Consider the following 72,089-nt stretch of genomic DNA (forward strand, 5'->3'; position numbering starts at 1 on the left):
GTAAGTTTCAGCCCGATCGGACGGTAAATAAAGTTTTTATTTGGTACCCCGTCGAAAAATAACGGTTTTTCGCAAATATGACCTTGACCTTTGACCTCGATCGGCGATTTTGTTGATTGTGACGCATCCTTGTATGGCGGCACATGTTTTGTGTAAGTTTCAGCCCGATCGGACGGTAAATAAAGTTTTTATTTGGTACCCCGTCGAAAAATAACGGTTTTTCGCAAATATGACCTTGACCTTTGACCTCGATCGGCGATTTTGTTGATTGTGACGCATCCTTGTGTGGCGGCACATGTTTTGTGTAAGTTTCAGCCCGATCGGACGGTAAATAAAGTTTTTATTTGGTACCCCGTCGAAAAATAACGGTTTTTCGCAAATATGACCTTGACCTTTGACCTCGATCGGCGATTTTGTTGATTGTGACGCATCCTTGTGTGGCGGCACATGTTTTGTGTAAGTTTGAGCCCGATCGGACGGTAAATAAAGTTTTTATTTGGTACCCCGTCGAAAAATAGCGGTTTTTCGCAAATATGACCTTGACCTTTGACCTCGATCGGCGATTTTGTTGATTGCGACGCATCCTTGTGTGGCGGCACATGTTTTGTGTAAGTTTCAGCCCGATCGGACGGTAAATAAAGTTTTTATTTGGTACCCCGTCGAAAAATAACGGTTTTTCGCAAATATGACCTTGACCTTTGACCTCGATCGGCGATTTTGTTGATTGTGACGCATCCTTGTGTGGCGGCACATGTCTTGTGTAAGTTTGAGCCCGATCGGACGGTAAATAAAGTTTTTATTTGGTACCCCGTCGAAAAATAGCGGTTTTTCGCAAATATGACCTTGACCTTTGACCTCGATCGGCGATTTTGTTGATTGTGACGCATCCTTGTGTGGCGGCACATGTTTTGTGTAAGTTTCAGCCCGATCGGACGGTAAATAAAGAAGTACCTTATTGTTGTTTATAGCCAGAGTGGTTTTTTGCCCCTAGAGGTCAAAATGTTTGACCTAGGAAAAAATGAGTGATATTTTTGGAATCAGCGTGTCAAGATCTATCGGTTGGCATAGTTTGGCGATGTTTTGAACTCGACGCTGAAAACGAATACGAATACGACGCTAACTTGATGGACATTGGTGACAAAGTTTTCCTTCTATCTATGACATGTCATTTTGTTTAGAGAAAAATTTGAAATTTTGAAATTTCTCGACAAAAACGACCGGTAGAATTACAGTGGCTGTGATTGCCGACGCAATGCAGAGGGCCCCTGTGCATACTCGTCGCTCATGATCATTACCCAGAAAAAGGTGAAAAACGCTCCATTTAATCGCATCACCCTGCTCAAACCTCCATTCACGCATGCATGCAGAGGTTTTACGTGAAATGCATAGGGCTTATCCCTGCCCCCGATTGTAGCTAAGTTGGGCATTCGGCGGAGACTGAGAGTGAATGTCGGAAGTGTGAATCAGAAATTATCCATTTTTGCTCCAATGAGAGGAAGTGTTTTGTTCCCTCGAGTGTGAACAAAAAGTTTCTCGTTTATTCGAGTGAAGGGAAGCGCTGTAAACGTAAAACGGGAACGAAAATGTTTAACGGAACCAAAAGTTACGCACGGCAGAGCGGCAAGGGATCCCTAGAAATAGGCTTGGGACTTCCAGGCCATTTCAGGCCACTCATGGTCAGTGTGGAATGTGGATTCTCAAAAGCCTGCATAGGATCCCGGAGATCGGCGTGGGTCACCCCAAATATTTACGTGTATGTGGTGCTTTAGGGCTTTCCGAGCCCAAGGTGGAGCCCTAAGAAGCCAGTGTGGGCGGCGGGCGCTAAGAGACTAGGCCCAGGGTGAGCCTGGAGCCTTCGGATAACCATAGGCGTAGGAACAGGGGGGGCCAGGTGGGCAAGTGCCCACCCACTTTTCGAGGTGGGGGGGGGCCAACCATGTGTTTTGGCCCACCCACTTTTTACTCGAGGCCCCTCGTCTCGATTTGAGAGGACGTCGTCACCTTCCAGAATCTCGGTAAAAATAAGTTCCACGAATCCCCACGCACGGACTCCAAGGGGCCGTGATGGATCCAAGGAGGCCCTCTGTTCACACTTGTCAGTCGAAGCCCCTGAGACTGATTGCCTGAGAGGCCCTAGTGGATCTGAGGAGGCCCCAATTTTCACACTGGTCTGGGGAGGCCCCTGACACTGGCGGTCTGGGAGGCCCCTCTATCCACACTTGTCAGAGGTCTGAGACTGGTGGTCTGGGAGGCCCCTCCATCCACACTAGTCAGAATAAATTTAGGCCCCTGACACTGGCGGTCTAGCCGAGGCCCCCTACCCTCACTAGTCAGAGGAGGCCCCTCTATCCTCAATAGTCATAAGAGGCCCCTGAGACTGATGGTCTGGGAGGCCTATCCATCTACACAGTAGTCAGAGGAGGCCCCTGAGACTGATGACCTGAGAGGCCCTTATAATCACACCAGGCAGAAGAGGCCCATGATACTGATGGACTGAGAGGCCCTTCTATTTATACTGGCCACAGGAGACCCCCAAAACTTTCGGTCTGGGAGGTCCCTCAATCCGGCACCAGTCAGAAGAGTCCCCTGAGACTGATGGCCTGGGAAGCCCTTATATTCACACTAGGCAGAGGAGGCGCCTGAGACTGATGGTATGAGAGGCCCTCATATTCACACCAGTCAGAAGAGGCCCCCGAGGCTGATGGCTGTGAGGCCCTTCTGTTCATATAACTGGCCACTGGAGGCCCCTGAAACCGGTGGTCTGGGAGGGCCCTCTATCCACACTAGTCAGGAGAGGCCCCTGAGACCGATGGTCTGAGAGGCTCTTATATTCATACTGGCCACAAGAGGCCCCTGAGACTGATAGTCAGAGAGGTCCACTCCTAATGAATCTGAGGGGGCCCTCTATCCACATTTACACTTTTCTAGGGAGGCCCCCGAGACTGATGGTCTGAGAGGCCCTTTTATATATACTGTCCACAGGAGCCCCCTGAGATTAATGGTCTGAGAGGCTCTTCTATTTATACTAACCAGAGGAGGCCCCTAGGATTGATGGTCTAACAGGCCCTTCTATTTATACTAGCCAGAGGAGGCCCATGAGACTGATGGTCTGAGAGGCCCTTCTATTCAAACTAGGCGGATGAGGCCCCTGAGAATGATAGTCCGAAGAGCCATGCGGCGGCAACTGACCGTGGCCATATTTCGGCTCGGTAGGGCCCCACAGAGCTCATGAGAGCACCTCAAGGGCTCCTTAGTAGACACGCTTATCCCCACGTGCCACGCCGGCTTCATGAAGGCTCCTTGTAGGCATCTAAGGGCCCTTTCCGGCCTCTAACGGCTCCACCCGCCTGTGATGGCTCCACACCAGTGTTTATGAGCGCCACACAGCGGCGCCTTTGAGGGTCATACTAGTGTCTCTTAGGGCCTTATATTGGTGGCTCTGGGGGCCCCACACCGGCGCCTCTGTGGGCCACCACACCTGTGCATCTCAAGGCTCTATAGGTACATCTGAAGGACCCACACCGACACCTCTGAGGGCCCCAGACCAGTATCTCGGAGCTCGGAAGGCCCCACACCGGTGACTCTGAGGACTCACCGGCTCCTGAGAGCACCATGTTGATGTCTAACGGCTCCACAAGGCCACTGAAGGCACCACACAAGCTCTCACTGAGCTCTTATGTCCATGTACCGGCCTCTGAGGGATTTAAGCCAGCGCATTCATAGCTCCACACCAGCAATTGTAAGGGCTTCACACTGAAGTATCTGAGGGCCCCATACCGGCGTCTCCGAGGGTCCACATCTGGCGGGCACCCATCAGCGACTGAAGGTCCTACACCGTCGACTCCGAGAGCCCCATCTGCGTCTGGAAGCAACATGCCGTCTCTAAGAACCACAGCGGCTCCTCCGTACGAAAGATGGGCGTCTCCATGCCAAAGGGGAGCGGTTCTGAGACAGTAGGCACCTACGTGCAATAGAGGGGCGCCTATGAAGCCCATAGGGGCGCCTCAATGCGAAAGAGGTGCGCCTCTGAGGCCTATGTACATATATGGGCGTCCACATGCAATAGAGGTCTGCAAATTGCAATTGATCAATGCCATGGGGGTGCATTCATAAGAAACAGGGGCGCCGGCATGGCAAAGAGAGGTGCCTTCAAGTGTCCATAAAAGAGAGACGCCTATGATAAGCGCACATTGTATGCGACAATGGGGCGACTGTGGGACACATAGGAATGTCTCTGATGACTATGCAATATGCATAGGGCGCTTATATGCCAAAGAGGGCGCCTATGAAGCTAATGGGGGCACCTGGGAAACGAGGAAGACATTTGTGTAAGGGTTTTCAGGGGTCATGCGCCGTTTGCGGCAAATACATTCTAAAAAAAAAATCGGAGGGGGAACAAATTTTAAAAATGGTGCGGACTTTCTGCACTATTCGCTTAAGCGGTTACGCCCCTGGGTACATCTGCCGAATCTCAGAAGCTAGATTTGGAGGTCATAGGTACTTGAAAGCAGCCAGCAGGACGAGGCAAATGTTGGAGGCCCCTGAAAATAGGAGGGCCCCTGGAAAAGGAGGCCCCTTGACAGGGTGGCCCACCCACTTTTCATGACGTTCCTACGCCCGTGCGGATAACGTATGCACCATCTGGGTCTGTGTCAAATCCCTAAGGACCCTATGTAGGGACATAAGAAACATTTGTTGCGGCCCTCAGAGGGACACGTGAGTTGTGACCCCTCAGATGCCGGCATGGGGTTAGCAAAGTCTATCTCCTCAAAAGTTCGGCTGAACTATCAGAGGCCAGTTAAGGTTCTCAGACATTTTCGAAGGCACCCTCAAAGATTCGTGTGGCCCTTCAGAGGTCGACGCATGTATAAGGTCCTCAAAAATCACTGTATTTGCCCTCAGAGAACATGGACACCAGTGGGACTCTCAGAGACCGGTTTGGGCCCTCTGAATACCTCTTAGAGCTCAGTGGAGCTCCTTAGGAGCCTGTGTAATAAGCAAGTTCATGAGCCCTGCGGCACTTGAACGGTACTTGAGCCTGTCGTAGACATTTGACGAGAGTTGAGAAAGGCCCCGAAGATTTCGTGTCACGCTTTGAACGAAAATTATGCGTCAGCAATCCAAAACTTATGAAAATCAGCTATAACATGTAATAAAGAACCAACAACATGGAATGAATCACAGCATTGACATTTCCGAGTCTGGAGTCGGAGTCTTGAAGATTTTGGGGACTGCGACTCTGACTCTGGTTTGAACTGCACGCTCCAACCGAGTCTGACCTCACAGGCATTCTCAGAAAGGTACCCCCATTTTTCCCCGACTCCAAAATCTCATCGGATCTGTATCGATCTCAGGGGGTGCCCGGTCCGAGGTTGGGGGGGGGGGGGCAAGCTGCCCCGCTTGCCCCCCCGTAGCGACGCTAATGGAGGCACCGCCCCCACGGCCCCAGAGTTGTGAGGGCAAGCTTCCCCCACTGCCCTCTCCCCCGGTTCCCGCGCCTATGTATGAATCTAGGAAATTGTGTTGGTAGATTTCCGATTTCGATTCCTCCAGCTGGGGGGGGGGGGGGGCTCAAATACATTACGAGCCCCCCCAGCCGAAAAGTTGGAGGGGCTCAGCCCCCCCTAGCCCCCCGGTTCCCGCGCCACTGTGCATCATCCTAATGTGCATCGCTTTTCATTGGAGAGGGCCTAAACACACACGTTTTGGATAAGAAACTCGTCATTTTTACTTAAACTTACCTGAAACGTCTCACCAGAAACATCGACGACCGGAAAATAATTGAATTTGATAACCAAAGTATAGCTGACCTTTTGACGATGTTTTTACCCCGTTTTCTCCTGCCAGTTTTTCTGTAGGGAGGTAGGTCGCAAATCGGAAAGGGTCGCTAATTAGGCACCTTACCCTACCTAGCGCCGCCATTTTGACTTTTTTGACCCCTGTGACGTCATCTTTGACCTGACCTGAAAATGACCTTTGTAAAAATTGTAGACCTTGTCCGTGCGTATCCCTTGCCGTTTACCGCTTGTCGCTATCTTGCTTCGTTCTCGAGATCTCAGGGGGGCGGTCATCCGCCCCCCCCCCCCGTCGGTACGAAGTTGGCGCCGGTTAGGGTGCAGGCCCCGTGTAAAGGCGGACATTTGGCCAGATGGGGATTAGAAGAAAAAAAAACATGTTCTTGATATTATCAAGAGCTTTGGAAACTGCATACGTTCCATGCGCTTATGAGACATTTGTTGCGCAGTGTACCCTCCCTGTATCAAGATACCTATAAGAAACAGGTAGATCCGATGTTTGAAAGTAAAGCCCCAGTCACAAATTTGACGCACCTGTGACATTTCCTGACACCCACGTGACTATTGTATTAACTTTTGTGTTTTGCGATGTTTTGACCTTATTTAAAGTACTGAAAGCTCAAAATGTATGATTTATGTTGTTTAAAGCAGCATATTAATAATTATGTTTGTAAATTATCGATAAGCTGCTTATAGCAGGTCACGTGATTGCTACCAGATTATGTGCTCAGAAAGCATCTTTTCAACTTCGATTTTGAACAATTTTTACCTCCTTTGAGGCCAAATGATGGACGGTTTGAGGCACATGATGAAATGCTGAATCTATTGATGCCAAAATTTGTTCGTTTTTTGCATTTTTAGACTAGTATATCCTGGCTCAAACTTTGACCAGTTTGTGTGTAAACCCTATGGTGAAGGGAAAACTTCACGCCCAGCAGGCGTCCTCCTTACAGTGCTGCCAAATCGTGTTTGGTGGGGGTCGCCCTGTATATTGCCGCCAATTTCTCGGCATTTCCAGCGGTTCAAACGTTTGTTCTGGGTTTTAGGCAATTGCCTGGGTTTCCGTTATTTGAAAAAAGGTGTTTAATCGCCCGATCAATCTAGTGGAAGGGGTGAGTCGGCCAGTGATTTCGAGGTAAGCCACCAATTAAGTGCAGCCTGGCGCCTGCTCTTCAGTCTTCATGGACTAGACTGAGATACTTTTTATTTCTGAGTATAATTATAGCCCCATTAGTGTGACATTGTTCCTCACTTGTTGCAACAAAATTTGTTACTTCTTTATCCATTCATATTCTTTTCCTAAAGCTGCTGTGATTTTTTCGCAACTTGTTAGGTCACAACCCTTTCACTAAGCCTTTACGCAAGGCGCAAGCCCTTCGTAACCCTTTCGCAGCCTTTTCATAACTTATTTGAAACAGCCCTTTCGTAAACTCATGGTAACCCTTTCTCAGCCTTTTATTAGTTTATTCAGAGTAACCCTTTCATAACTTTTTTTAACTATGTTCAATATTTTCATAGCTCATTCAAAATAACCCTTTCGTAAATTATTTGCAACCCTTTCGTGACATTTTCCTGACTCATTCGAAAGAGGCTTTTCATTAACTTATTGTAACCCTGTCACAGCCCTTTCATAATTCATTTAAAGCAAATTTCTCATAGATTATTTGTGACCCTCTGACAACTTTTTCATATCTCATTTGTAAAATCTCTTCATTAACTCATTGTAACTCTTTCGGAACCTTTTCGGAACTCTTTTGAAGGAATCCTTTTGCAAATTCTTTATAACTCTTTCACAGCCTTTACATAACTCATTTCAAACAACACTTTTGTTTACTTGTTGAACCCTTTGGCAAGATTTTCATAACTCATTCGCAGTGTCCCAAAATTTGTCAATTTGGGTGGAACAAGACATCCAAATGAAAATAATTTTCCACTCCCACCTCCAACTTTCAATAGCAATTTACCACTCATGAAAGAGCATCTAATTGCATGATCGCATCAGATTCTACCATTGTACAGGAAAGTGCAATTTTTCCTTCTTCTGTTCTTTATTTTGGGGGGGGGGGGGCCGGGCTAACCTTATCAAGAATATACCACCCTCATCCCTTTTTTTGGAGAGGAATTTTCCCCTCTAACACCCAAGCATTAATATAATTTTGTGATGAGTCATTCGACACTGCCCTTTTGTAAATTATTTGGAACCCTTTCACAACATTTTCATAACTTGTTTGAAGTGATTCTTTCATAACTACCTTTGACATCAGCTTCCCGAGTATGTATTGATCTTCCCTATTTAACATTGATGCAACAAGTAGTGCCTACTAAATTTATTAGTATGCCATTACCACCCAATGCCATTACAACATGCTGCTGAAATCAGAACATGTGTCACTCATGTGCAGTTTCAAGAATTGTTGTGGTGGCTCTGCAGTCTGCAACCCACTTCATTAAACGGCTGCTTGTTAACTCCTCAGATAGTAGGCATATGCTTCTAGCCTGCATATATTAATTCAGGCTGCTTGGAAAAATTGACTTACTTTCTTTGAAATTGGTATCCCATTTGTCAAGTACCTAGGTAATATGCTCTTTTTTTCTGGGCTGATTCATAGTAGTGTCAGTGTCAGTTATCAGTTTGTATTTATTGTTTTACAAATAAGAATATTACCATCAGGCTGTTCACGCATGAATGTGAAGTTTCACTAGTGGGGACCGAAAATCCTCATAATATCTTTTTACCTAGGGCTAAGGGGTTTTAAATATGAGCCTTCTGGTGAATGACAGTGACACTGAAGAAAATGTTTTTGTGACAATTTGGCTTTTCTTTACAGAGCGCTGTTCGGCAGCCGGCTATTTTGTGTGCAGGGTATGACGTATTTCGCGAGCCGACGTCACAGGCGGTGACGTCGGCTCGCGCGCGAGCCGAGCGCCAACGACAAACTAACGGGAACCCTCGGACACCCTCGGGGCATAAACCGCGGAGTAGCATATTGAGCGAGTCTTATAAGGAAAATTCATATATTTTCGTTTCTCAAATGATAATCAGGGTGTCTCTTACCTTTTTACATATCATTTAGGCTTACCTAACACTTAAGTTGCCAAATATCTGCAATTTATTCAAGCGAAGGTATTTTCAGTAAATATAAATGGTATAGACCGAAATCTTTTGAATAAAAACTCCAATCAATAGAAATAAAAATAACTTAATTTATTCCAACCATTACCTCCAAATAAACAACATAAAAACTCACTTTTACACACATCATTCATAATAAAGCATACTAACACGCCGCTTTTGACAATTGCGGCGTCGAGTGGCGCGCTGCTAGCGCTCTTTTTCGATCGCAGAGACCCTGCACGCACGCGAGCACACTACGTCACGTCCGGGGGGCACAGGTATATGAAAAATCGCAGTGACGTAACACTTTTCTCGCTTCTCATTGGTCAATAGCCCGTTGCCGGGGTAACGTGCACGTATGTGAGCGCGGGCAAGAGTACTAGCCGGCCGCCGATCAGGGCTCACAGATGAGTGCGACACCTACGTGCATCAACGTTTAGTGGACCTAAAGGACATCGTCAGCACCGAGATTTGCCAGCTGGAAACGCAGTGGGGCTACACGCAATGGAGGCACGCGTACCACCCGTCCTAGACAAAGAAACGTCCTCCGTGCTTCCGACGAACTTCAATCGGCGCGAAATTCCTAAACCTCGAGTCACGAGTTCATTCAGAGTAAAATAGCATGCCGAGGAAAAATCACTGTTCGGGACGAAAAGTGGAGTTCAGTAATTTAGATAAAGCCGGCCGTCACAAAATCATATTGTTCTTGTTTTTGCCCTCCTGCCATGGATTTCCTCGGCCTCCAAAGCGGGATGCAGCTGCGACTGCTACTTCTAAAGTGTGTAAAAGTCATGAACCTATAGGACGATAAGTCGTGATCTCGATTAACTTCGCCACGAGGTTGCGAACTTAATGAAAATGTTCCTGTCGGTGTTCTTGTTGTCCATGATCGGCCCGTTTTTTTCTTCTTCGTATTCAGTTATTTCATGTTTGCGATTTAACTACTGGGCGGGCAGAATCTATGCAAGTGTTTACCCAACAACCTGTTGAAAAACAGGACGGAATGCGACATGCCTTGACGCAGGACGGCCGCCGACTGTTGAAGGCAGCTAAAAATTGTTATGTGACTTGAATTGCGAGCGAATGTGCACCTATCAAAATGTTGGCGCATCAGAATCTGGTGCGTGAGCGTGCGTGTCAAAATGTGTTTATGTGACTGCATTAGATTTGTGATAAATGTATTGATATGCTACTTGCGAAGAATATACATTCTATATTTACGTGACGTTGATTGCGTCAATATGAAGAGATTGAACATGAAAATAACTGGCCCGCACCCTGACAGGTATCTCCCATCGCCGCCATGCCTAGGTACCTACATGTTTGGATCATGCCAACTGATACTTTGATTAGATAGTCAATTTTTAAGATTAAGTAAATTATGTTCAGGTGAGTGAAGTTCTCCAATTTTACTCTTATTTGAAACGCTTAAGTAGCCACATTTGAAAGAAATAGCTTTAGCGTTTGTCCCCTCACCCTAAAAATCATTTTTGCCCGGATAAGGCCTGAGACCGCTATTGCACCCAGTGATTGGCAATGAAGACAGGGGGTAAAAGCAGCTTAGGCTAGGCGCAATGGGGGTATGGGTACCATCATTCGAATAGCAATTAATTGCTGTTTGATTATCTACTGGGGCATTAACGTAATATTCAAATTTGACTGAGCTGTAAGCATTGAAATATAGTAAAAGTGTATGTTATATTGTTATATCGACCGATAACGAAAACAATCGCGTCAAAAGTAGCATAAGCCATCACTGACTTGTGGCTAATATACATTTTTAGAAAGCTTACTTTGTGGGCTTTCGTATTCCGGTGGGGCATTTATCGAAGGTGTCATTTATTCATTAATTTTATTACCATAAAATGGGGTGTTAAGGGACAGTGGGGTGTTAAGGGACAGTTGCATGGGAAAAACTTTAAGTCATATTAACTTCCTAATTTGAGAAGGTTCAATAAAAACTTCAGTGTGGTAGTTGACACTGTTTTGCTCTTGACCATAGGACAAAATGGTATGGTTTTTCATGCAAGTGATTTGGTTCAAAAATGGATTTGAAAATCATGCTACATTTTCACAAAATTGAAACATCTCTAAAACTCTGTGTGTACCACATAAACTAGTGGGTGTACAGGGAAAATGAATGCATAGGTGTATTGTCACATGTATTGCACATGTTTCCTGAAAAACTTGTGCAAATCCACCCATTCATTCATCATCCTCTTCCTCTTTTCCGGATACATGCATATTTTGAGGTGGATGTGGGGTGCTAAGGGAAAGGGAAGAAAAAATAGAAAATAATATCTAAATATAATTTCATTAAGTTTTCTTTCAGTAGGCATGGAAAACACCAAATTCCACATAAAATGCTGGCAAGTTCATGCTTTTATCTCTGACACATCTTAAGTTATGTAACAAAACATCTCAACACTCTTTTACAATGATGGGTCTATGGAGACTGATGTAGGTAAATGTGATGTCATCATAAAAAGACTAAAACAAAGAGGGCAACATAATGACAAGTGACTAGCTTCAACATGGGTTTTTATTGATGACAGAAGATTACTTTTCGGTTCTGTTTACCTCATAATTAGCACATTTTCCACAGGCGTAAACTACATTACACGTAATTGGCTAAAAAGGTCATTAGTGGTGAATGAACCTGACTTGTTTTGTGACAATATATGCAAAACATTTCAATAAATAAATTGTGTGCCCTTCCACACCCCAATTGTGGGCATTTGATGACCATTTCTTGGAATAATATAGGTGTCCCTTAACACCCCACATTGAGGTGCTAAGGGACAGTGATGAAAAATAATAAAAAATAACATGCAGGTATAAATCTTAAAAACTTTAATGTGGCAGGCATGTAAAGCACCAAATTCCACATAAAATGCTGACAATTTGATGCTTCTATCTCCAACCCTTCTTGAGTTATATAACAAAACACCTCAAAACCGTCCCTTAACACCCCGTTTTACGGTAGTTAATTATGGTGATACCACAATTTTGCCTAGTGCTTGCTTATCAAGACACGAGAAAAAAGTAGCTTAGGGTAGGCACCATTGAGGCATGCGTAACATCATTCGAACGGCAATTAATTGATGTTTAATTATCTACTGGGGCATTAACGTAATATTCAAATTTAACTGAGTTGTACGCATTGGAATATAGTAAAACTGTATGTTATATCGACCGATAACGAAAACAATCGCGTCAAAAGTAGCATAAGCCATCACTGACTTGTGACTAATATACATTTTTAGAAAGCTTACTTTGTGGGCTTTCATATTCCGGTGGGGCATTTATGGAATGCGAAATATGTGCAATGATATTATTAGTTAATTGAAGGGATGCAATTATTTACTAATCAAATTACCCATTAAAATACCTATTTACATCGCGAGATGTTTCATGAAATTAAGCTATAATATGAAATGCATTTTTCTTAAATTTTCAGTAAAGGTTTCGTTGACGCATAACGTATCGTTACTAAATAATTTGAATTAACGTGCGATCCGTTGCGATAGTTCCGACCAGCCGCCGATGGTGGCGCTGGTGTCGCTCCGGCCGTTATGGCCGCGGCCGCCGCCTATCCAGACCCCCGTCGGTGCGCGGGTTAATGCAATATTTAGATGATCTGTTATTGTCCTTGACCATTGTGACTGATTCGATAGAAGTAAAAAGGGAATTGAATTCCGTCCTGCCCAATTTCAAAATTTTTAATGAAGGTTTTATGAAGGGTTTACCTGAAAGGTGAAGAGTTAAGCGGATCTCTTAAGCATTGTAAAGGATTCTCTTTCCACTAATTGATTTACAGTTGCTTTTTAACAATACTGGTGATGATGGCATGCCATGTAGGTTATATTAGGTCGTTCAATAAGTAACGAACAATCGGTCATAACTTCTTTATTTCTTTATTTAACACTTTCAAACTTTCACAGATTATAGATCAGACATTTCTGAATGCAGCCTTTGCCTCAAACCAGTCGCCGCCCGCCTGCGCACACTTCTCCCAGCGTTCCGGCCAACGCTGGAATTCCGCCCGGAAAAACGCGTTTTCCGTCTTTTTCACCCAGTTCTTGACAGCGCACCTGACTTCAGCGTCGGTCTCGAAGTGTTCACCACGGAGGCCATCCTTCAGGGGATCAAAGAGGTGAAAATCTGAAGGAGCCAGGTTCGGACTGTAGGGCGGCTGGGACATGATATTCAGCCCTGTCTCGCGATCTCCTCGCGTGTGGCGTGAGACATGTGCGAACGAGCGTTGTCATGGTGTCATCCTGGTGTCATCCTAGTTAATATTCTAACTAGAGGTACAGGTATACGCGGTAACAATAGGAATTTTTGATATGCATGATTAAAGGATGCATTGGTTTCGGTGTTCGGCCTACCCTACTCCTACACTACCTCTACCCCTACCTCTACTCCTACACCACACTACCCCTACCCTACCCTACCCTACCCTACCCTGCCTTACCTTACCCTACCCTACCCTACTCTACCCTACCCTGTCTTACCTTACCCTACCCTTCCCTACCCTACCCACCCTACCCTACCCTATCCTATCCGCCCCAGGGGGCGTCGAAGTCTAGTAGGAAAATCTGGCAATCCCCGGCGTGACGTAACGTCGGGGATGACCGACGGCACCTTGCACTGAAAGATACGGAGGAACGGCTATTTTTGAAAAAATGATAAAATATACTTGTGTGCTGTTATGACACATAAAACGCCTATCAGCATGTTCGTCATCATGTGATAAAGCCATATCTATGGTCGAAAATAGCCGAGCCCCTCCCAATTTCTAACCATCGACATGATAAGCAAAGGATGTAAGCGTAATCCTTAAGGGCGACTTTCCGTTGCATATCCGTGCATATGCGTCCTTATGGAAATCGGTAGTGTGGCGATTGGCGACGCGCGCGACATCTGCGCGGCGACTGTAGCGACACCTGTGGCCATTCTTATAAAGAAAAGAACGGAGGGACGCTCCGTCATTTCTGAGATTAGACGGAATTTGGTTATCATAAAAGGACGAAGACGAAAGACGGAACCCGTTAAAAGAACGAAGCCAGATTGACGCTACCCCCACCCAAAAGGACGCGTTTCCGTATCATAAAGAGACAAAGACGCCTCTGGTGACGTAAGACTTTGCGTTGTTCGTGAAAAATAACGCATCAGAAATAGCGCTGCTCTTCAGCAGCGCTTTTTTACGGCATTGATACGATATTTAGCTAGTTGCGAGAGCAACTTGTGCGAAATGTGTTTCAGGATGCGTGCTAATCGATATGTGAACTGTATGACATTGGTCGGGAGTTATTTCACACGAAAATTAGTCAATTTCACATGCAGACCAAGTGCCTATAGACCGCCACCTTATCGTTCTGCAGCTATCGTTGTTTATCGGGCATACACATTAACAGGCAGGATTGGACACCTTGAGATGCAATATCCAGTAAGTGGTAGGTGTTTACTGTTTGCAACTGCCTCCCAGTAGCTCCACCCTCACCTGGCCTGTGTCCTGTGTCCTCTGGCGCCTCGACTGGTATCACGGTTGGAGGTCTGAGTCACGTGGCACTACAACTTCTCGTTAGCACTTAAAGTTCTTGTTTGCACGCAGAGAAATTCGTATACACTCCACCACGCTCAAGCGCTCTCGCTGGACTGTCCTCGCTGTCCCCACACAGAGAAGATCCACAGGCCATTTCTTCCCCCGCTCCCCCTCCCCCCTCTTTAGCGTCAGTTCGTCAAAACAACACCTGCGCCCCCCGTCTCTCTATCTCTCTACCTACTCCTTCCCTCTCTCCCTCCCTTTCATCCCGAGCCGCCGCGCGCGTTCGCCGCGCGCCGCGTCGTCCCCTTGAGCGAAAGATGCCTTATCAGTATCCCCTCCTCTTTTATCTCTACCGCTTGTCCCGAGCCGCCACGCTAACTCAGGGTGTCTGCGTTGTTCCCTTACCGCTTATTAGACATCCTATCACTGAGTAAGACATAGGCATTACCACATTTATACGCAAAAACAATCTTTGGTGGGTTTCAGCCTAGCAGGAAAGACTACAACATATTACATACTTCGCCTATCTATATTATCCTTTATCGTAGCCAAGGCCTCTGGCCAAGGCTATGTATCGTAGCAGACAACAGTCCCCGGTCCCATAAAAATTCAAATGTGATCCCAAATAATTGCAGGTTCTCATTTTATTATACCCATATAGCGTATTTTCTTAGTCTTTTTGCATTCTTTGTGACGAAATTTATAAGAAAATATTGCAGGAAATAATTCCTGTTTCATTTACTAAAGCTCTTGATCATTTAGACGAAAAACGCATCCTAGCAAAACAACGAAGGGGGAGGGGTAGAGGGACGGAACCTTTATGATAACCAAAAAGGACGGAATCGTTTAATTCATTGAGTTCTTTTTTTTCCTTCCGTCCCTCCGTCCTTTTTCTTTATAAGAATGGCCTCAGGTCGCTGCTTTTCTGCTGTATGTAGGTATTGGAGTTTTTCCAGATATGGTTCCTACTGCTACACCCAGTGGCGTAGCCAGAAATCAGCGAAAGGGGGGATCATGGTGCTCGAGGGGGCGACTTTTTCCCTTGAGAGGGGCGCCATTGTCAGCTCGCGACAGGGGCGTCAGTCTAAAATGTAACGTCATGGTCATGCATGATTTACTAAGGTGCTGCAAAATACGAGTATAAAAACTAGGTTTCGCTGATTTGTCATAAAATCCAATTAATGCAATTTGCGGCCCGGTGTTGATTTATAAAAAACCTTGATCTTGATGAATATTTAGCACGATATAGGAAACGAGCTCAGGCTACGGACATTTTATTCTAAAAAAAAAAAAAAAAAACGCATCCATGCGAATTCGAAACGGTAAGACATACATTGATCGATGAGCACATTTTTATTCTTTGCAAAAATTTATACAGGTTCACTCACTGATCCAAAGTGACCTGTGGGCTGCAGCCTGTGGTCGACCGGAGTGGCCGTGCTTAGAATCTAAGACCGCACGTAGTATGAAGGATTCACGCTGCGACTTATTGCCGAAATTGGAATCCAGGAAAGATTAAACATTTCAGACTGCATAAGATCCACCATGAGATCCCAACTGATAGTCATACTACTTACTAGCAGCGACTGCAGTCAGAGGCGACCGAACGCTGACATACGTTCTGGATTTTTTTTTTCTCTCCACAAATCACCTTAAATTCGATGTCTATAGTGCGCGCAGTCCCTACTTGTGGGCATGGGTGACTGCATGAGTGCCAGATGGATGAGGCGTGAGACTGTCCCATATAGTGGCACTAAGGTATAAGGATGTCCTCAGCCGACGTAGTATAGAAAACGACCTTTGATGATGTGAGTGTGCATGATCGACTTTGAATAAGCGCCATAGGTACCTGCTGATCTCACCGAACATTCGCCTTGCGTAATCCCCAGACAAAATATCTACATTGAGGGACAGGTCAATTTTGCGACCTCTCCATTACCTATTAGTTAAACTGCGCCGTGCTGGTGGCCTGTGTTTTCCGTGTCATGCTGGGGGGGGGGGGGGTTTCACGCGACCCACTCTAACTTGGCTCCTGGGCCACGTAGCGACACGCAGTAAGCGGCAATCGAAAGACAGTCAAAATAATGACGGAAACACTTTGTTTAGTTTTCAGGTCAGGTCAAAGGTCAGGTCGCCAGAGGTCATCAAAGGTCCAATTTAGTCCATTTAAACAATTTTGGAAACTGCCAACGGATAAATCGGGAACCAATAGAGCTACAGCGCCGCGGAAAAGCACATTTGATAGCCACTTTACAGACCTTTCTGATAATTGCCCTCAGAATTGACATCGGGTCCACGGTATAGCCTCCAGATGGCAAAACTCCAAAAATATCTGTTTTTAAGAAAAACGTTTTCTGCAATACATTTTGCCTCAAGACAGTGACGAGATTTATTTTGCCAGCATCGTGTTCCTCCCGTCGAGACGCGTCGAAAGAACTACAGGGTGTCTCAAAAGTTCGTTGACAGGTACCAGCGATGCTTTTTTGTCAATAATTCTAAATCAACAATTAATTAACGGTCGAAATTTTGCATGGGCATTCGTAACAACCTTCCTCAAGCAGTCTCATTGTTTTCAAGCGCATTCGACCCTTCATGCGCTCACAAAAAGGGTTCATCTCTGACCATGGGTCAGGCATGAAAATGGAGGTCGCAAAATCGGATCGGCTGAGAAACTCTCGATTTCAGAAGTAATGGGAATGGTTAAGTCGGAAATGACCCATGGCAAACTGTCGGAGAGGATGAGTACAACATGATGATCATCTAATAAAAACGGCGGCTAAAATTTTTGAAGGTCAAAACCATACGAGACTAACAGCGTTTTGAACGACCCTCGTACGGCAGTGTAACATTAACCCGCGCCCGGCTGGGGGTCCTGGATTTCCACGCCCTGCTGGGGGGGGGGGGGGTGTTTGAACACCCCCCCTTCTAACTCGGCTCCTGGGCCACGTAGCGATACGCGGAAGGCGGCGTTCGAAAGAGCGTCAAAAATAATGAGGAAATCACATCGGTCAATTTTTTGGTCAGGTCAAAGGTCAGGTCACCAGAGGTCATTGAAGGCAAAATTTCGCCGATTTCCAGGTCGAGTGTCGACAATTTCCAAGAAGCCAACGCATAACTCGGGAACCAATAGAGCTACAGCACCGCGGAAAAGCGCATTCGATAGCCCTATTAACGCCCTTTCTGAGTAATTTCTCAGATTTGACCTAACGTCAACGGTTTTGCCTGCAGGGGGCAAAAAATGCAAAAATAGCCGATTTTTTCGGAAACAGTTTTTCTGCAATAACTTTTGACCCAAGCCTTGTACGATCTTACTTTTACCGGCATCGTGTTCCTCTCGTCAAGACGCATCGAATGAACTATAACTTGACCTTGAAAGGTCAACTTGAAAATTTGACCTCAGGTCAAGGTCATGACCTGACCGGAAAGGGTCATGTTGCATATCAGTCGATCCGTATCGTCGAGCTGAACACATCTAAGGCGTTTTCATCGCTCTAGCATGCCTCTATCAAAAGTTATTTGCGAAAAACTGTTAGATATCATTCGTGACCTAAGATGACCTCAGGGCATAAACAGGGGTCACGGACACCATTTTCATGTTCAGTGTGTCTATACCACTTGTAATTCAGTGTTTGGGAGTGTTTATAATGTCTTTCGTCCAAAAGAGGCGCATTTCAATTTTCTCCCATTGACTTATAATGGGGAGGTCGCAAAATTGACCTGACCTTAGGTCATCGATATCAAAATTCTAAGATATACATTTTGTACATGCTATTGCTCTTAGCAATCGCTGAAAGTTTCAAAGCGATCGGTCACTCGGTGTAGCTATGACAGACATTGAAACTTTTTATGAGGTGAGGTCACTTCAAGTGACCTGGTGACCAGACTTGTGACAGCTCAAGAAAAAAGTGAGCTCGCTCAGCTCAACTCCGTCTTATCCGCTCCCGCTCAGCTCCCGCTCAGTTTAACGCGGCTCAGCTCAGCTCACGTTCCGCTCAAACCGGCTGCGCTCCGCTCACGCTCAGCTCAGCTCAGCTCAGTTTCCGCTCAGCTCAGCTCAGCTCAGTTTCCGCTCAGCTCAGTTTAGTTTCCGCTCAGCTCAGCTCAGTTTCCGCTCAGCTCAGCTCAGTTTCCGCTCAGCTCAGCTCAGCTCAGTTTCCGCTCAGCTCAGCTCAGCTCAACTCAGTTCCCGTTCAGCTCAGCTCAGTTTCCGCTCAGAAAAAATGTACCGACGAAAAGATGCACGGACGAAAAAAAAATGTACAGACGAAAAAAATGCGAGACGAAAAAAGTCGGACTAAAATCTGCGGACGAAAAATTGTCCGACGAAAATCTTCTAGACGAAAAAAAACGTCATGGAATCATCTCAACTAGGCGGTGTTTCACAGCCGAGAGCAGCACGCCCATGCCGCCATCCGCTCTTGGCACCCTGCCAGGAGCTGACGTTACATTTTGGGGTAGTGTTGGAACTTGGAGATAAGAGTTTGCTTATATCTCCATGGAAACCCCATTTGACACGTGTGATAGCAGCGTGCTGTTATCAGTGAAACCTATAACACCACCCTGATCTCAACCAAGGCAATGTCAACACTATTAGAATTCATAGTCGGCGTGTGAATAAGGGAGCTTTTCCCATATAATGGACATCAGAAGGTGAGAGTTCCAGTTAGCGCCTCTGCCCCACCCCACTTTCAATAGGATATGGTTGCTTAGCCCACATTCAACCAACGAAGAGAAACTTTATTTGCTAATTCCTAATTGTAAATATTTTATGCAGAGGTAATTGAACCCTTATTGATAAAATCAATTTAAATAACTGCTTAAATAACAAAGTGAAGAATGCTGAATTGTACATTGCGGAGCAGAGTGTCAAGGCGAAGCATCAAAGCCTGACAGTAGGTATTCATCTTGCAGTCAGACTTGAAACTTGAGACTGGCTGTATTAGCCTGTAAATTGGCCAAGACCCTGGTCTTCCAATTTCCATGCAATATGGGTGAAAGAAATTAAGCTTGATTAGTGATTACTATTGATTTCTTTAGAGTTTTGATATTTTTAAGTGCGATCACGAAGGCGGTGTAATTGCTCACTCCATAGCTAGCTCATAGCTGAAGCATCAAAGCCTGAGTTAATTTCCAAGCATGAACTGAAAAGAATTAGAACTGGATCAGCTCAGCTCAGCTAAATCAGCTCAGCTCAATCAGCTCAGCTCAGCTCGCTCAGCTCAGCTCAGCTCAATCAGCTCAGCTCAGCTCAGCTCAGCTCAGCTCAATCAGCTCAGCTCGCTCAGCTCAGCTCAGCTCAATCAGCTCAGCTCAGCTCAGCTCAGCTCAATCAGCTCAGCTCAGCTCAGCTCAAGCTCATTCAGCTCAGCTCAGACAGCAGCTCAGCTCAATGCATTACTGAGCCGGCTCAGCTCACAGCTCAACAATTTGGCAAAATGTTGAGCCGGCTCATGAGCTGAGCTGATTTTTGAGCCGGCTCAACTGAGCTGATCACAAGTCTGCTGGTGACCTGACCTTGAATGACCTTGGTCTGAAATTTTCACAACATGTGTAGAATTGATGTATGATAAGGTGTACCAAAAACGGCGGCGCTCCGCGCCGCCGTTTTTGAGATATTCGCGAAAAACCGCAAGGGGGGGGTGTTCAAACACCCCCCCCCCAGCAGGGCGCGGGTTAACCCGGTTTACATAGGGTTTGTTGCAAGCTAATATCTCCGTCCGTGATGTTGCAAAAGATGCGAATGGTGCTGAACAATTTACAAAATGATCCCCTCTAAATATTTGAAGACCACTGCATCGAAATTATCGCCAAATTAACGAGCTAGAGCCTCGTCAAATATGCTATGTAAACCGGGTTATTGTCAGCCGCTGTAGGCTATATGTCAGAGCTTGTACGACCGAGGCGACCCCGCGTATTTGGAAATTCCGACCTCGACGAGCGTCTGTGGTAGAAAACCACCACTTTGGTAGGGGAAACTACTGCAGTGCAAATGGTAGCAGACAGCACTGCAGTAGTTTCCCCCAGACGCTCGTCGAGGTCGGAATTTCCAAATACGCGCGGTGAAAATGGTAGCAGACAGCAGTAGTTTCCCCTAACCGCAGGTTGTTTGAAAAGACAAACACTATTCGTTAGAATTGTGTTTTTCTATTGAAAAACAACCGGATACCAAAGTGTTGGTTTTCTACCACAGATGCTCGTCGTGGTCGGAATTTCCAAATACGCGTGTGGTATAGGTATAACTGGGTATAACAGTATGTGATATGTGATCATGAATCCTGTCATTGTGGTAATAAAAATGCACTCAATATAATGTTTGAATTAAAAATCAAATAATGATTGTGCTTATGTTAGAGCTAAAAAAGAATTTAAACATTATGTAGTGTATGTAGGTATGCCTCGAAAAATGTGTTATTGCAATTCCAGCGCTGCAAATGACGCGAGAGTTCCTTTTTGATTCTTCCTTGCAGGGGTGAAGGTATGTGGTGGAAAGTATATAGATACGCGTGAAATGTTTTCTCGTGTTTACGATAGTCAGCATTTTTCTTGAGTTAATATTGTTTTGTGTTTCTGGTTCAGCGTTTCGGTTGTTTACACTGAAGAGGAACGCATTTAAAGGGACCCTCCCACCTTAACATTAGTTTTGAGTTGAGATAGCCAAGTTTGCGGCCAGGCTCAGAAACCACCATTTATCCTGGTCGCAAACCCCGCAGCTTTATGGTGTTCAAGAAATTTCTTCCCTTTACTTGCAGGGTGGGACCAGCGTGGTCCCTATCTCTTAACCATTACGGGAATCTGATGACGTCATCAGGCTTTCGAACGTCCGTTAAATGTTTGACTAAAACGTTTTGCAGCATGCGGTGGTACATGCTGCTTTGCGCGCAACAAATGCCGCACTTTCAAATAAAGTCGCTAGGAACAGCGGAGATCCCAAAAAGTAAACAAAAGTAAAAGTCTAATATCTTGAAAACCGGTGAATATTTTTCGATGAAATTTGGTAGATATTCGTTTTTGCTCTTTCTGAACCGAGCGACATCACTTTCATGCCAATTCATTAACTTTTTTGAAGGTGGGAGGGTCCCTTTAAAGGTACAGGTCTCGCGGGTTTTAGCGGCAGGTTTTGCACCCATGAAATTTAGTATACTTCAGGCTATATCTTCGTCGTCTTAAGCTTTATAGTGTTGAAGAAGCGATCAATTTGTTCGTTTGCAAGCATGCCATTGTTGTTTAAATCAGTTGGGGAAACCAGGGCTGCGGAGTCGGAGTCGGAGTCGGTCGGAGTCGACAGTTGTGACCGGAGTCGGAGTCAATTTTAGAAACCCGAGCCGGAGTCGGAGTCGGAGTCACCGAAAATATGTCGACTCCGCAGCCCTGCTAGGTCTGCGGAGTCAGAGTCGATCGGAGTCGACAATTCTGCCCGGAGTTGGAGTCGGAGCTGGTTTTTGAAAGCCGGAGTTGGAGTCGGAGTCGGAGTCGCTGAAAATCCATCGACTCCGCAGCCCTGGGGGAAACTATGGTAAAATCTGCTATTTTTAGCAGTCTGCTATTTTTAACAGAAATCTTCCAAAAATGGGTACGCATGTGACGTCATCGTACCCAAATATAGCAGATTTGGGTACGGCCCCATACAAAAGCAGATCTGCACCCTAATTGAAGCAAATGCGCATCAAATGCCTGGCAGATTCATGATTAGAATAGTGCTGAGAATGTCCTCTGATATTTTTGCTCAGATCCGATTATTTTTAAATAATGAAATTGATTTTAGTGTGTGCATTTATTGTTCATAGTGGTGTGAAATGTGGTTGGGGTACGACCGACAACCCGTCGGGGCGAATTTCGCACTGGGGTACTCAAAATTTGAAGAATTTAAGACGTTTCCATGAGTTTTGAAGGTATGGATAAGTTCTAAAAAACTGGTTCTCCTTATCCGGGTCATTAACTCCAGGGCCCTGTTTCACCGGTGATAGCAGCACGCTGCTATCAAATTGCGCGAGCTGACGTAATGTGATGACGTCATACTGCTGACGTAAGGGGCAATTCTGGCGCACGATTGCCGCAATATTGTTTTACGTCATCAGCTAAATGTTCGAAGTTAATGTCCAAATTTTTCCTAAACCCAACTTCTTTTAAATACATCATATTGAAAAAATATATATCAAAAATATATATACTATCATGACTGCGTAAACTCTTACTTTTAGGCTCATACGTCACTTAATGCCGCCGCCAAGGTCGCGGCAATCGTGCGCCGGAACTACCCATTATGACAACAGTATGGCGTCACGACATGACGTCAGCTCGCGAAACGTGATAGCAGCTTGCTGCTATCACCGGTGAAACAGGGCCCAGATGGTCTAAGAAAGCTGGCACACTACCTTTAAAGCACCTGTTCAATATTTGCTGTGACCACCGGCCACCACCGCACTCCACCAGCTATTTGTGCCATGTGGAAAGGATCTAATGAATAACTCCAATGCTGAGTGAAAGAAATTATGCTATTCAATTTTGTTATGAAAGTGATGTTATAGTACCTAATACTTGTGGTGGAGCAGTGCTGTGCTGAAGGCAATGTCTTACTCTTAGGAGAGATTATGGGCCAAGATACCTATTAGAAACAGGTAGGTCGGAGGTTCTGAGTAAAGCCCTGGTGACATCACTGAAATTTCTTATATGGTGAAGCGAATTTCGCCTTTAAAGAAAATATTTCACAAACGAAAATTTGTAATTTGTGACCAAAATTTTTGCAAAGGCTATGATGGTTAGACGCTAATGACGCCAGAGTGACGTCATTTCTGCCATTTTCTACCCCCCCCCCCCCCAAAAAAAAAATAATTGCGAGAAGAGCTGTCAGGCCTACAGCTTTAGAGATACATAAAAATGTTTCAGACATTAAAGGTGAAGAATTTAGAGGGCTACAAAACTGTCATCTCGGATTTTTGATTCTTTTGGATTTTGACTCCCAAAAATAAAAAAAAAGATTTTTTGAATATATAGCCGAAAAATCCAAAAAGTTTTTTGAATTTCGAAAAAACCGGAAGATATGTGATAGTCCTTACCGCCTTCTATCTACATACCAAATTTGAGATTGATACCTCTTTTTTGGCCAAGTTATAGCGAAAAACTGTTCAAAATTGATGACGTCAAATTTTCACTCAATTTTTAGCAATTCTAGACCTCATAAGCGAAAAAAAGACAACTATTAGAGTTTAGACTCCCCGTGACAAGCTGAATGGAATCAATACCCATTTTATGCAAAATATCAACTTTCAAATTTGACCTTTTTTGACCTGACCTTGCCCTGACCTCCACCCGAAAGTGACCTAAACCGTACCTGATGGTCTTATAACCAACACCATTGAGTTGGAAATGAAAAACTGGCCATAAAACATGCATCGCACAACCTAAGTCAAGTTGGGTTCATGTGGTGACCCTTATTGACCTTTGGTGACCTGACGACCTGACCTGGTATGACCAGTGACCTCTAATAGCAACATATGTACTCATAGGCGTAGGAACAGGGGGGCGGGGGGGGCCATGGCCCCCCACTTTTCAGACATTTTTCAAAGTAAAATCTTTATTTTTGATTCAAATACAAAACTAAGAGCAGGAAATCGTTCAGCAAGGTGAGATGAGCACAAAACTGCAAAGAATTTCTTCATAGGGGTATTGGGGCTCCCACAAAGTGACATTGAAGTTTCGCTGGCCCCCCCCCCCCACTTTTCGTGAGGTTCCTACGCCCATGTATGTACTAGACAACTGACGCCCTACAGACTTGTGACAGCTCAAGAAAAAAGTGAGCTCGCTCAGCTCAACTCCGTTTTATCCGCTCCCGCTCAGCTCCCGCTCAGTTTAACACGGCTCAGCTCAGCTCACGCTCCGCTCAAACCGGCTGTGCTCCGCTCACGCTCAGCTCAGCTCAGCTCAGTTTCCGCTCAGCTCAGCTCAGCTCAGCTTCCGCTCAGCTCAGCTCAGCTCAGTTTCCGCTCAGCTCAGCTCAGCTCAGTTTCCGCTCAGCTCAGTTTCCGCTCAGCTCAGCTCAGTTTCCGCTCAGCTCAGCTCAGCTCAGTTCCCGTTCAGCTCAGCTCAGTTTCCGCTCAATTCAGCTTAGCTCAGTTTCCGCTCAGTTAAATTCACGCTTAGATCGTTCAGTCGTTCTTTTTAAATCGGACATGCTTAACCCTCGCCCGTATAGGGGGGGGGTCGAACGGACCCCCTCTGTTTTTCGCGAATAACTCGCGTAAAAAGCGGCCGATCGCGACGAAACTTTCAGTACCCTCGCGATAATCAATTTTACACCTATCCTGAAAATTTCATGACCCTGACCCTAATGACCTTTGACGTGTGACCTACTTTTCGAGACCATGTTTGGCCGGAATCGCGATTCGGCGTACGTCGGCTCGCATTAGCCGCGCGTTAGCAGTCTTTTTGTGGTTTCAAGTGTTCAAACATAGGATATGATGTTGCTCCCATGCATTAGGGTGGGTGTCAAGGTCACCGGAAGGTCAGGTCAGGTCATTGACCTTTGATGACCTCGGTTCACTTTTTCGAGTTTTACATGTTTCTAGGCTAGTTTTTGGAGCTGAATTCGAATTTAGCAACCATTTGAACATTTACGAAGCATTTTTGGTGCCTTCGTAACATGTTACGAAGCTGTCAGAGGCTACTACGAATACCCGGCAAAATCCTTACTGGTTGACCTGACCTGACCCGACCTGGCCTCAATGCATAAAGACATCATCAGTGATCATAACTAACATGATATTCGTGATCAGCACCCCGAAAAAACCCATAGCAGCCACGTTTTACGACGTTCTAACAGGTCCCGATTTTCCCGACTTTTGGGTCATTGACCTGACCTGGAAGGTCAACCGATAACCTAGGACCTTAAAATTGGGTATCATCGGCTTCCTCTCGTCGCGGGCAGCACGCTCGTTTTTTTTCCGCGAAGCTCTAGCTCGATCAGGGACGAAACGGCAAGGGGGGGGGGGGGGTCCAACGGACCCCCGCCCCCTTATACGTTCGCGTCTGGAAAAACACCAATACGGGCGAGGGTTAAAAAACAGACCAACTCTTGGCGCATAAGTAAGTCTCCTCTAACAAGGAGCGAGGCAACCTACACAATGGGCAAAAGAGATAAGCTCATTAAGACCCTGAGACTTTGCGAGTCGTGCGTCTACTTGGACTCAGACTATAGTTACATGAAATGGACTGTTCTTGGCAGTGTTATCACATGTTATCAGAGTGTGCACCCGCGATGTTAACATAACATATAAGTTCAAAATATACGAACGAAAAAAGTCTGGACGAAAAAGTTTACAGACGAAAAAAATGTACAGACGAAAAAATGCCAGACGAAGAAAAGTCGGACGAAAATCTGCTAGACGAAAAAAACGCCATGGAATCATCTCAACTAGGCGGTGTTTCACGGCCGAGAGCAGCACGCCCACGCCGCCATCCGCTCTTGGCACCCTGCCAGGAGCTGACGTTACATTTTGGGGTAGTGTTGGAACTTGGAGATAAGAGTTTGTTTATATCTCCATGGAAACCCCATTTGGCACGTGTGATAGCAGCGTGCTGTTATCAGTGAAACCTTGAGTGAAACCAAACACCACCCTGATATCAACCAAGGCAATGTCAACACAATTAGAATTCATAGTCGGCGTGTGAATAAGGGAGCTTTTCCCATATTATGGACATCAGAAGGTGAGAGTTCCAGTTAGCGCCTCTGCCCCACCCCACTTTCAATAGGATATGGTCGCTTAGCCCACATTCAACCAACGAAGAGGAACATTATTTGCTAATTCCTAATTGTAAATATTTTATGCAGAGGTAAGAACCCTTATCGATAAAATTAATTTAAATGACTGCTTAAATAACAAAGTGAAGAATGCTGAATTGTACATTGCGGAGCAGAGTGTCAAGGCGAAGCATCAAAGCCTGACAGTAGGTATTCATCTTGCAGTCAGGCTTGAAACTTGAGACTGGCTGTATTAGCCTGTAAATTGGCCAAGACCCTGGTCTTCCAATTTCCATGCAATATGGATGAAATAAATTAAGCTTGATTAGTGATTAATATTGATTTCTTTAGAGTTTTGATATTTTTAAGTGCGATCACGAAGGCAGTGTAATTGCTCACTCCATAGCTAGCTCATAGCTGAAGCATCAAATCCTGAGTTAATTTCCAAGCATGAACTGAAAAGAATTAGAACTGGATCAGCTCAGCTCAGCTAAATCAGCTCAGCTCAATCAGCTCAGCTCAGCTCAGCTCAGCTCAGCTCAATCAGCTCAGCTCAGCTCAATCAGCTCAGCTCAGCTCAATCAGCTCAGCTCAGCTCAATCAGCTCAGCTCAGCTCAGCTCAGCTCAGCTCGCTCAGCTCAGCTCAGCTCAGCTCAGCTCAAGCTCATTCAGCTCAGCTCAGCTCAAGCTCATTCAGCTCAGCTCAGACAGCAGCTCAGCTCAATGCATTACTGAGCCGGCTCAGCTCACAGCTCAACAATTTGGCAAAATGTTGAGCCGGCTCATGAGCTGAGCTGATTTTTGAGCCGGCTCAACTGAGCTGATCACAAGTCTGACGCCCTATCGCTGATTTTCGACAAAATGCGTTTTACTCGGTGTTATAGTGCTTTCCCTAGAAGCCCTGTGAACGGTGAAACATTTTATCTTTGACCTGACCTGTGACGTCATCGGTGACCCCGAGGTCAATGAAATTTGGTTTCCTTCGACAAATTTGACAGGGCTATCGAACGCCGTTTGAATTTTTCGGATCCGTCCAGTAGTTTCGGAGATACGGGGGGGGGCAAAAAATGCCCCCCCCCCCCACCGCGCGGAAGGTGGCCGGGAGGCCCGCCGCCTGCCGGGTTAATAATTCCCAAGTTAACTTTCGTCCCAACTTTCGTATCTACAGCGCGCCTCGAAAACCCATACATACGTACCATACAGTTTAATGAAGTAACTACCTACCAAATTCAACCCTACTTATATAAACATACAAGTTTTGACAATTTAACTAAAAGCCCCATCAACAATATCTATCGAAACGTATAGGTAGTTATCGCGCAAAGATGGCCATCTAGTGATTAATTAAAGAATGAACTTGAGCTAAACACTTCGTAACTAACACCAATTGAGATACGTTGTTGTTGACCCGTTTGTTTCTCTATTTCAGATGCCTTGCACAGGGGTGAAGGATGTTGATCAACAGCAGTTTGTTGTTGATATGGCGGCCTTCCTGAAAAAGTGAGTTTGTTTTTACCTTCTCAAATGTTTTTATGGGCGCAAAATGACCTTGCAGTCGGCGCGCCCCTAGCCCCAACAAACAACAAACAAAGAGATTTGGGTCATTCCACGTCAAATCGATCACGAATGTACCCGACCCCCTTCGATTTGGATGAAATTTGGTAGGCTCTTAGCACCTGTGAAAACAAATACATCCTACAAGTTTTAGAAATGGGTGACCTCTAGGGTCAAAGTTATAGGTCAGAAGGTCAACGATTTTTGCCGACATTGCAGGTTTGAATTGCCCATTGCTCTGTACCTACATAGATAACATGAACTACCTGGATTGGACACTCGTTTTTGGCGCGAAAAATAAGAGGGCTACTTTGGCCTCTTATTTTTAATGACGGATTTTCAATCAGCATTTTGAGAGGCTGATGTCTCAGCAACCGCTGGGCCGATTGGCCTGCGGTCTTCTTTGTTGGGTAGCCCCATCCTTTCTGCCCCGTAATTCACTACTCATGATGCATTCAGGTGACCATCGTGGCACGTGGCACGTGAAGAGTGGGGGTGTTCAAGTCGTTCTGCTGAAGTAACAATTTTGAGATGCCTATATCTCAGTAACCACTGGGGCGATTGATTTGCGATAACTTTTGTAGAGTAACTGTATCCCTTCTAACAAACATTGGATACTCTTGGTGCACGTGAGTGACCCCCGCTGCACGTGCAAAGTGCAAAAAAAAACAGAAGAGGTGTTAAATTTGTCCCCATTACAGTAACTGAGCAACTACTGAGGCGATTTCGCTGAAACTTGGCATGCATGTAGGCACCCACCGGGTAATGCATATCCATATGCCATGGTTGGGGTGCTGTTGCACGTGCGCACGTGCAGGGGTCGCTTCCAGATCTCGAGAACGGCTGGACCGATTGTGCTCAAATTTGGCACACGATTAGAGACCGGCAAGAAGGGTGCCATGCAAAAGTCAGTTTGGACCCATATTGCACGTTCGCACGTGCAGGGTGCCGCTTCCAGATCTCGAGAACGGCTGGGCCGATTGCGCTCAAATTTGGTATCTCGCAAGAGATCAGTAGGAGTAGAGTGCCGTGCACCGGGGAGGTTGTAGCTCTGCGCGTGCTCACGTGCACACCCCTCTGTCATATCTCAGGAACGGACTGACCGATTGCAATGAAATTTGGTGTGTGATTGGATGCTGAATGCATTTGAGTTTTTCTAAGTCGACGAAGGTGTGGTAATGCACGTGCGCACGTGTACGGGTCGCTTCCAGATCTCGAGAACGGCTGGACCGATTGCAATCAAATTTGTTACACGATTAGAGACCAGCGAGTAGGGTGCCGTGCGAAAGTAAGTTGGGACCCATATTGCACGTGCGCACGTGCAAGGTGACGCTCCCACATCTGAAGAACGGCTGTGTCAATTGCGCTCAAATTTGGCACCTTGCAAGAGACCAGTAAGTAGAGTGCCGTGCACCGAGGAGTTTGTAGCTCTGCGCGTGCTCACGTGCGCACGTGGCACGTGCACACCCATTGTTATATCTCAGGAACGGACTGACCGATTGCAATGAAATTTGGTGTGTGATTGGATGCTGACCGTGTGTGAGTTTTTTCTAAGTCGACGAAGGTGTGGCAATGCACATGCGCACGTGCGCACTGCTCACCGCATATTTACAGCTAAAAACCGACAGGCCGATCTCAGTAAAAGCTGGTGTGCGATTGGGATATACCAAAGTGCGTTGTGTGCTTCAGAATGGGCATAGGCGGCGGAACGGGGAGGGCACCGTGCCCCCCTTTGATTTTGGCATTTTAACATTAGCCCTATGGGCTTTGCATGGAAAGAATGGGACCAAAAGTTGGCGGTGCCCCCCCCCCCCCTTAATTGAAGATGTTCCGCCGCTACTGAGAATGGGTGTGAATGGGTTGTGCTCTAAGCTCTAAAAATGGGTTGTGCACCTTCATATGTGCATACCCACACCAATTCTGAAGCACACAGTAAATGCACTTAGTTATTTCCCAATAGCACACGGGCAATTCCATGACAGATCACCTAGGCATGTTCACCATGACCTCTCCGATTTTGCTTAAATTTGGCATGCAAGTTGACCTATGGGCACTATAGTGTCCTGGGTGTGTAGTTCCGTCGAACGGTCCGGGCCACGACACGCCACGATTTGTCCAAGATGGAGACTGTTTATTTCCGATAGTGGCGGACAAGAAACGACACAATAGAGAAACGAGTACTCGGTACTCAGTACGACGGTACCCATAGGCTACGGTCACTACAGGCACTACTACGTCCCAGTGAATTTTTAGTCTCTAGGTCACAGGTGTCATGAGATATGGGTCATACAAATTTTAAGGTTTCCCGGAATATTGAAATATAAAGTATTTTTTATCTCTGCAACGGTTCACCGTATCAAAAAAGTTATATATGAAATAATAAGCGCACAGGCTAGTGCGTCTAGCAAAAATGTGAACGAAACCTCAGGGTCATTTTTTGACCTTGTGACCTTGTGACCTTTTCTTGACCCCGTGACCTTTCAAATTTGTCCTATTTTAAAAATTCTGATTTTTTCTATCAGAGATGTCTTATCTATGCTCTTAATAGTGGTATGTGATTTGGTTGGTATATCGGACCTGTTGACCTCAAACTGAGGTCAACAATGTGGTCATGACCTGACATGAAAATGACATCTGCCGAGAACATCATGAATCATAGGCAATATGGGTGTCATATGAAAGCTAACTTCACGGAGAATACATTGGTGGTGTTTTTGAGTAGGTATGGGCCGGGTCAAGGTCACATTAGGTCAGTGACCTAACACAGCATTGTGTTCTTTGAAGGTGGCGTATTTTATTTGTTTGGTAAGTCCAGTGATCAGCATACAATAAAAAGGAAACAAAACGTCATAAAACGTCTTTTTTATTCAAAAAGCAGAAATAAAATGCACACATACCCATATAAACACACTCGCAAAAACACACACATTCATACACCTGTTCGAGGAAGTTCTTTCAAACAAACCCCAGTGACACATGCGCTGTGAAGAACGAGTCTCAGAAGACTCGGACAGCTTGAAGGCTGCTATGGTATTGGAGTCGAGCGGTACAAAGCGGTGAAACGTCCTGGTACCCTTCACTATGCGGGCACTTGTGAAGCGTTCTTTCATTTTTGTCTTCGTTTCTGCTATTTGCGTTGCGGGAGCTGACGCGGGAGCTGAAGCGGCATTTCAGGCTGTGGTTATTCCCCACATTTGAAATGAATGCCCAAGACCAAAAAAAACACTACTTCTCTGACGGAGCAGCGTCCCAGTACAAGAACAAATACAATTTTGCAAATATATGTCATCATGCCGAGGATTTCGGTGTTCAATGTGAGTGGATTTTTTGCCACCTCGCATGGCAAAAGCGCATGCGATGGTATTGGTAATACTGTGAGGACCACCTTACCGATAAAATGCATTTCTTCTTCGTTTCGGCAACGCAAATAGCAGGAACGAAGACGAAAATGAAAGAGAACGGTTCACAAGTGCACGCACGGTGAAGGGTAGGTAGTAGGTACCAGGACGTTTCACCGCTTTGTACCGCTCGACTCCCACACCATAGCAGCCTTCAAGCTCTCCTAGTCTTCTGAGACTCGTTCTTCACACCGCGTGTGTTACTGAGGTTTGTTTGAAAGATCTTCCTCGAACAAGGTGTATGTATGTGTGTGTGTGTTTGTGCGAGTGTGTGTATATGGGTGAATGCATTTTATCTGGGCTTTTTGAATAAAGACAGACGGTGTTTTATGACATTTTGTTTCCTTTTTATTGTGTGCTGATCACTGGGCTTACCAAACAAATAAAATACGCCACTTTCAAAGAACACAATGCTGTGTTAGGTCACTGACCTAATGTGACCTTGACCCGGCCCATACCTACTCAAAAACACCACCAATGTATTCTCCGTGAAGTAAGCTTTCATATGACACCCATATTGCCTATAATTCTCGACGTTCTCGGCAGATGTCATTTTCATGTCAGGTCATGACCACATTGTCGACCTCAGTTTGAGGTCAACGGGTCCGATATACCAACCAAATCACATACCACTATTAAGAGCATGGATAAGACATCTCTGATAGAAAAAATCAGAATTTTTGAAATAGGACAAATTTGAAAGGTCACGGGGTCAAGAAAAGGTCACGAGGTCAAAGGGTCAAAAAATGACCCTGGGGTTTCGTTCACATTTTTGCTAGACGCACCAGCCTTTGCGCTTCTTATTTCATATATAACTTTTTTTGATCCGGTGAACCGTTGCAGAGATAAAAAATACTTTATATTTCAATGTTCCGGAAAACCTAAAAATTTGCATGACCCATATCTCATGACCCCTGTGACCTAGAGACTAAAAATTTACTGGGACGAAGTAGTGCCCATAGGTCAACTTACATGCCAAATTTGAGCAAAATCGGAGAGGTCATGGTGAACAATTGGAAAAAAATAAGGTGATTTGTCGTGGAATTGCCCACACCAGCTTCTACTGAGATCGACCTGTCCGTTTTTAGCTGTAAATATGGGGTGTGCAGTGTGCACGTGCGCACGTGCATTACCACACCTCCGTCGAATCAGAAAAAAACTCACACACGGTCAGCATCCAATCACACACCAAATTTGGAAATTCTACCTTGTAAAGAAATAAACATATCAAGCCAAACGCGATATACGAAATATGCCCTGAGGCTATTTGACGAATCCCGGCTAATTTCCCGCCTCTCGTTGGCCCGATTGGGCTACAATTTGTAGGTCAACCGGTGACCTCACGTGCTGACGTGTACAGTGTGTCTAAAAAGAATGTACCGTCGCCACTACGTGGCGCTGGTGTCGCGAGCCGGTAGTTGGCTGAATCCGCACCAGACCACACATTCCCAGGCGCTAGGTGACAGCTGCGCAGCGGCCGGTAGTAGCGTAAGCCCGAACCTTCGTGACACGACCCCGGGGGGGGGGAGGGGAGCGGGCGGGGCAGCGCGTGTAGGGAGGGGTGCTCCAGCAAGCTGGCAGTTGTCGCGGCCAAAGGTCAAGGGGTCACACACCAAGCGAACGGACGCTGATGTGGGTTCGTGGGGATCATGAACTTGTGTGTGGTAGGTGCGTCTTGCGATGCACGGGTGATACGCCAGGTCTAAGCCAAAGGATTCAGGGGAGAGCTGAAGAAAACTTCTGGTCAACTACGGCGAATAATAGTGCTGAAAAATGGAAAGTATGGGTCAATGCAAGCCTTCATGACTATAAACAACTTTCTGAGGACGCAAAGGCCAGCATTGAATAACGATATCCGGATCGAAATTAGCAATGATTTATAATTAAATGCCGAACTAATAGCGCTGCAAAACCCTCCTAGTAAATTGTCAAGTCGGATTATACCCACTTGAATTAAACTATCTTAAATAAAATTGTTAATTAACTTTCTAACACTGACGTTCTTTACCATACGATAAGTATGGGGTTAACCAAGATTCAGCATCTTCCGCGTTCAAACAATCAGCCGTAAGGCTAGAACATTAATGGCCAGGTAAAAGCATGGTCGGGATTTGATTAACCGGATTATAAGTCGATTTTTTTAGTCGGGATTTGATAAGTCGGATTTTTTTACGCCAACCGCATTTTTAAGTCAAGTCAGGTCACTGATCTATGACGTCATAAATGAGCAGTCCTAAAATGAACTGTGTGAAACTGTCCTAAACTGTCCTCAACATTTTAGGACTGTGTGCACACTCCTAAAATGTTCCAACTTCGCAACACCCTCAGTGCAGAGCTTTCATAGGGAGATGAAACTTACAGGATCTCGATAGGCGTTATCACAAGTGTATTCGCGGCCATTGGGGCGACATAAGAAAAGAAAAAAAAACAACTGGCCCCAAGAACTTTAAATTATCAGTTAGCATGCACCTTTTCCTTGATATGTAGAGAATTTACCATTAATTGTTAGAGAAAATTGCATTTAAAATCTTCCATTTATGCTTTTTTCATCATTTGCACAGTATGTTCTTTTACTAAGCTAGAAACACTAATTAGAAATAGTTCCCGCATCATCAAGAACAATAGGGAAGGCTTGAAGTGAATACAATAATCTAAACGGTTTTGTAATCCATGTGAAGACACTTCTAAAAATGCCTGTAGAAATATTAAAGGCAAAAGTTCAACTTTTTCACAAGACGGATGGCTATAAGCCTATTCAACGTGTGACAACTCAGCCGGTATATCGTCGCCTACAGCCCAGCTTTCCCTAGTGACCGATAGGGGCGCTGCTATCGATGTCCGCCCGTGCCGCCTAACGTTATAGTATGATCGAGAGTCTCACAACTTGTATAAATGTATGTCTCGGATTTTCTGAAGGGTCGCCTGAGATCAGGTCAGTCTCTCACCATTAAAAGTCAGGGGAATATGGAAATTGCTAGTTTGGTCCGGAAATGATATACAACTATCTCAAATTCTCAAGCACACGGAATCGTGATTTCATGCGCTCCTTGCAAGGTCTGATGCTTTAATTTTGCTTTGTTGATCTTGCGTGACGTCATTTATCACGTAACCAAGGGTATCAGTTTTTCGTCAATAACTCCCGATCAACTAAAGCTACCGAGTCGATAAAGCCACTAATGGACATGAAAAGACCTGCCGAATCGATTGATATGCAATATGACCTCCTTTGACCAGCTTTGTGACCTGACGGGCTGTGACCTGACCTTGACCCGAGGTTAACACCTTAACTCTCGCCCGTATTGGTGTTTTTCCAGCCGCAAACGTATAAGGAAGGGGGGGGTCCGTTGGACCCTCCCTTGCCGTTTCGCCCCTGATCGAGCTAGAGCTTCGCGGAAAAAACGAGCGTGTTGGCCGTGACGAGAGGAAGTCGATGATACCCAATTTTAAGGTCCTAGGTCATCGGCTGACTTTCCAGGTCAGGTCAATGACCCAAAAGTCGGGACAATCGGGCCTGTTAGAAAGTCGTAAAGCGTGGCTGCTATGGGGTTTTCGGGGTGCTGATCACGAATATCATGTCAGTTTTGATCACAGATGATGTCTTCATGCATTTAGGCCAGGTCGGGTCAGGTCAGGTCAGGTCAACCAGTAAGGGTATTCGTAGTAGTTGGCAACCGCCTCTGACAGCTTCGCAACATGTTACGAGGGCACCAAAACTACTTCGTAAATGTTCATATGGCTGCTAAATTCGAATTCAGCTCCTAAAACTGGCCTAGAAACATGTAAAACTCGAAAAAGTGAACCGAGGTCATCAAAGGTCAATGACCTGACCTGACTTTCCGGTGACCTTGACACCCACCCTAATGCATGGAAGCAACATCATATCCCATGTTTGAACGCTTAAAACCACGAAAAGACTGCAAACGCGCCGCTAATGCGAGCCGACATACGCCGAATCGCCATTCCGGCCAAACATGGTCTCGAAAAGTAGGTCGCAGGTCAAAGGTCATTAACCCGCGCCCCGTAGGGCTACCGGCGGACCCTACCACCCGTAGGGGGGGGGGCCGTTTCGGCCCCCCCCCCTAAGATCTCGGAAAGTTACCGGCCGATTTTCAAAATTCAAACGGCGTTTGATAGCCCTACCCGGGAACTACCTTGTGACCAAATCTCATTGACCTAGGTCAAACCGATGACGTCACAGGTCAGGTCAAAGGTCAGATTTTCACCGTTCACAGGCAATTCAAGAAATGTGCTGTGAAATCGAGTAAATTGGTAATTTATTGAAACCATCGATGGTATATTGTTCGTCAAACACATACTTTGCTATCTGAGGTCACTGACACAAAGTCAGGTCACAGCGAGGTCAGGTCACCGGGGGTCACAATATGAATGTGTCGTGTGATACATGTTTTATGGTCCATTTTACATGACAAATGCGATTATGTGGGTTAGGCAGCCTTTGGAGCCAGCCTAGGTCACGTTTTAGTGAAGGTCAGGTCAAGGTCAGGTCAAATTAGGTCAAATTTCAAAGTTGATATTTTTGCATAAAATGGGTATTCATTCGATGCAGCTCGTCACGGGGAGTCTAATGGTGGTCTTTGTTTTGCTCTACGAGTTCTAGAATTGCCAAAAATTGAGTTTGAAAATTTGACGTCATCATTTTTGAACAGTTTTTTCGCTATAACTTGGCCATAAAACGAGGTATCGATCTGAAATTTGGTATGTAGATAGAAGACGGTAGGTACTATCACATATATTCCGGTTTTTTCGAAAATCAAAAAACTTTTTGGATTTTTTGGCTAATATATCCAAAAAAATGCTTTTTTGATTTTTGGGGATCAAAACTCAAAAATTTCAAAAATCCGAGATCGCAGTTTTGTAGCCCTGTCAATTCTACACCTTTTATGTCTTGATCATTTTTCTGTATCTTCAAAGCTGTAGGCCTGACAGGTCTTCTCGCGAAGGTCTTTTTTCGGTCGAAAATGACAGAACATGACGTCACTCTGACGTCATTTGTGGCCAACCTATCACAGCCTCTGGAAAAATTTTTGGTCACAACGTGTAAAATTGATGCCCGGAGGGGTCCTGAAAGTTTGGTGGTGATATCTTTAGCCGTTTAGGAGATATCGACCGAAAAGGACAGGGGGGGGCCGTTTCGGCCCCCCCCTACGGGGCGCGGGTTAAGGTCAGGGTCATGACAATTTCAGGGTGGGTGTAAAATTGATAAACGCGAGGGTAACGTAAGTTTCGTCGCGATCGGCCGCTTTTTACGCGAGTTATTCGCGAAAAACCGAGGGAGGGGGGTCCGTTCGACCCCCCCCCCTCTATACGGGCGAGGGTTAAATTGATCTCACCCGAAGAAAAAGTATACCATTCGACACGCCTGAGCTACACAAACACGATGCTGCAAAAATCGCGGATCTGCGATCATTTTTAGCGAAGTTATTTACCAAAAACCGAACCTGTGCCTTGGGCCACTTGACCTGACCTCCGAAGTCATCGGCTGACCCTGGTCCTTAAATCGGAGACCAATCGCTGCATTTCGTAACGACGCACACGATCGTTTCTTTCGTGAAGCTCTAGCTCAATTAGGGGCGAATCGGCGAAGGGGGGTTGGAAGTGTTTCCTCACTTTCAACCCCCAACGTCCCCTCGGTATTCAGAAAACCTGAAGGTCCGGTGAGGGTTAAAACGTTTCTCCTGAACGAGGAAGAAATGTAAAAGTCAAAGCTCTATAGACGTCCTGTAAAAGTGGCCATAATAATAGATTCGTTAGAAATAAGATGCTTTTTAAACGACTTCCTCATATAAAATCGGGTGCTGGGAACAATCTTATAAACGCTTTAGAATGGACAGGGCGTCACTGGCTAAAGTTTGGGTGCAGAAAACGGCTATTACCTAAATGCAAAATGGTTTTCATGCATTTCAGTCAATTGTTTATTGTCGGTCCCAGTGGCCGAGCTAAAAAAAAAATCGGTAGTGTTTTGCATCTTTTACGCCCACCATCTATCGAAGTGGGTAGGCTTATTTGAATGAGAGGGCGCATTATGCACGAATCGAGTGCTTTCGTTTATTTTGGACTGTATTTTACCACATCCACTGCTGGTATCACTATTAATATTATCTAATGCCGTGAATACGACAGCATTCCATTTATAAGATTGGGCCAATGGAGTCGCGCCCCGCGAGCTCGGTTTTCCGCTGGGCCGCTACAGGCCAGGAAGTCGGGCTTCGCCTGAGGGCAGGACAAAGGTCAGCGAGGGAGCGCGGGGTCAGCCAGGTATCGCCAAGTGCCGAGCGGATGCCGCTCCCTCCCCTCTCTTCCCCTCTTCTCCCCTCCCCACCTCAGTATAGATGGGGAGTAGGGTTGTTCAAAAAAACTGATTTTTGGAAAAGTATATGGGCTCATGGCTCATGTGGTGCGGTATTCTTTTCTGAGTCCAATGATACCCTTTTTTCCGAAAAGTATTACTGCTAGGCGCTGCTCAAACGGCTTAAAGAGGACCATGTTACGCCCGCCGACCGGCCGGTGTCAATAAGGGCGAGAACTCGACGCCGCGCGCCGGCGGCAGCGCCTTATCGGCACCGCGCGCCACGGCATCTGCCGGGCGGCCGGCTGGGCAGTGGGAAGTTACAAGCGCGTGGTCTTATTGCACACGATCGGGGTGAGCTATCCCATGTTTTCGGGGCGGAAAGTTTCAGTGCAGCATCGTTGCGGCTGCTGCGGTGGTCTGTGTCGATGGTACAGAAAATAACTCAAACAGAGCTCAGAAAAGACTGAACGATTCCGGATAGTTGCCTCGAAACAATCCGTTTCAAGAATATAGCTGCCTTCTTAACGCACTGTATCACTTTTTAATTCTTCAAAAAGCAAGCTCTGAGCAATAACAGACTTCTTTGCATTGCTGTTGACAATTTAAGTTGCTTTTGGACGGTGGCTCGCAGCTCCAATATGCTGCCGCGTAACTCTATTCCAACGACGAAACGGCAACTTAGCGAGAATCGAAAATTTAACGAAGTAGGTACAACAGGAGCTGGCAAGGCTCCTGCATTGGTCTATCCGGCATGAGTGACACACCGGGGTAATGTGTCACGTCAGGGCAGAGCTGTGTTCTATGCCGGGTCTGGATTCGGGTCTTGATCGGCATCGGTGGGCACGGCCGCCCTGGCCGGACTGCCGGCGTCGCTTATGCTCGAAGGATTGGGTAAACGGCGCTTTATAGGTACTCCGGCTAATGTCTCTACTCATGTCTCACTTCGTCACACCGTCAGGGTGGCCACCTGTCATTCCCGGACATGCTATGTTTTATTTCGGCCTGCTAATCTAGTTAAACCTGGCGTCGATTCTGTTGCTTCAGCATTTGACATCAACGTATCTGCATAATGACATTGGTGACGCCCATGCTCGTCAAACCCAACCCAAACTTGGACCGATGACTTCCGGGTCTCCATATTCTGTTCTTGTGCATTGCCAGCTCTTGCTGTACGTAAATCGTGAATTTTTTATTCTCGCACAGTTGCGCGTTTCGCCGTTAGATTTAAGATGCGTGGCAGCATATTGGGCGTGCGAGCCACCGTCCCAAAGTAACGTGAATTGTCAACAGCAATGCAAAGAAGTCTGTTATTGCTCAGAGTTTGCTTTTTAAGGAATTAACAAGTGATACGGTACGTTAAGAAGGCAAATGTATTCTTGAAATGGATTGTTTCGAGGCAACTAACCGGAATCATTCAGTCTTTTCTCAACTATGTTTGACTTATTTTCTGTACCATCGACACAGACCACCGCAGCAGCCGCACCGATGCTGCACTGAAACTTTCCGCCCCGAAAACATGGGATAGCTCACCCCGATCGTGTGCAATAAGACCACGCGCTTGTAACTTCCCACTGCCCAGCCGGCCGCCCGGCAGATGCCGTGGCGCGCGGTGCCGATAAGGCGCTGCCGCCCGTGCGCGGCGTCGAGTTCTCGCCCTTATTGACACCGGCCGGTCGGCGGGCGTAACATGGTCCTCTTTAAGCCGTTTGAGGAGCCTTTAACAGTTAATACTTTTCAGAAAAATGGGCATCATTGGACTCAGAAAAGAATACCGCACCACATGAGCCATGAGCCCGTATACTTTTCCAAAATTCGGTTTTTTGAACAACCCTAATGGGGAGGGACCGAACTGCCAATGACATGCGAGCGGTCAAGGCCGCTCGCGCGGCAGCGACCCTGGCGGCCGGGTGCCGCAACTGGGATTCAGCCAAGTTACCGATTCGCCTCCTGTGGGAGAGCCAAACCAGGGGACATACTTTTTAGATATACTGTACACCCCTCTGTCATATCTCAGGAACGGACTGACCGATTGCAATGTGCAATATGACCTCCTTTGACCAGCTTCATGACCTGGCAGGCTGTGACCTGACCTTGACCCGAGGTTAACACCTTAAGTTGATCTCACCCGATGAAAAAGTATACCATTCGACAGGACACGCCTGAGCTAGGAAAACGCGAATAACGCGATGCTGCTAAAATCGCGGATCTGCGATCATTTTTTAGCGAAGTTATTTACCAAAACCGAACCTTTACCTTGGGCCACTCAGTGTCCCAAAATTTGTAGATGTGGGTGGGAAACGACATCCAAATGCAAATCATTTTCCACTCTCACCTCCAGTTTTCAAGCCCAATTTTCCACTCCCAATTCCACCGAGAAGGAGCAATTGCGGGAATGATTGTTTTACATGTCACACTTGTAGATAGATTCATGTTTTTTATCATTTTCCCACTCTTTTTGGGCCTTACCTGACCGACAATTTTTCACTCTCATCCTTTTTTTTTGGTCTGCAATTTTCCCCTCTGACAACCAGGCAAAAATATGATTTTGGTACACTGGGGCCACTTGACCTGACCTCAGAAGTCATCGGCTGACCCTAGTCCTTAAAATGCTGCATTTCGTAACGACGCACACGATCGTTTCTTTCGTGAGGCTCTAGCTCAATAAGGGGCGAATCGGCGAAGGCGGTTGTTCCCTCACTTCCTACTAGAGGTGGCAAAAGATGAAAATTTTGGGAACCAGACTCGAACCAGACCCGGTTGGACATTTCTGGAACCAGTCGGACCCGATGTTAGTTGGAATCGGAACCAGTTGGACCAGTTCCCCAAAAGTCAATTAATACAAACTACTTGTAGGTATCATTAGTTGCATCATGTAAAACAGCTTATTTCCCACTGGGAACATTCATGAGCTGCTGTGTGCAAAGAAACATTCACTTCATTCGCTTCATATTTTGCAATACTGTGTAGTGTGCAAGATGTATAGTTTATGGTAGGACCCGGTTGGACCCGTCAGAAAATTTCCAGGAACCGGTCTGGACCCATATGGGTCCAGACTGGTTCTTTGGACCGGGTCCTCGGGTCCACATTTTGCCACCTCTACTTCCTACCCCCCAACGGCCCCCCGCTATTCAGAAAACCTGAAGGTCCGGTGAGGGTTAAAACGTTGCTCCCGAACGAGGAAGAAATGTAAAAGTCAAAACTCTATATATAGACGTCCTGTTAAAGTGGCCATAATAAAGAAATTGGTTAGAGATAAGATGCTTTTTTAACGACTTCCTCATATAAAATCAGGTGCTGGGACCAATCTTATAAACGCTTTAGAATGGACAGGGCGTCACTGGCTAAAGTTTGGGTGCAGAAAACGGCTATTAAATGCAAAATGGTTTTCATGCATTTCATTCAGTTGTATATTGACGGTCCCAGTGGCCGAGCTAAAAAAGTTAGGTAGTGTTTTGCATCTTTTACGCCCTAAGAACTTTTACTTCATCTACTCAAATGACACAGGCGACACCAAATTCGAAATCTATGGCCTAAATGGACCATAAACCATTGTCACGTGACCGACTTATGACATAAGATTTCCGTGACCTATGATGACCTGACCCTGACCTGAAAATCAAAGTACAAATTTGGTACCCTCAGGGTATCTGTTCAGGAGTGTGTAAGCATCTGTTCAGGAGTGTGTACACCAAAAATCAGCATGATCTGACTTGTAAGACGGCAGCCAGAGCCCAAAAAGTGAACAAGCCAAATGTCGATAATTTTTACTTTGACCTGACCTGTGACGTCATCGGTGACCTCGAGGTCAATGAAATTAGGTTTCGCTCGACAGTTTTTTCCGGGGCTATCAGATGCCGTTTGAATTTTGACGATCGGCCCAGTAGTTTCGGAGTTAGGAGGGGGGGGGCTATGAATAGCCCCCCCCCCCAGTGGGGCGTGTTATACACAGACCCCAGTGGGGCGCGAGTTAAAGCATTTTTCGATGTTGTGAGTGCCCAAACCGGTATTTGCAGGCCATGGCCACCAGGGATGCGGAGCCGGAGCCGTGAAACAATATAGCCCGGAGCCGGAGCCGTCAAAAAAGGGGGCGACTCCGGCTCCTTTTCTTAACCCTATTCCTGGCGGGCTCCGCCGGGACAAGAAACTGGCGGGGGGGGGCCGATTCGGCCCCCCCCCTGAGATCTCGAGAACGAAGCAAGATAGCGACAAGCGGTAAACGGCATCGGATACGCACGGCCAAGATCTACAATTTTTACTAAGGTCATTTTCAGGTCAGGTCAAAGATGACGTCACAGGGGTCGAAAAAGTCAAAATGGCGGCACTAGATATGGAGAGTTTTTCTCGAATAACTTTCGAATTAGTCAAGATAGGAACAAACTAAGGGCATCATCGTGATCCTCTCGTCAATCCGCATCGAATGATATATATGTTGACCTCGAAAGGTCAAGGTCAAAGGTTGACCTCAGGTCACGTGACCTCGAGGTCATCATGTATATCATTCGATGCGTCTTGACGAGCTGAACACAATGAGACCATCCACGCGTCTGTATCTTGTTCCTGTACGGAGTTATTGGCCAAAAACCTTTGGTGACCTTTGATGACGTCACATGACCTCACAGCTGCCCAACAGCAAAACAGACCTCAAGGTAGTTAAGGTTGATCGTATATGAAGTCATGTATGGTATATGGGGCCATTCCGACCCGTTTTAGTGGTAAAAACAGGGAGTTGATTTTTCCCCCATTGACTTATAATGGGGAGGTCGCGAAATTGACCTGACCTTAGGTCACCGATATCAAAATTCCGAGATATACAAATTGCACATACTGGTACCCTAACTAAACCCTGAAGAGAAGAAATTGATCGGTCAAAAACTCTAGCTCTGGCGTGATTGCAAACTTTTCTGAGGTAGCGTCACCAAACCGCCTCTGGTGACCTGACCTGAGGTCAGATCAACTCAAAATTTTCAGACATGTTGCGTAGAAGCCTTTTAGGAAAAGTCAGAAAATTTGAGCTTCCTAGCTCAACGCGTTTGGGAGATATAACCAAAAAACCTCAGGGGGGGGGGGGGGGGGGGCTCCTGAGGCCCCCCCCGCCAGGAATAGGGTTAAGAGGAAACAATTATTTACCTAGTTCGGTTTGACAGTACAAGGCGTAAAACAATGTGGTATTCAAAATAGCCTTGTTATACAAATACAGAAGCAACGTGTACCAATCCCATCGCCTTTTTTCTTCCACCCGTATTTTGATCGCATAGGGGATGTACTGAGTAGAAGCCGGAGCCGGATCATTTTACTCGGAGCCGGAGCCGATTTTTTCTCTGGAGCCGGAGCCGTCTGAAATTTCCACGGCTCCGCATCCCTGATGGCCACCAATTTGGTATCTCAACTCAAAACTAATATTGAGGTGGGATGGTCACTTAAATGTAATTAGGCCACTCTAATATAAAATTTGGATCACTTTTGAAAAATGGAAGTAATTCTGCTACTGGCCCAATAAATTTGTTTTTAGAAAGGAACGCTTCGGAAAAGTTATTGATCACGCCGAACTTACGCAGTTAACATCGCAACCTGAGGCTGTTATGCACCCGAGTCGCGGATACAAGTTCATTTGGTCCCACTTCTTCATCGGGAGCGTTCGGGGCCGGTTTATGTAGCCGTCACGGTTCGTCGGAAGGTCATCTCAGGCTCAAAAGAAACGGTATATACGATTCGAAAGCTGACGGTGAGCTGAATCCAAAAATGTATTTTTTTATCAAAATCGATCGATGGCCTTTTTTGAAAATTGCGTTTTTGTAAAAACTTAATAATCTTTTATTCAACTGGCTGTCCCGGACATTCTTGAAAACATAAACACGTATTTTTGAGTTCCAGTGAAAGCTGAACGCCAAAAGAACAATACTTAGCGAAGCAATATTTCCGAACATGCATATGCGTCTCCCACAGCCGACAATAAGGCGCAATCACACAGCTCAGTGTCACGATGGACCAAAGTCAGCCACACAGAAGCGTGAAATGACCCTTATCGACTCGCAGACCCGGCGCTCTCGGCCCGCCTGACCGGCCACGGAAAGAACGTTCGGCTCTCGTTCTACTAAACAAATGTCATATTTGTCACTTTAACTGTCCACATCGCTATAAAAGATATTTAGGATACCTGTGAACTGAAAATTCATTGTTCTGCTTGATTTACAACATGCTTTAATTTACATTTTTCTTATACATGTTTTGTTCCATCCAGCTGCGATCAGTGCCCGCGAAGGGGAAGTGAGCGGGGTTTCACTGTCAGAGGCTGTACTGGTGACAGCTGCTCGGCCGTGCGACCGGTTAAAGGTTACCCTGCCCCGCCGGGCGCTACCCCCACTCCACCCGAGCTGAGGCCGGTGCAACCTCTGACATTTCAGCGCGGCCAATTTTCCTTATATGGGCATGATACCAAGCTCAATTGGGCAAAGTAGACATGGACAAATGCAAATTAATGCATGATGTGAAGATGACAGAACAATGAATTTTCTTCACAGGTATCCTGAATAACTTTAAAGGGACTATCCCACCTTTAACATGGGGTTTGAGTTGAGATAGCCAAGTTTGCGGCGAAGTTCAGAAACCACTATCTATCTAGGTTGCAACCCCCGCGGCCTCTTGGTGTTGAAGAAATTCGTTCCCTTCATTTGAAAATGGGCCTTGTACAAGGCCCTATCTTCAACATGGAGCGACCGTTAGTGTGACGTCACCTCGTTTAGTCATTCTGATTTAAATGGGTTTGTTCGCTGAAAAATCGCTTAAAACTTGGTCTGAACGTTGTTGTGGTGCCTACAGAGTAAAAAGAATCAGCTTTATGACAGTAATGTGGCCTGGGGAAGGAGGTAATTTTGGGCTGTGACGTCACATATTTGAAAGTTTGTGTTTGGAATATGGGAAGCCTAAGATGTTTAATGAAAAATAAATGCCAGAACCGTGTTCCTGGTCATCCAATCTATAAAGTCGGGCACAATTTAACTGGTTTTAACAACATTTTAGAAGGTGGGATAGTCCCTTTAATAGCGATGTGGACAGTTAAACTGACAAATATGACATTTGTTTAGTAGAACGAGAGCCGAACGTTCTTTCCGTGGCCGGTCAGGCGGGCCGAGAGCGCCGGGTCTGCGAGTCGATAAGGGTCATTTCACGCTTCTGTGTGGCTGACTTTGGTCCATCGTGACACTGAACTGTGTGATTGCGCCTTATTGTCGGCTGTGGGAGACGCATATTAATGTTTGGAAATATTGCTTCGCTAAATATTGTTCTTTTGGCGTTCAGCTTTCACTGGAACTCAAAAATACATGTTTATGTTTTGCAAGAATGTCCGGGACAGCCCGTTGAATAAAAGATTATTAAGTTTTTATAAAAACGCAATGTTCAAAAAAGGCCATCGATCGATTTTGATAAAAATTACATTTTTGGATTCAGCTCACCGTCAGCTTTCGAATGGTATATACTATATATCGTTTCTTTTGAGCCTGAGATGACCTTCCGACGAACCGTGCCGTGGTGTCGTGGTTGTGATAAACGTCGTTTTGCCTCATTGTATATGTGGAGGTGCTTGGCCATAGGCGCGGGAGCCGGGGCGGGGGGGGGGGGGCAGCTTGCCCTCCCCCCAACTCTGGGGCCGTGGGGGCGATGCCCCCACAGCTTTGAGACGGAATACCACACTTTTTTTGCAAATGTTTTCTTTTTTGTTGTAAAAGCCTAGGGATGAAAAATAAGTGGCCTAAAACCGGTAAGAAAACTAGATTTGGGGGTACCCTAGGTTGATCTCTATTATGGTGTGCCCCCCCCCCCACCCCCAGTCTGAACGTAGTTCCCGCGCCCCTGTGCTTGGCATTGCGTTAACCCGCACGGGGCTGGGGGTAAATTTTACCCCCCTCGCGAATTTTTGCAATATCTCAAAAACGGCGGCGCGCAGCGCCGCCAATTTTTCAGTACCTTTTCTTACATCAATATGACACGTTCCCTGAAAATTTGAGCGAAATACGTTGGATTTTTTTTAGAAATTGACGTTTTAGTGACGTCATGTTCGCCATTTTCGCCTCTAAAACGGCAAAATTTCAAACGCCGCTAACATCTTCATTTTTAAAGGAATCAAGACGTCACAAAAAAGGTTATACGTAATTCTACTTTGTCTATCAAATGGTTATCTCGGTTTTGTGAAAATTTTGGATTTTGGCCCAATTTTTTTTCAAAAAACTAACTTTTGGGAAAATAATTATAAAATCCAAAATTTTGAGTGTATCGAAAAAACGGAATATATGTCAGAAGTGGTCTATGTGCACCTACATACCAATTTTCAGAAGAATCGGTTCAAAAATGTGGAGTTATTCAAAACTTTATGACGTCACGACACACACAAAATTTTGAAAAAAAATCAGTTCTAGACCTCGTACGGAAACAAAAATAGCACCATTCGATTCACCGTGAAAAAACTGCATTAGATCGACACCTTTTTAGACCTTACAACCAACTTCAAAATTTGACCTCACTTGACCTGACCTTGATCTGACCTCGACCTTAAATTCAACCAGAGGTGGTCCATATCACTTATTGAGTGTGCCTATTGAATTCTAAGAGTAAAATGACCCATAAAACATGTGTCGCACATGCCCTTTTCTATATTTTGTTTTTGGTGACCTAACCTGACCTGACCTGATCTTGACCTTGACCTCTGAATGATATTGTATGCAACGAATGTTGTCTTGGTAGCCTAAGAACACGTTTTGGGCAATCAGTCTCAGTCCATGACTCCATTCTTCGGCAACTACGGTGCAAGGCCGATACTGTAGTTTCAATTTGTACCCTTGACCTGACCTTGACCGTGACCTCAAACTTTAATTAAGTACATGTTTTTAGTTGTTCGTGATGAGATCTTTCGATTGGCGTTTGAATTTTCCAAATCGGACCATTAGTTCGGGAGATAACAGGGGGGGGGGTGGGTAAAATTTCCCCCGCGCGTTCGGCTGGAGACCCCAGCCCCGCGCGGGTCAAAGGGACTATCCCACCTTTAACATGGGGTTTGAGTTGAGATAGCCAAGTTTGCGGCGAGGTTCAGAAACCACTATCTGTCTAGGTTGCAACCCCCGCGGCCTCTTGGTGTTGAAGAAATTCGTTCCCTTCATTTGAAAATGGGCCTTGCGCAAGGCCCTATCTTCAACATGGAGCGACCGTTAGTGTGACGTCACCTCGTTTAGTCATTCTGATTTAAATGGGTTTGTTCGTTTAAAAATCGCTTAAAACTTGGTCTGAACTTTGTTGTGGTGCCTACAGATTAAAAAGAATCAGCTTTATGACAGTAATGTGGCCTGGGGAAGGAGGTAATTTTGGGCTGTGACGTCACATATTTGAAAGTTTGTGTTTGGAATATGGGAAGCCTAAGATGTTTAATGAAAAATAAATGCCAGAACCGTGTTCCTGGTCATCCAATCTATAAAGTCGGTTACAATTTAACTGGTTTTAACAACATTTTAGAAGGTGGGATAGTTCCTTTAACCCGCGCCCTGCTGGGGGGGGGATGTTTGAACACCCCCCCCCCCTTGTGGTTTTTCGCGAATATCTCAAAAACGGCGCCGCCGTTTTTGGTACACCTTATCATACATCAATTCTACACATGTTGTGAAAATTTCAGACCAAGGTCATTCAAGGTCAGGTCACCAGGTCACTTGAAGTGACCTCACCTCATAAAAAGTTTCAATGTCTGTCATAGCTACACCGAGTGACCCATCGCTTTGAAACTTTCAGCGATTGCTAAGAGCAATAGCATGTACAAAATGCATATCTCAGAATTTTGATATCGATGACCTAAGGTCAGGTCAATTTTGCGACCTCCCCATTATAAGTCAATGGGAGAAAAATGAAATGCGTCTCTTTTGGACGGAAGACATTATAAACACTCCCAAACACCGAATTACAAGTGGTTTAGACACACTGAACATGAAAATGGTGTCCGTGACCCTTGTTTATGCCCTGAGGTCATCTTAGGTCACGAATGGTATCTAACAGTTTTTCGCAAATAGCTTTTGATAGAGGCATGCTAGAGCGATGAAAATGCCTTATATGTGTTCAGCTCGACGATACGGATCGACTGATATGCAACATGACCCTTTCCGGTCAGGTCATGACCTTGACCTGAGGTCAAATTTTCAAGTTGACCTTTCAAGGTCAAGATATAGTTCATTCGATGCGTCTTGACGAGAGGAACACGATGCCGGTGAAAGTAAGCTCGTACAAGGCTTGGGTCAAAAGTTATTGCAGAAAAACTGTTTTCGAAAAAATCGGCTATTTTTGCAGTTTTTGCCTCCTGCAGGCAAAACCGTTGACGTTAGGTCAAATCTGAGAGAATTACTGAGAAAGGGCGTTAATAGGGCTATCGAATGCACTTTTCCGCGGCGCTGTAGCTCTATTGGTTCCCGAGTTATGCGTTGGCTTCTTGGAAATTTTCGACATTCGACCTGGAAATCGGCGAAATTTTGCCTTCAATGACCTCTGGTGACCTGACCTTTGACCTGACCAAAAAAATTGACTGAAGTGATTTCGTCATTATTTTTTACGCTCTTTCGAACGCCGCCCTCCGCGTATCGCTACGTGGCCCAGGAGCCGAGTTAGAAGGGGGGTGTTCAACCCCCCCCCCCAGCAGGGCGTGGAAATCCAGGACCCCCAGCAGGGCGCGGGTTAACATTGAGCTCTGTGTTGGCAGATCGGGCAAGGTTAAGGTTCCGGAATGGGCCGACATCGTGAAGACGTCGACGGCCCGCGAGCTGGCGCCATACGACCGGGACTGGTTCTACATTCGGACGGCCTCCATCGCGCGCCACCTCTACTTGCGGCCCAACGCCGGACTCGGCGCCCTCAAGAAAATCTACGGCGGCCGCAAACGCAACGGCGTGCGGCCCAACCACTTCCAGGTGTGCCACGGCAACCACCTGCGCAAGGCGCTGCAGCAGCTTGAGGCACTCAAGATGGCGGAGAAGACGCCAGAGGGTGGCCGACGGCTGACCAACCAGGGCCGCCGCGACCTGGACCGTATCGCCTCTCAGGTGTACCGCAAGATGGGTTCGCAGCAGCTAACCACCCAGCCGGTGGTGATCACGGCGCCGGCCGCTGCCGAGTGACGCCAGTACACTGTGACACTGTGACCCAATACACGGAGCGCGGAGGTGATGCCGGCTGTATGCACCCGACCTGTGGCCGGGCCGGCGGGCGGACGGAGAGGCGCCGCCGGCCCGGGCTGAGCGGCTGTATGCACCCGACCTGTGGCCGGGCCGGCGGGCGGACGGAGAGGCGCCGCCGGCCCGGGCTGAGATGTGATCCCACCAGATCGGGGCCACACAAACGGAATGGGGCGGACCTTATGGAAAATACTTGTTCGGCACCATTAACCTTTATATCTTACTACCCTACAATGGATGAAATAATACTGGATTGGGGTCTTCGCAATTTTTGGCGACATTCAGCTCAGGCCTGCCATCTAGCGGGAGAATTATCGTAAGTTAGAGAAGCCGAGTGAACGCCGCTGATTAGGTTTGTGACACACGGGAGTGTGGTATAGTAGCAGGCTTGTCATGCAATTTTTCAAAAGGTTATGCCTTTATATGCCAGTAAAAGCGAAGAGATTAACACGCACACCGAGGGGGGCGGATACCCCCCCCCCCCCCTGAGCGCGAAATTTGGTACGACTATTCCCTCATCAATTTTACACATGGTGTGCAAGTTTGAACCTCCTAACTTTTAAGGTCAGGTCACCAGGTCACTTTGAATGACCCCAACCCCAAGTCACTTTTTTGCAACTTTGTCACCGTGCCAGAGCTACAGTAGATGTCGTAGGCCTTTGAAAGTCTCAGGATGTTATTAGGTCATTAGTAGCTACAATTTGTATAGCTCGGAATTTTGATATCGGTGATCTAAGGTCAGGTCAATTTTGCGACCTCCCCATTATAAGTCAATGGGGGGAAAAAACAACTCCCTGTTTTTACCATTAAAACGGGTCGGAATGGCCCCATATATCATACATGACTTCATATACGATCAACCTTCACTACATTGAGGTCTGTTTTGCTGTTGGGCAGCCGTAAGGTCATGTGACGTCATCAAAGGTCACTAGCGGCTTTTTGCCAATAACTTCGTACAGGAACAAGATACAGCCGCGCGGATGGTCTCATTGTGTTCAGCTCGTCAAGACGCATAGAATGATATACATGATGCCTCGAGGTCACGTGACCTGATGTCAACCTTTGACCTTGACCTTTCGAGGTCAACATACATATCATTCGAAACGGATTGACGAGAGGATCACGATGATGCCCTTAGTTTGTTCCTATCTTGACTAATTCGAAAGTTATTCGAGAAAAACTCCATATCTAGCGCCGCCATTTTGACTTTTTCGACCCCTGTGGCGTCATCTTTGACCTGACCTGAAAATGACCTGTGTAAAAATTGTAGACCTTGACCGTGGGTATCCGAGCCCGTTTACCGCTTGTCGCTATCTTGCTTCGTTCTCGAGATCTCGGGGGGGGGGGCGGTCATCCGCCCCCCCCCCCGTCGGTAACCGGCCGTAAGATAACCTCTCGACCGCTCCCAAACACCGTAGGAGTTTTCCAGGGTTCGGCTTTGGGTCCCCTCCTCTTCACTATATTCTCCAACGACCTCTCACTATTTGCCGGAGACGCCACCGCTTATCAGTACGCAGACGACACCCAGATATTGGTGAGCGGCCCACGCAACGACATCAGGAGTCTCATCTCGCGCATGGAGGCATCGCTAGAGTCACTTAACGCATGGTTCTGCGCACACGCCCTGAAAGTCAACGCTTCTAAAACTCAACTGATGGTATTCGGTAGCCGACAAAACCTACGTAACCTGCCTCGCTTCAAAATCTCTTTCCGTGACGCTGAGCTCCTCCCGTGCGCGCAGGTGGGAAACCTGGGTGTTGTATTCGACGGCGCACTCACCTGGGAAGCACACGTGGCCGAGCTGAGCCGTCGCTGCATGGGCGTAGGGGAGAGTGGGGTAAGATGCCCAGGGTGGGAAAGACGCCCCACCCCCTCTAGCGGCGAAACAAAGAATCGAACCTGGAAATTTATGTCCTTAGCGTAAAGCGGAAGCCTGCCTTGCTAACTGCACAAAAATTCGCGAAGCTCAGTTGGGCAACGGCTGACTGGTGATTGCATGTTTTTTATTTGCTGCTTTCAAAAAATATTTTGGTGTCAAAACATTGTATATATATCAAAGAAAGTAGATGGTTTTTGCGTCCCTTGCTGTAGTCGTGATACATTGGCATGCGCATACTTGCGCCATTATAGCGCCATTCTTGAGGGTGTTCAGCGGTTCCAAGAGCAATTTCATCTAGTTCTGTACAGCCATGACGACTTTATAGACAAAAATTTTCAGAATGGCAATGTGGGGTTATTTGGCCGGGACTAGCGGGGCAACTTGGCCGGTGCGCTCAGAGCCTCAGAGTCAGAGCTCAGAGCTGGGACGGCCGAATTGTCACGGTCAATTATACCACAAAGGACATAACTCATGACCAACTTTGACTACCTTGATGCCATATTTCCTATTGGACAGCTATAAGGGCATGTGACGTCATCGACGGTTACCTAACGTTTTTTTTTTTTTTTGCTAATAAATACTTACAGAAAAAAGACACAGCCGCGCAAATGGTCTCATTGTGTTCAGCTCGTCAAGGCGCATCGAATGATATACATGATGACCTTGAACTCACGTAACCTTGAGGTCAAGCGACCTGAGGTAACGTGACCTGAAGCCAACCTTTGACCTTGACCTCTCGAGGTCAACACATACATGTTTCGATGCGGAATGACGAGAGAATTACGATGGTACTTTTAGTTTTGGCCTAGCTTGATTACTTCAAAAGCTATGAGTAAAAAAACTGTCATCGCATCTAGAGCCGCTATTTTGACTATTTTCGACCCCTGTGACGGCTGAGTCAACCTCCAAAATGCTTCAAATGCGTCGTAGGACACGCGTCATTGCTGAATGTAAAGCTGACTCGCCGATAACAAAAATCATGGCCTAAAACTAACACCGGCCAAATTACCCCACACCCCCGGCCAAATAACCCTGCTAGTGGGGCAATTTGGCTGCTTTGCAGACCTTTGTAATACGTCACAATTTCAATATAAGTAGTCACCCTATCATTTCAAGTTTACTGTCCAGGAAAGTAAAATGTATGCCACACCTGTCAGCGTTGAGAAAATGCAGAAAGGTATTGTCGATTTTTAGTTACATCGTTTTCTAAAAAAAAAGCGGCCAAATTACCCCACTCTCCCCTACTTTCATAAAGGCTAGAGGTCAACCGGCCTTGCCAATTGCCACAGAGAGAGAAAAAGAGAGAGAGAGAGAGACAGACAGACAGACAGACAGACAGACAGACAGACAGACAGACAGACAGGCAGACAGGCAGGCAGGCAGGCAGGCAGGCAGACAGGCAGACAGGCAGACAGGCAGACAGGCAGGCAGGCAGGCAGGCGGACGGACGGACGGACGGACGGACGGAGAGAGACGGACGGACGGACGGACGGACGGACGGACGGACGGACGGAGAGAGACGGACGGACGGACGGACGGACGGAGAGAGACGGACGGACGGACGGACGGAGAGGGACGGACGGAGAGAGACGGACGGACGGACGGACGGACGGACGGAGAGAGATAATTTATTTACTTATACACAAATGTACTTTTCATCTGATAACACCAGTATAACGCCTTTTGGGGCGACTAACGGAGCGAGCGAGAGGGTGGGCCTTGCACGTGCGAGATTGCGAAGGGGTACCTCCAATTGACTTGTGCACGGCACCCTACCAACCGGTCTCTAGCGATATGCAAATTTGAGCACAATCGGCCCAGCCGTTCTCGAGATCTGGAAGCGGCACCCTGCACGTGCGCACGTGCAAAATGGGTCCCAACTGACTTGTGCACGGCACCCTACTTACTGCTCCGTAACCGTGTACCAAATTTGAGCGCCATCGGTCCAGCCGTTCTCGAGATCTGGAATCGACCCCTGCACGTGAGCACGTGCAGCAGCACCCAACTGTGGCACATGGATATGCATTGCCAAGTGGGTGCCTACCCAGGGTATATTGAGTGAAGGGTAGGACGAAGTTTGGTAGGAATTTCTAGTATAACTACTAGAAAACCTACTATATGTGGTCGGGACTAGTAAAAAGTTAGTTCAAACTAGAATATGGTAGCGCTTATGGTTGGCAGTCGTGACGCGCACGTGACAATCATTTCTTAAATTTCTTAAATAACAGGTTTTAAGGGCCGATTAGTGGGCAGATACATTCAATTAGCTATTAATAATTGATTATGCAAACATTCAAGAATCTACATCGTCCAATTCTAGCCAAAATCACGCGGCGCTTCCAGGATTCGAACTCACGACCCTCTGATCCGTAGCCCGATACGCTACCGACTGCGCTACCGAGGACCGCGCGCCGACGATCGGAGAGGCGGATCGCGGGTGCTGGCGTGCAGAGAAATCTTTACCCTGTACGCCGTAGAAGATCGACTGGGTTTCATGAAAAATGGTAGAGGAATTGTCGAAAGAAAATTCATCGATCTATCATTTGAGACTAAGAACCATTGATTCCTTCAAAGGTTGACCGAGATATCGCTCGCCGAAAACAGGCCATTTAACATGTAAACCCTATGGGCTGGTAGGAAGTGTACGCCGTGGAGCAGCAGTGCTACCAACTAACTTCGGCGGGGGCCGTGCCTACCTACATGCCAACTTTCAGCGCAATCGGCCCAGTAGTTACAGAGATATTGCAACTATTACAAAAGTGACACTTCTTCGTTTTGCACGTGGCACGTGCATAAGGAGTGACCCACATGCACCGGAAATAGTCCAATACTTGGTAGAAGGAATAAAGCTACCCTACAAAAATTACCGCATGTAAATCGGTCAGGTGGTTGCTGAGATATAAGCGTCGTAAAAGCGTGACCACGGCCGGCCGGCCGCTCATACTCAGAAATTTCCGTTAATCTAAGGAAATACTACGCTCGCTTCGCTCGCTCCGTAACAATTGGCGTAAAAACGCTTGGTGCACTTGTAACCAGTATAACGCCTTTTGGGGCGACTAACGGAGCGAGCGAGAGGGTGGGCCTTGCACGTGCAAAATTTCGACGGGGTACCTCCAGCTGACTTGTGCACGGCACCCTACTAACCGGCCTCTAGCGATGTGCCAAATTTGAGCACAATCGGCCCAGCCGTTCTCGAGATCTGGAAGCGGCACCCTGCACGTGAGCACGTGCAAAATGGGTCCCAACTGACTTTTGCACGGCACCCTACTAACCGGTCCCTAACCATGTGCCAAATTTGAGTGTCATCGGTCCAGCCGTTCTCGAGATCTGGAATCGACCCCTGCACGTGCGCACGTGCAGCAGCACCCCAACTCTGGCACATGGATATGCATTGCCTAGTGGGTGCCTACCTACGTGCCAACTTTCAGCGCAATCGGCCAAGTAGTTACCGAGATATTGCAACAATTACAAAAGTGACACCTCTTCGTTTTGCACGTGGCACGTGCATAAGGGGTCACCCACATGCATCGGGAATAGACCAATACTCGGTAGAAGGAATGAAGCTACCTTACAAAAATTACCGCGTGTAAATCGGTCAAGTGGTTGCTGAGATATAAACGTCGCAGAATCGTGACCACGGCCGGCCGGCCGGCCGGCCGCTCATACTCAGAAATTTCCGTTAATCTAAGGAAAGACTACGCTCGCTTCGCTCGCTCCGTAATAAGACTCCGTTCGCAATGAGGCTATTTGAAAGTATGTATGTACAGTAGGTTTAGGACTTAGGTCTAGGACTAGGCCCTCGCCCGCACATTCCGCCATTTACCCATCCTAGAACGCACATGGGGGGGGGGGGGGTTGCCATCCCCGCGCCATTTCGTTTCTGTTGGAGATAGAGCTTCGCTGTAAGACCAAAAAGATTCTTTGGGAAAAGGCGAACCCAATGATACCCAGTTTTACCTTCTCAGGTCAGTCATTCACCTTCCAGGTCAGGTCAAACTAAAAAATGTTGCTGTTTTGGGTCACCGCTTGATATCAAGTGCGCTGTTCAGTAGGGCGGGTCATCCGAGAACTTTTTTTCGAGGACACATAATGAAGACCGAAATTCCTACGGAGCATGTCACAAGAAGACTGTGAATTTTTTCATTTTTTTTTTTGGTTGAGGTTGCGGGTCGCCGCAGCCAATTAATCAACCGGGTTTTTCGCTACATTTTCACTGCACGCGAGTTTTGAGCACAAATATCATATGATTAATTATTTTCAAATATATACCTCGAAACTTCAGCTATTCCTCAACCTATTCTGCAAGTCTGTTGGCTGTATCTCTTTAACTGTGGCCATGGTGCCATGCTCTCTGTATCGGTTTTCCGCAACTCGATCGCAGCGCCATCTCTTGAGAGGACTGTTAACCTTGCGTCGGCCGAGACAATATGCATTCTGCTGATGCGATCTTAGGACGCTGATGAAAAAAACGTAAGGCACAGGAGCGTATATAGCGTGAAAGCTGTCAATTGCAATTAAAGTAGCCATGAAATGTACATATTGGGGGTTCACCTGACTTAAGCACAGCCATTATGCGCCAAGTGCGATAGTGTCCGCTGGACCTATTAGTCATTTGATTCTGCGCTGAGACTTCAGCAGCATTATTTTCAGTTTTGGCTTCGATTATTTCCTTGCATGTAAATTTAACCTTTCTTTTGAAATGCAAACCTAGTGTTGGAACTGAACAGTAGCAGCTCAATTGCAGAATAACTAAGTACTAAGTTAGCCTCGTCAACTTAGCCCGGCTTCATCTGACAACAGACTGAGGATGAGTTGCGAGGTATCCTGCTGATCGGCGATCCGCGTATCATATCACTGCCCGAGTCGCGCGTTCTCATCGGACCATCAGATCCTATTTTGATTACCTATTGGGGCTGGGCCACCGCAACAAGCAGTGGAGCATCGAGCTTTGAGGGAAACTGACCTCATAATAACCGCGGTAGTAGCTGCTAAGTGGTCTCCGACGCAATTTGTGATCCCAATCATGTGACATTGTTGCAGTTAGTGGAAAGGAGCCTCCATGTCGAAACGGAACTAATGCCGCGTGGTGGTCCTCGGTGACACTTCACATTCTGTTCTCGGATAGGCAAGTGATTACAAAGGAAATGCCCTTCTGCATTTTACGTGCATAAGGATGCGTCGTTTATCATGATAAATAGGATAGCCGTGCTGGATCATCGGCTATGACGAGCCTGTTGGACGAGCATATTGCTTCAGTAAATGAGCAAGGTAGTCAATACTTATTCTATTTTACACCAAAATCAGACAATGGCCAAACTATTAAACAAGTTTACAAGACTTGTGGAAAAGCCACTGGACTAAAGCTGCGCCGATCAGTGGACCATTTACCAAGAGTGCCTGTGCATCGAGCAGGAACCGTTCGTGCCGTTTCGGGCAACGCCATGCAGTCCAGATCAGAGAACACTTCTGAACAGCCCGGAAGCAGGCGTCACGCTCTTGACAAATCCTGATGTAGCTGTCAGTAAGGAAGATTGAGCCCTTGAATTTGGTAAAATGGCTTACGTTGGCAGCTTGCAAGTTACGTATTCCGTCGCGATCGCCCATCATACAACATATATTGACCAGCTTCGAACTATCACCGACTTCAATGTTGTTCACTATGTCCCAATGTGGTCCGAAATTACGGAGTAAACATTGCAGAGACGGATTACTCCAAAGCATCCAGCTATTGCGAGACCTCTCAGCTCACCGGTCTGTGTTATTCGCCCAGTGATCGACAGGAATAAGTACCGGGCTCACTATAGGAAACTTGTTTGGGCTGTAACTGGCCGATACAGACAGCCAGCAAACAGTGCATACATGATACACTGCGATGCTTGCTGAACTAAGGAATGGTGATAAAAAGACTCGAGACACTTACCTATGGCAAAAAAGTATAGGAAGCGAATGAGGCAGGAGACATAAAGATATGCGATTCTATCAGCATTTTGCAATAAACAAGTCATGCACTACATGCAGCTCATAGATCGGTCCAAAGAACGCGTTACAGAGTCTCCAATAACAATCTCGCTGGAAGAGGGTGACCTTCGACCCGCTGCTTAACAAATTAATTTCGATCCGGTGCATACCCATACTCACTACTCAGGCAGTGGAGCGAGCCGTCCGGTTCCTAACTTAGGCAGCATACGTTGCTGTTATTAAGAGAGCACGTCTCGGTTACATCACGTGTGCCATCAGGACGCAATGCAACGCTCTCATGCCGGCGTTTGAATCAATTATCGAAGCGTGATTTTCTGTCCTAGGACGGTTAGGTGGCTGGCTACATTGCATTCAAAAATGAACATACGGTTTGGACTGATGTTATCTGTCTGCAAAACTTAATTTAACTGATAAACATATAGGTATCAAAGCTAAGCATCTCGCTGTTTTCTTGGCGAAATCACTATAGGTATAGGCTTCCGGAGCAATTTATGATTCCTGAAGTATTTCGGATCGAATGGGTACAACTCACCTAGTGTCAAATAAGGAACACCAGACACCTAGGAACACCAAAGAACACCATATACCCGACGTGGCAGCGGCTGCGTCAGCTTTTAACGGTCGGAAAGCCGTCAAAATCAATGTTATGCCAAACTCGCTCAATAGATGGCGCTGGTTTCGTTGCGCTCAGAGCGCCGATGCTAATCGCTATTCTGAGCACGATTCTGCCACTGGGGTTTCCAAACTTTGTGAAGAGGTGGGGGTAAGCATGTAGAACTAGGAAAGTGGTAAATATAGTACCTTTCTCGAATTTTTCCCACTACATTTTGCAAACAACGAGAAAAATTAGCAAAAGTGGTCTCGAAAAACCGTTGAGGGCGCGCCCAGTTCCTTTTCAAAAATTCGCAGAAAATATGTTTTAACCGTTTTATGGATCAGCCCGTAGGAAAATCGCTCTTCACTTGGAAACTTTTTCCATCGACCCGCCCTACTGTTCAGTGCTCATCATATGTACGGCGCTCCAGGTATTAAGTGGTTGGTTGCCAACATCACAACAAGCGATCTGCATTGATGAATACGTCTAATGGCTGTTGAAAACCATTGCCAAAGTGTGTGCACGAACCCTCTTCTGATTTCTATTGAGTCAATTTACAGGAGTGTCTCTTTCATTCAAAGTTATTACACCAAAAGCACATAAGCTAGCCAACCACTCTTTTGCTGGGGGGCCGTACATAAACCGATGACGATGCCGAATTGTAGTGCCAAGCCAGTTAGAACCTCTTTGTCACACTATCCGACCAGGTTTTTGCTGCTTAGGTCATTTCAGGTCAAGTTAGGTCAAGGTCAATGATATGTGTTTGTATGTCTGTGTGTGTGTCTGTGTGTATACTGATGTGTGCACCGATTGTTTATGTGTCCATATTACATGAGTTCATGAAATGAGAAGATCTTATCAAAAATAGTCAAAAAAAAAAAAAAAACTTCACGAAAAGTAAATTTAGCCTAAAACACATTGTTTTTAGATGACCTAGGTTGACCTTGACCCTGACTTTGACATCTGTACATCGTCAAACAACATGTTCCATGATAGGTGGGAGGTAAGACTGGCAAAAAAGGCCGAAATCAAGGTGTCAAAACTCACAAGACCAATAGCCAACGCAAAACATTGGATTTTGTCATTTGGGTCATGGCATGACCTGAAGAACAAGGTCATATCTCCGAAGCCAAAAACCACAGAAACTTGAAATTTTCCGTGGACATAAATAAAGGATTGAGGAGCAGCTGTACGCAAAATCAGCTATCTAGCTCTACAAATGTTGAGTGCAGAGCAGAAAAACTACCCAAAACTACCTCCACCGGCCACCCCCCATGTGCGGGCGAGGGTTTAAAAAGTCCCCAGCACCAGTGGGCGCTGCCTCCGCTGAGCCGAACTCCCGTCTCACAGTGATGCAAATGGGGCTCACGAGTGGCCATAAATACCGAAAAGGCCCAAATTTCAAGTTCACCTAATTGAATAAGTCGTAATATGGCCAGTCAGGCAAATGTTTGGGGTGTCTGAAAAACACGACTTTCATGTTTTTGTCAAAACCGGCCTCGTGTATGATTGTCAGAAGTCGTGACATTTTCTATGTCGTAAAATGACTGTCAGATACTCGCAACTTCAAACGCCTCTAGCGTGCGTCCAGTTCATACAAATGACAAAAATTATACATGGCAATGATCCCGAAGGTCTGCTGCTTCTAATGCATGGTCACAAAAAGCCGTAGGGGAGAGCGGGGTGAGTTGTATCATGGACAAGTAGTATCAGAGCGAATTTCGCCAAAACTATCCGCCAGATCGCAGACTTGACGCCACTGTTCGGGACGCCGCGTTGCGCGCCGTCTTTCCGTGTTGTGCCGTCAACAAGAGTGGACGCGTTTTCGGGCGAGTAACGAAAATGTGTTTTGATGGGTCCTTAGTAAGAAATGCGTTCTTTAGGAAATATATGTTTTTGGCTTTTATATGTTGAGAGCTTTCTATTGTTTTACCACTATAAGTGAGAGTCAACATTGCTCTTAATCACAACATAATTCGTTTCGCGCAACGAAACATGGCGTATAGCGTTTCATAGACCTTCTCTTGAAATGACGCACTTGGACAAGTTGTATCAGAGTGTGGTGGGGAATGTTGTATCAGTGCTACTACAACAGTGATGTCAGTGATATCAGTGATATCAGTGATATCAGTGATAGCAGTGATACTACAGTGATACGGTGATAATACATTTAGTTTCGGACAAACAGATCGCGTTATGCGCTTATATTGAAGAAATGGTTCAATGATTTTGCTATAGGGTCATCCGTACCCTTCAGCGACACCAAGAAATCGTTGATCTGCTGGCTGGAGCTGGACGTCGCTATTCAGGATACTTTTCTTGTTCTCTGGACTGTGTAGAAGTGTATATACAACGTCACACTTTCTAATCATAAACCGTTGATACATCTTTACCCACCGTGCGGTACAACTTACCTCACTAGTGAGGCGAATTGTATCAATTGAAGTGGTCCCATTTAAAGCGAGGTGTAGGCAAGATAAGAAACCTTAGCGTAACGCGCAGGAGAGTGTATGTAGACAAACGTTGAAGCTTTCCTTTGGTATAGCAACGGTCATTCTCCTTGTTAAATCTAAGGAGAAATTTGACCTAGAGTAAAAACTGATACAACTCACCTCGTTCTCCCCTATCTCTTTTGGTTTGGCGTTGATCTATTTGTCATCATGTTGCAATCGCAGTTTTTTATTTAAAAATATTTGCTTTCGTTTCACCTAGAGCAGTTTACACAGTGTGTGCCCGTTAGTGCACCATATCATAGCATTCCCTAATCATTTCTGAGCCGCACTGTGAAAGAATGAAGGCGCTAGCACAGGGCTGACCGGCGCTACTAAAGTTTTCGTCCGTTGCGGTCGGGTGCCGCGGCGCGGTGGGCAGCCCGGGCGGCCGCGCCGCGGGCGAGCGGCCTCAGCGGGGGTTCGTCGGCGCATCCCTCTGCTGTTCCTAAACGAAGTGTCCTATCGCCTCGCAACAAAAACCAATGGATTGCTCTTGACAAGATCTCGCGATTGAGCATATTACTTTTGACTTAAGGTCAATATTTGACCTACTTATAGCAGTTCAAAGTTAAACGTCTGTCGAAATTACGATCCGCGGTGAAAACAATCTGCCCCGACCGCGACACCCGACCGCGCCGGACAAAAACTTCAATAGCGCCGGTCTGCCCTGTGCTAGCGCCTTAATTCTTTCGCAGTGTGACTCAGAAATGGTTAGGGAATGATATGGTATGGTGCACTAACGGGCACACACTGTGTTAACTGCTGTAGGTGAAACGAAAGCAAATATTTCTTAGTAAAAAATTGCGATTACAACATGATGACAAATGATTAGATCACCGCCAAACCAAAAAAGATGCGGCTTTTTGTGACCCGGCATTAGAAGCAGCAGGCTTTAGGGATCATTGCCATGTATAATTTTTGTCATTTGTATGAAATGAACGCACGCTAGCGGCGTTTGAAGTTGCGAGTATCTGACAGTCATTTTACGACATAGAAAATGTCACGACTTCTGACAATCATACACGAGGCCGGTTTTGACAAAAATATGAAAACTATGTGAATTCAGATGCGCCAAACATTTCTTTGGTTAGCCATATAGCGATTTACTCGGTTTGGTAAACTTGACTTTTTGGTATTTATGGCCACTCGTGAACCCCATTTGCATCACTGTGCGTCTGCCTGTCCCATATCGCGCCGGGCTCAGGTCGGGTAGGGTCAGCGGGACCGCTCGGTCCGGCCCGCGGGCGGTGGACGGGCGGCCGGTAACGCTTTCCACCAGCCAGCTGTAGAATCCAACAAACGGGACGGCCACCGCTCAGCGCAGCGAAACGGTGTTAAAGAATAGTAGTAGATGTTCATGGCCACAATGATTATGAGATAGTCATTGTTAGCCAGTGCCCCACAGAAATGCCTAGACCCTCACGCCCTGCTGCGAGGGGAAATGGGGATTGAGCATCATTCTTATAACTTAGCTTTGGGCATTTAAGTGGTATTCGAAGTAGCGACAAAAGTAGCAAAAAGAAGAAAAAATACTTCAACCAATTTTAGATCGGGTCAGAGCCAGAGTCATGTCACCAGAGGTCATCGATGGTAAAATTTTGCTTGGGCAGGGTGCGTTGCGCGCACCGGTGCATTGGGTTTCCAATGTCCATGGAAACATCAACAGACTCGGAAGCTCGCAACGATAGCGTGGAGCCGAATTCATATCAACCGCCGCAACAATGCAGCAGCGCAGCGCAGCGTGCTGCAGAGCGGAGGCGTGAAACACCGCCCAGGGCTATCCATGTGTCAGGGCAATCCAACCCACGTGAATGTAACGGAAGTTAGCCCACATTCAGCCCACATTCGGCCCAGCCCAGATTGGGGCTGCCAAATCTAGGGAAAAATCTAGAAATCTAGGGAAAAATCTAGAAATCTAGGGAAAAATCTAAAAACCGTTTTACGCCTAAACGGCTGGACGAAACTGAAAAATAAGACCACCATTTGAAAGATCTCTTCACCCCGGACCTAATGATATGGTTAAATACCGGATCAATTTAACCAAAAGCATGATTTAACCAGGATGAAAATTTTCGGTCAATGGGGCGGCCCCTACGATTTTCTTCAAAATCGGCATGGTGATACTACAGGCCCAGATGACCAATCTGGCTGAAGAAACCCCTATGGGCATTGAAATCTATGGGGTAAAAACGCCCTTGGAAAGTTTTACCCCCGCATTTCTGGCAAGACTATCGCACGCATCCCCCCAATATGGGTATCATATGAAAGCCCATGAAAACCCAAACAAAATGGTGGGGTAAAATTTACCCATTACCCCATCCAGGGTAAAGTTTACCCAAGATGGAAATTTTCGGTCAATGGGGCGGCCCCTACGATTTTCTTCAAAATCGGCATGGTGATACTACAGGCCCAGATGACCAATCTGGCTGAAGAAACCCCTATGGGCATTGAAATCTATGGGGTAAAAACGCCCTTGGAAAGTTTTACCCACGCATTTCTGGCAAGACTATCGCACGCATCCCCCCAATATGGGTATCATATGAAAGCCCATGAAAACCCAAACAAAATGGTGGGGTAAAATTTACCCATTACCCCATCCAGGGTAAAGTTTACCCAAGATGAAAATTTTCGGTCAATGGGGCGGCCCCTACGATTTTCTTCAAAATCGGCATGGTGATACTACAGGCCCAGATGACCAATCTGGCTGAAGAAACCCCTATGGGCATTGAAATCTATGGGGTAAAAACGCCCTTGGAAAGTTTTACCCACGCATTTCTGGCAAGACTATCGCACGCATCCCCCCAATATGGGTATCATATGAAAGCCCATGAAAACCCAAACAAAATGGTGGGGTAAAATTTACACATTACCCCATCCAGGGTAAAGTTTACCCAAGATGAAAATTTTCGGTCAATGGGGCGGCCCCTACGATTTTCTTCAAAATCGGCATGGTGATACTACAGGCCCAGGTGACCAATCTGGCTGAAGAAACCCCTATGGGCATTGAAATCTATGGGGTAAAAACGCCCTTGGAAAGTTTTACCCACGCATTTCTGGCAAGACTATCGCACGCATCCCCCCAATATGGGTATCATATGAAAGCCCATGAAAACCCAAACAAAATGGTGGGGTAAAATTTACCCATTACCCCATCCAGGCTAAAGTTTACCCAAGATGAAAATTTTCGGTCAATGGGGCGGCCCCTACGATTTTCTTCAAAATCGGCATGGTGATACTACAGGTCGAGATGATCAATCTGGCTGAAGAAACCCCTATGGGCATTGAAATCTATGGGGTAAAAACGCCCTTGGAAAGTTTTACCCACGCATTTCTGGCAAGACTATCGCACGCATCCCCCCAATATGGGTATCATATGAAAGCCCATGAAAACTCAAACAAAATGGTGGGGTAAAATTTACCCATTACCCCATCCAGGGTAAAGTTTACCCAAGATGAAAATTTTCGGTCAATGGGGCGGCCCCTACGATTTTCTTCAAAATCGGCATGGTGATACTACAGGCCGAGATGATCAATCTGGCTGAAGAAACCCCTATGGGCATTGAAATCTATGGGGTAAAAACGCCCTTGGAAAGTTTTACCCACGCATTTCTGGCAAGACTATCGCACGCATCCCCCCAATATGGGTATCATATGAAAGCCCATGAAAACCCAAACAAAATGGTGGGGTAAAATTTACCCATTACCCCATCCAGGGTAAAGTTTACCCAAGATGAAAATTTTCGGTCAATGGGGCGGCCCCTACGATTTTCTTCAAAATCGGCATGGTGATACTACAGGCCCAGATGACCAATCTGGCTGAAGAAACCCCTATGGGCATTGAAATCTATGGGGTAAAAACGCCCTTGGAAAGTTTTACCCACGCATTTCTGGCAAGACTATCGCACGCATCCCCCCAATATGGGTATCATATGAAAGCCCATGAAAACCCAAACAAAATGGTGGGGTAAAATTTACCCATTACCCCATCCAGGGTAAAGTTTACCCAAGATGAAAATTTTCGGTCAATGGGGCGGCCCCTACGATTTTCTTCAAAATCGGCATGGTGATACTACAGGCCCAGGTGACCAATCTGGCTGAAGAAACCCCTATGGGCATTGAAATCTATGGGGTAAAAACGCCCTTGGAAAGTTTTACCCACGCATTTCTGGCAAGACTATCGCACGCATCCCCCCAATATGGGTATCATATGAAAGTCCATGAAAACCCAAACAAAATGGTGGGGTAAAATTTACCCATTACCCCATCCAGGGTAAAGTTTACCCAAGATGAAAATTTTCGGTCAATGGGGCGGCCCCTACGATTTTCTTCAAAATCGGCATGGTGATACTACAGGCCCAGATGACCAATCTGGCTGAAGAAACCCCTATGGGCATTGAAATCTATGGGGTAAAAATGCCCTTGAAAAGTTTTACCCACGCATTTCTGGCAAGACTATCGCACGCATCCCCCCAATATGGGTATCATATGAAAGCCCATGACAACCCAAACAAAATGGTGGGGTAAAATTTACCCATTACCCCATCCAGGGTAAAGTTTACCCAAGATGAAAATTTTCGGTCAATGGGGCGGCCCCTACGATTTTCTTCAAAATCGGCATGGTGATACTACAGGCCGAGATGATCAATCTGGCTGAAGAAACCCCTATGGGCATTGAAATCTATGGGGTAAAAACGCCCTTGGAAAGTTTTACCCACGCATTTCTGGCAAGACTATCGCACGCATCCCCCCAATATGGGTATCATATGAAAGCCCATGAAAACCCAAACAAAATGGTGGGGTAAAATTTACCCATTACCCCATCCAGGGTAAAGTTTACCCAAGATGAAAATTTTCGGTCAATGGGGCGGCCCCTACGATTTTCTTCAAAATCGGCATGGTGATACTACAGGTCCAGGTGACCAATCTGGCTGAAGAAACCCCTATGGGCATTGAAATCTATGGGGTAAAAACGCCCTTGGAAAGTTTTACCCACGCATTTCTGGCAAGACTATCGCACGCATCCCCCCAATATGGGTATCATATGAAAGCCCATGAAAACCCAAACAAAATGGTGGGGTAAAATTTACCCATTACCCCATCCAGGGTAAAGTTTACCCAAGATGAAAATTTTCGGTCAATGGGGCGGCCCCTACGATTTTCTTCAAAATCGGCATGGTGATACTACAGGCCCAGATGACCAATCTGGCTGAAGAAACCCCTATGGGCATTGAAATCTATGGGGTAAAAATGCCCTTGAAAAGTTTTACCCACGCATTTCTGGCAAGACTATCGCACGCATCCCCCCAATATGGGTATCATATGAAAGCCCATGACAACCCAAACAAAATGGTGGGGTAAAATTTACCCATTACCCCATCCAGGGTAAAGTTTACCCAAGATGAAAATTTTCGGTCAATGGGGCGGCCCCTACGATTTTCTTCAAAATCGGCATGGTGATACTACAGGCCGAGATGATCAATCTGGCTGAAGAAACCCCTATGGGCATTGAAATCTATGGGGTAAAAACGCCCTTGGAAAGTTTTACCCACGCATTTCTGGCAAGACTATCGCACGCATCCCCCCAATATGGGTATCATATGAAAGCCCATGAAAACCCAAACAAAATGGTGGGGTTAAATTTACCCATTACCCAATCCAGGGTAAAGTTTACCCAAGATGAAAATTTTCGGTCAATGGGGCGGCCCCTACGATTTTCTTCAAAATCGGCATGGTGATATTACAGGCCCAGATGACCAATCTGGCTGAAGAAACCCCTATGGGCATTGAAATCTATGGGGTAAAAACGCCCTTGGAAAGTTTTACCCACGCATTTCTGGCAAGACTATCGCACGCATCCCCCCAATATGGGTATCATATGAAAGCCAATGACAACCCAAACAAAATGGTGGGGTAAAATTTACCCATTACCCCATCCAGGTTTAACCCGCGCACCGACGGGGGGGCGGATATCCGCCCCCCCCCTGAGGTTTTTCGCGAATAGCGGGAAAACCGCGGCGCGTAGCGCCGCGAAATTTGGTATTACTATTCCCTTATCAATTTTACACATGGTGTGCAAGTTTGAACCTCCTACCTTTCAAGGTCAGGTCACCAGGTCACTTTGAATGACCCAACCTCAAGTCACTTTTTTGCAACTTTGTCACCGTGCCAGAGCTACAGTAGATGTCGGAGGCCTTTGAAAGTCGCAGGGTGTTATAAGGTCATTAGTAGCTACAATTTGTATATCTCGGAATTTTGATATCGGTGACCTAAGGTCAGGTCAATTTCGCGACCTCCCCATTATAAGTCAATGGGGGAAAAATCAACTCCCTGTTTTTACCACTAAAACGGGTCGGAATGGCCCCATATACCATACATGACTTCATATACGATCAACCTTCACTACCTTGAGGTCTGTTTTGCTGTTGGGCAGCTGTGAGGTCATGTGACGTCATCAAAGGTCACCAAAGGTTTTTGGCCAATAACTCCGTACAGGAACAAGATACAGACGCGTGGATGGTCTCATTGTGTTCAGCTCGTCAAGACGCATCGAATGATATACATGATGACCTCGAGGTCACGTGACCTGAGGTCAACCTTTGACCTTGACCTTTCGAGGTCAACATATATATCATTCGATGCGGATTGACGAGAGGATCACGATGATGCCCTTAGTTTGTTCCTATCTTGACTAATTCGAAAGTTATTTGAGAAAAACTCTCTCCATATTTAGCGCCGCCATTTTGACTTTTTCGACCCCTGTGACGTCATCTTTGACCTGACCTGAAAATGACCTTAGTAAAAATTGTAGATCTTGACCGTGCGTATCCGATGCCGTTTACCGCTTGTCGCTATCTTGCTTCGTTCTCGAGATCTCAGGGGGGGGCGGTCATCCGCCCCCCCCCCCCGTCGGTACTAAGTTGGCGCAGACCCCCGTCGGTGCGCGGGTTAAGTTTACCCAAGATGAAAATTTTCGGTCAATGGGGCGGCCCCTACGATTTTCTTCAAAATCGGCATGGTGATAATGCAGGCCCAGATGACCAATCTGGCTGAAGAAACCCCTATGGGCATTGAAATCTATGGGGTAAAAACGCCCTTGGAAAGTTTTACCCACGCATTTCTGGCAAGACTATCGCACGCATCCCCCAATATGGGTATCATATGAAAGCCCATGAAAACCCAAACAAAATGGTGGGGTAAAATTTACCCATTACCCCATCCAGGTTTAAGTTTACCCAAGATGAAAATTTTCGGTCAATTGGGCGGCCCCTACGATTTTCTTCAAAATCGGCATGGTGATACTGCAGGCCGAGATGACCAATCTGGCTGAAGAAACCCCTATGGGCATTGAAATCTATGGGGTAAAAACGCCCTTGGAAAGTTTTACCCACGCATTTCTGGCAAGACTATCGCACGCATCCCCCCAATATGGGTATCATATGAAAGCCCATGAAAACCCAAACAAAATGGTGGGGTAAAATTTACCCATTACCCCATCCAGGGTAAAGTTAACCCAAGATGAAAATTTTCGGTCAATGGGGCGGCCCCTACGATTTTCTTCAAAATCGGCATGGTGATACTACAGGCCCAGATGACCAATCTGGCTGAAGAAACCCCTATGGGCATTGAAATCTATGGGGTAAAAACGCCCTTGAAAAGTTTTACCCACGCATTTCTGGCAAGACTATCGCACGCATCCCCCCAATATGGGTATCATATGAAAGCCCATGACAACCCAAACAAAATGGTGGGGTAAAATGTACCCACTACCCCATCCAGGGTAAAGTTTACCCAAGATGAAAATTTTTGGTCAATGGGGCGGCCCCTACGATTTTCTTCAAAATCGGCATGGTGATACTACAGGCCGAGATGATCAATCTGGCTGAAGAAACCCTTATGGGCATTGAAATCTATGGGGTAAAAACGCCCTTGGAAAGTTTTACCCACGCATTTCTGGCAAGACTATCGCATGCATCCCCCCAATATGGGTAACATATGAAAGCCCATGAAAACCCAAACAAAATGGTGGGGTAAAATTTACCCATTACCCCATCCAGGGTAATGGGTAATACCGCCCCATTGACCGAAAATTTTCATCTTAGGTTAACTTTACCCTGGACGGGGTAATGGGTAAATTTTACCCCACCATTTTGTTTGGGTTTTCATGGGCTTTCATATGATACCCATATTGGGGGGATGCGTGCGATACACTTGCCAGAAATGCGTGGGTAAAACTTTCCAAGGGCATTTTTACCCCATAGGTTTCAATGCCCATAGGGGTTTCTTCAGCCAGATTGATCATCTCGGCCTGTAGTATCACCATGCCGATTTTGAAGAAAATCGTAGGGGCCGCCCCATTGACCGAAAATTTTCATCTTGGGTAAACTTTACCCTGGATGGGGTAATGGGTAAATTTTACCCCACCATTTTGTTTGGGTTTTCATGGGCTTTCATATCATACCCATATTGGGGGGATGCGTGCGATACACTTGCCAGAAATGCGTGGGTAAAACTTTCCAAGGGCGTTTTTACCCCATAGATTTCAATGCCCATAGGGGTTTCTTCAGCCAGATTGATCATCTCGGCCTGTAGTATCACCATGCCGATTTTGAAGAAAATCGTAGGGGCCGCCCCATTGACCGAAAATTTTCATCTTGGGTAAACTTTACCCTGGATGGGGTAATGGGTAAATTTTACCCCACCATTTTGTTTGGGTTTTCATGGGCTTTCATGTGATACCCATATTGGGGGGATGCGTGCGATACACTTGCCTGAAATGCGTGGGTAAAACTTTCCAAGGGCGTTTTTACCCCATAGATTTCAATGCCCATAGGGGTTTCTTCAGCCAGATTGATCATCTCGGCCTGTAGTATCACCATGCCGATTTTGAAGAAAATCGTAGGGGCCGTCCCATTGACCGAAAATTTTCATCTTGGGTAAACTTTACCCTGGATGGGGTAATGGGTAAATTTTACCCCACCATTTTGTTTTGGTTTTCATGGGCTTTCATGTGATACCCATATTGGGGGGATGCGTGCGATAGTCTTGCCAGAAATGCGTGGGTAAAACTTTCCAAGGGCGTTTTTACCCCATAGATTTCAATGCCCATAGGGGTTTCTTCAGCCAGATTGATCATCTCGGCCTGTAGTATCACCATGCCGATTTTGAAGAAAATCGTAGGGGCCGCCCCATTGACCGAAAATTTTCATCCTGGTTAAATCATGCTTTTGGTTAAATTGATCCGGTATTTAACCATATCATTAGGTCCGGGGTGAAGAGATCTTTCAAATGGTGGTCTTATTTTTCAGTTTCGTCCAGCTGTTTAGGCGTAAAACGGTTTTTAGATTTTTCCCTAGATTTCTAGATTTTTCCCTATATTTGGCAGCCCCAATCTGGGCTGGGCCGAATGTGGGCTGAATGTGGGCTAACTTCCGTTACATCCCACGTGATAGGCTCGGCCCCAGCGGAGCATGAGGTCCAGGACTCCCGCCAAGGCCCCCTGTCTCCCCCTAATTCCTGTCATCCTTCCCACTCTGAAATCGACCGAAAGAGCCTAACCTAACACAACATTCAGCTCGTTTACCGCTATGTCTGAATAATATTGTCAGATTTAATTAAGGTCGCGGCTTTGCATGTAAATAACAACTGCCACAATCGGTATTATGAGAAAGCCAATTGCTTTTTCACAAACACTTCAAAGTTTTTAGCTTAAAACTTGCAAGAAATTAATTTTACCACATGCCGAGATATCCCTTTAACATTAGCACGTGCATTTGGGAATATATATTCCCGACCGGGGCTGGGAAAATGCGTTTTATTCACCGAGGTTTTTGTGCGGAGGACCGAGTGCCGGTAGGTACGAGGTCCGTAGAAAAAACCGAGGTGAATAAAACTGCATTTTCACAGCCCAAGGTTGGGAAGAGATTTACCACATGCCGTACCGGCGTAACAGTTTATATTATCTTTGTATTTTTTATTGTGGGGCTGCGTTAACCCGTGCCCCGTAGGGCTACCGGCGGACCCTACCACCCGTAGGGGGGGGGGCGTTTCGGCCCCCCCTAAGATCTCGAAAAGTTACCGGCCGATTTTCAAAATTCAAACGGCGTTCGATAGCCCCAGCCGGGAACTACCTTGTGACCAAATTTCATTGACCTAGGTCAAACCGATGACGTCACAGGTCAGGTCAAAGGTAAGATTTTCACCATTCACAGGCATTTCAAGAAATGTGTTGTGAAATCGAGTAAATTGGTAATTCATTGAAAACCATCGATGGTACCTTGTTCGTCAAACACATACTTTGCTACCTGAGGTCACTGATACCAGGTCAGGTCACAGCGAGGTCAGGTCACCGGGGTCACAATATGAAAGTGTCGTGTGATACGATTCCCGGATGAAAAGTCAAAACGTCACTCAAACGTCAAAAAAAAAAGTCACTCCCCAGCCCTCGCCAGCCGCCGCGCCGCGCCGACCCGAGCCATGCCTCCGGGCTCGGCCCTCACCGCTGCGCTGACGTCACAGGCGGCCCACATCGCCTTACAGCCACCGACCCAGACCGGTGGCATACGGTGTGGGTACTGGGTAGGCTGTGCCGCTTGACAAGTAAGTGAAGCGGCACAGTCTACCGGTACCAGGCGGCTGCTGCCAATGCTGAGCCATAGGAACCCGGTGGATAAGGAGTTGTGGAACATCAATCTGCCCCCGAGTGTACCATACAATACGCTTGAACTATAATAAAAGTGTGAAATCGCTAATAGAACCCGTGACGGAATCAATTGATGAGAAACGTCTCCCTACACAATATAGGAAATTTGAACAAGCGAAACTTTTCGTATCGATAACATTCCGGGCTACTATATTTGTTGAAATAATTCCAATAAACTGCGCCTGGGACAGTCAGTTGTCTCGAAGGATCATGTAACGCTGCCTCATGACAACCTTACGATGCGAGCGAGCTCCCACCTAGCACGTGTCAACGGATGTGTGTCAGATTTCAGCCAAGCATGCCCGTGTGACCAGCTGAGTCGCGGTTGCGGGCCATGGGAATCCCCATCAGTCGCGCAATGGAGGCAGTCTCGCTTCAATGTCCAACGATGCAGGTTATATTGTACAGCATCCTGCTTAATTGTGTACAGCTGTTTGTAAATGTTATCTCATGTACCTATGTAATGACTGATGATCCAGGTGTCATTGACTTTGTCTCTTTGACTTGTCCTTTTGAGTTTTTGGATTTTGGCTTTTTGTCCTTTGGATTTTTTCGTAATTTGACTTTATGTTCTATTGACTTTTCGTCTTTTGACCTTTGTCCTCTTCACTTGTTGTCCTTTTGACTTTTTGTCCCTTTGATTTTTTGTCCTTTTGACTTTTTGGACTTTGACTATATGTCTTTTTGACTTTTTGAACTTTTGACTTTTTATTTTGACTTCATGCCCGGTTGACTTGTTGTTTTTTGACTTTTTGTCCTTTTGACTTTCTGTCCTTTTGGTTTTTTTGGATTTTGACTTTATGTCCTGTTCACTTTTTGTCTTTCGACTTTTGTTCTTTTTACTTTTTGGCAATTTGACTTTTTGCCGTTTTTACTTTTTGTCTTTTGACCTTATGTCCATTTGACTTTTTGTCTTTTGACTTCTATGCTAGTTGGCTTTTTGTTCATTGACTTTTTGGCAATTTCACTTTTTATCTTTTGACGTTTTATCCTTTTTGACTTTTTGACTTTTGACTTTCCTCTTTGTTGACCTTTTACCTGTTGACTTTTAAGATTTTTGACTTCGTGCTTTTGACGTAATGTCTGTTGACTAATCATCCTTTTACCTTTTATCATTTGACTTTTTGTCCGGAACCCGCCCAATCCAGTCATCGAATTTGCCAGCGAATTCGTTTGAAGACCATCATATTATTAAATATCGGTGGTCTTCAAACGAAATCCCTTACCAGTTTGATGACGAATTCATCCGGCCCATTCCAAAAACGCTCAAGATAAAATGAAAGTGTATTTCTGAAATAATGTGCTTTCTTGCAATGCACCTTTCGTATATCAAGCGAACCTTTCACTTCCAGCGCCCGTTTACAGTTATCAATCGAATCAGAAGCATGCACATACCTATCGATAGATCTGAACCTAAGAACACAGAAGACATTTTGTAGAGTATCTGTCTGAGCCTATGCAGTGGAGCCCGTGAGCCGCCCAACCGCAGCTGCCTCATGAACTTGATGATAGGTCTGAACCTCAGATTGGCCAGAGCTTGGCCGTCAATAACCAGCTTATTTATATCCACAGTTGTAGTGACTTAGGGTTTGGAATTTGCCAAACCTAAGTTTTGATTACCAAGAGAAGTTTTGTACTTCTTGCACTTGCCTTTTCTTCATAACTTTGGCGGAAATCGTCGTAGTGAAACTTCAGTGTTCCGTTAGCTGTCGGTTCTTGAGAGAGTTGGCCAGGCTGGACACCGGGGGCGGCTCCACAATTTTCGAAAAATTAAACCTAAGTCCTATTGCAC

At 46.1% G+C, this 72,089-nt stretch overlaps 1 protein-coding gene across 3 annotated transcripts; it reads left to right on the forward strand.

Moving 5' to 3' along the window:
* Window positions 1–6,744: 6,744 nt before the first annotated feature.
* On the forward strand, window positions 6,745–48,645 carry LOC122391164 (40S ribosomal protein S19-like). 3 transcript variants are annotated; one of them, XM_043384844.1, is made up of 3 exons: window positions 6,745–6,930; window positions 27,626–27,696; window positions 48,182–48,645. In XM_043384844.1, the coding sequence occupies exons 2-3, from the start codon at window positions 27,626–27,628 to the stop codon at window positions 48,594–48,596; spliced, it is 486 nt and encodes a 161-aa protein (XP_043240779.1). In that variant the 5' UTR covers window positions 6,745–6,930; the 3' UTR covers window positions 48,597–48,645. The 3 variants fall into 3 exon arrangements, with proteins under 3 accessions (XP_043240779.1, XP_043240778.1, XP_043240777.1); XM_043384843.1 differs by lacking the exon at window positions 6,745–6,930 and adding an exon at window positions 20,703–20,936; XM_043384842.1 differs by lacking the exon at window positions 6,745–6,930 and adding an exon at window positions 20,703–20,747.
* Window positions 48,646–72,089: the final 23,444 nt, after the last annotated feature.

This window comes from Amphibalanus amphitrite, unplaced genomic scaffold (assembly GCF_019059575.1).
Source record: "Amphibalanus amphitrite isolate SeventyFive unplaced genomic scaffold, NRLGWU_Aamphi_draft 000424F_arrow, whole genome shotgun sequence".
In the NCBI taxonomy this organism is placed as follows: Eukaryota; Metazoa; Arthropoda; class Thecostraca; order Balanomorpha; family Balanidae; genus Amphibalanus; species Amphibalanus amphitrite.

Coding starts and splice junctions, on each gene's coding strand:
- LOC122391164 (XM_043384842.1), top strand. Junction 27,697..48,181: donor ATGGCGGCCTTCCTGAAAAA/GTGAGTTTGTTT, acceptor CTGTGTTGGCAG/ATCGGGCAAGGTTAAGGTTC.